Source organism: Magnolia sinica, chromosome 8, assembly GCF_029962835.1.
Source record: "Magnolia sinica isolate HGM2019 chromosome 8, MsV1, whole genome shotgun sequence".
In the NCBI taxonomy this organism is placed as follows: Eukaryota; Viridiplantae; Streptophyta; class Magnoliopsida; order Magnoliales; family Magnoliaceae; genus Magnolia; species Magnolia sinica.
Window position 1 is genome coordinate 57,811,321 of NC_080580.1, and position 72,089 is coordinate 57,883,409.

At 44.4% G+C, this 72,089-nt stretch overlaps 1 long non-coding RNA gene across 3 annotated transcripts; it reads left to right on the forward strand.

Annotated features, from left to right (window-relative positions):
* The first annotated feature begins 485 nt into the window (after positions 1-485).
* Positions 486-52,895, forward strand: LOC131253343 (uncharacterized). 3 transcript variants are annotated; one of them, XR_009175095.1, is made up of 3 exons: positions 486-1,220; positions 1,391-1,991; positions 52,267-52,895. It is a non-coding gene; the product is annotated as an uncharacterized LOC131253343 (long non-coding RNA). The 3 variants fall into 3 exon arrangements; XR_009175096.1 differs by having other exon boundaries at positions 1,208-1,338; XR_009175094.1 differs by lacking the exons at positions 486-1,220; positions 52,267-52,895 and adding an exon at positions 28,654-29,215 and having other exon boundaries at positions 1,348-1,991.
* The last annotated feature ends 19,194 nt before the right edge of the window (positions 52,896-72,089 follow it).

Sequence of the window (72,089 nt, forward strand, 5' to 3'; positions counted from 1 at the left end):
CTCCCTCTCTTCTTGCTCTCGCTCTCCCTCCCTCTCTCGACCTCTCCCTCTCGTGCGCTCTCCCTCTCCCTCTCCCTCTCCCTCCCTCTCTCTGCCTCTCCCTCTCCTTCTCCCTTTCCCTCTCTGCTCGCTCTACCTCTCACTCTCCCTCTCCCTCTCACTCTCTCTATCCCTATCTCTCTCTCTCTCAAAACCCTAGTCCTCTCTCTCTATCTCCTCGGCCCTTTGCTGCAGTTCGGCTTTCTGCTGCTCGTGAATCTCAGATTCTCAGGTATGATGTATAAGGCTTTTCCCCTTCTTGCTGTTGCTCTCTCTCTCTCTCTCTCCTTATCTATTCATATCAATTTGGGCATTTTTTTGGCATTTTTTAATCCTTTAAGTAACATTGTGCAATGATTCGTGTATTGGAAATTTTTGAGTTTCGAATCCCTAATTAGGGATTCATAGTGTCAATTCCCTAATTATGGATTATTGATTAAAAACCTGTGGTATCCCTTGTTGTTTTTTTTTCTTTTTTAAACCAAGGGTATTGTGCAACATTTATTATGATGTTTTGATTGATCTCATGCCTTTATCTTCACCTAGAATCGGATCATCTAGGATTGTGGCATGCTTCACTTTCAATATTTCACAGCTGCAAATAGCTGCAATCAATACCCTATTTTCAGTGGAATCCATACTCTGTTTTTGGTAACCAAGCTGTTAATCAATGTATGATTGCTGGTCCCTGTACGTTAGATACACTGGTTCTAACCACCTTTTATTATTATTCACCGTCAGCCCTTAATCGCTGTTTGTAATCGATAATGATTCCAGTGCTTGATGTTGTTGGGTAGCAATGCATAGATTGTTTTTGACAGCTTTGTATTTGGTGTTAGCGCATTGATTACTTGCTTGTCATGGGCTATTTGTTTTGGTTGTAACATGATTGGTTGTATGGATTTTTTTTTTGGCATTATAGATACATGTTAGTGCATCAATCATTGATATCTTATGGGCCAAAGACCATCTCTAGACACTAGGCTTGTGACGTACATGAATCCACTTTGGACCCTTTACTAGTTTTGCAAACAAACATCATGTAAAGAATTAACTAGTAAAGAGTAGTCTGCCCCACCTGACTCCTTTGTTTTGTGATTCGGGTGTGAGCAGCTATAATGGATAATCCCCTCCCGAGCTGTCTTTTGTATGATTCTTGCTAAGGCCAGTCCACTCATCAGGTAGGCTAGTGCATCAGTGTGAGAAGAATTAACTAAATTTAAAAGCAGACATGTGAAGAATGCTCGATGCATGTGTGGCCCACCTGATGTGCATTTCCCTTTTGGTATTTCTGCTCATGTATGTTTGGATTGACGCCTTTATTAACCCTTGCTTGTGATGTTTTCATCAGGAGCTACTTCCATGCTCGGAGAGCCTAGTGCTTCAATAGGCAATTCTGGGAAGACCCAACTTGCATACAGATGATCTGAGCATTCTCTTGTACAGACCAAGTTGATATCACTGACAATAGCTACATAGGAAAAGGCATGTACATATGCTAGGAGCCAATCATAGCCTCTTTGAGGTTGAATGATTGTGAAACTATAAAACTAGCTACATAGTTTTTCATTTTGTCGTTATTGTCTTGCCTACACTTCTGTTTTATCCATTTGGGTTTTAAGCAAAAACTTTAATACCATCAGGAAGAAGCTAAAGATAAAGAAGAAGAGGAATACGAAGAAAAATCTGAAGAAGAAACTGAGGTCAGTGGAATGTCTCTTTGATTATTGCTTCTTTTGTGTTTTTCTTTGTCTCTTCTTACTTTGGGAATCTTATGTTACAACCTGACAATTTCATTTTGCACCACTTAGCTGTCATTATCTGTACTCACTTCCTTCTTTTATGTAACTGGGCCTGATGTTTGGCTGAAAAAGAAAGGCATGCAGGGTGTTATTGAGATCGAAAATCCTAATTTGGTAAAACCAAAGAATTTGAAAGCTAGAGACGTTGATGTAAGTTAGATATATCCTCCTAATTGTTGTACCGTGGGAAAAGTTTAGCATTTTGACATCTAGAAGCTTATTAGATAGTATGAAATTTATCATTTAATGATTCTGCCAGAATTTTCTGAATGCATTGGCTAAATTTAATAATGTGTGGTGTCACACCCTAAATCTATAAATCAGATTCACAGGAATCCTAATCACCGAATCTGGTGCCGACAGCCTCCGTAGTACCCAATTATCGGCTCCTAGCATCCATACGACAAATTCCGATCCTGGGATCCTACAAGGAGGATTTTTCAATGTATATTTAACTCGTAATAAGCATAACCACAAGTATACTCAAATCACAAAGGCAACATCATCATCACATATCCACTAATATAAACATTTGAATACAGTGCTGTAAGGGAAATACATATGACAAAATTAAAGCTCCAGAGGTTCGATGCATGCTCCAAGCTCAATGCTGCTGCAACCTAACACCACCTGCACGCATCTATCATGCATAAGCTTATAGAAAACTTAGTGGGTGGTGAAAGTGTGTGCATAGGGTAAGTGCCAAGTAAGCAATATCAGAGTAATCAGAGTGAGCAGAAATACTGACAAGGTCATGAATTATACGATATCAGAGTAAGCAGAAATACTGACGAGTCCATAAAGATATCATCAACCTCATCCAGGATATACGAAGAAAAGACATAGCAATCTAATGTCATATACTGAGAAAGTAATGTAAATCGACTATGTAATGCGGAAACATAATGAACCAGATGTCAGATATGGAGGATGCAATACAATATATAATTCGGAAGAGTTATGAATACCATGCAGAAACATAGCAACCCAAAATGCCATATGTCGAGGATGTAATGCAATATGCGGTACGAATGAAATGACCAAGCTGGAGTGAAGTCAGGATGATAGTACGTAGTATCACAGGCTATGAGGTCCATCACAAGGGAATTCTATCCAAACCAGTCTCATACCTAAATTTGGATAGTCAGACTTAATGTGGTAAACTCCTGATCTCAGATTAGTCGTACGCCCAACTGTAATCCTTGTCATTACGAAGGTACACAACAATTAGTTGTGCACCACCAACCCGAGTGGATAGTGAATGAATGAATGAATGAATATGCAACTCCTACTCGATAAGTCCACATATCAGTACGGTTTCTCTCTGGGATCATCACTAGGGTCTAGGACACTCTACATGCAAATCGTCGTCTACTGACGCGCGACCATGTAAGTGGAAGAGACCTCACCATCCGCCTAAATATTAGTCAGCCAATATCGACCCGGCACATCGATAGTGGACCCATTCACGAGCTGGTCAAACTCAGCCTAGCTATGCCCCCTACCCTCAGGCGGGTAAGGCCACACCCCCTCACAACCGACCACGACACAGTGGGAGACGCGGCCTCCTTGTATTCGGCCCTCATGTGCTCATATATATTCACTCGGTCTCGACGTTGGGACGTCTCCTAGCCACGGAGGTTTAGGAATTTTCACCCAGGGACATCTATGATGCCTATATGCTAAAACAGATTTTTGGTGTCCCATCTGGCCATCCACGATATGCTTGTGGAGGCTACGGCCCTGATGTCGCTAAGGCACACAATGCAAGATGCATGAGTCATACAATCCAGTCATGCATCAATCCTGCGCATACCGTGCGCTCATGTGAGACAATCTCCGCCTGTCAGGGAGTCTCATAACCACCTGCCCAGTGACATATGCAATGGTCAACCATATCTCATAACAAACATGCAGATGATACGTATGGGCATGTATCATGATGCTATGCTGTCACATACTCATAACCGGTATCAATAACCGGTATCGACAATCGCCTCAACAATGTGGACATTTAACTAGCATTGCCCCCAAGGAATGACCCACATAGAGCCTAATATATAGTGGGCCTATAGTCTCACACAAGAGCCAAATATACAACACAATGGGCCTCACTCAAGAGCTTAATACACATCACGATGAGCCTTTCACATGGGATTAACATATGTTACAATGGGCTTCATCGCCTGTCCCTCAATGCATTACAAAGGGCCTCATACATAAGCCTCATATACATCACATTGGGCCTTAAACACGGGCTGAATACACATCACAACGGGCCTCAAATACTGGCCGCATATACATCATATTGGGCCTCAACAATCGGCATCGATAATCGGAATCGGCGATCGGCCACAACAATCGGAACGATCAACAATCGGCCTCAATGATCAAAATCGACAATCAGCCACAACAATCGAAATCGATCGATAATCAACCTCGATAATCGATATCGGTAATCAGCCAAACAATCGGAATCGATCGATAATCGGCCTCGATGATCGGAACCTGCAATTAGCCACAACAATCGGAATCGATCGATAATCGGCCTCGATAATCGAAATTGGCAATCGGCCATGATAATCGGAATCGATTAATAATCGGCCTCGATAATCGGAATCGGCAATCGGCCACAACAAACGGAATCGATCGATAATCAGGCTCGATAATCGGTATCGGCAATTGGCCACAACAATCGAAATCGATCAATAATCAGCCTCAATAATCGGAATCAGAATCGGCAATCGGTCATGATAATCGGAATCGATCAATAATCGGCATCGATGATCGGATCGACAATCGGCCACGACAATCGGAATCGATCGATAATCGGCCTCGATAATCGGTATCTGCAATCGGCCACAACAATCGAAATCTATCAATAATCGGCCTCGATTATTGGAACCTGCAATCGGCCACAACAATCAGAATCGATCGATGATCAATCTCGATAATCAGAATCGGCAATCAGCCATGACAATCGGAATCGATTAATAATCGGCCTCGATGATCGGAATCGGCCTCAACAATCGGTCTCAATAATCAGAATCGATAATCGGAATTAACAATCGGAATCGGCCTCAACAATTTGGCCTAGCAAAGGGCCTAAGGGAAGGTCACAATGAGGACTTTCAACCATCATTGCCTATTAATGTGGACATTTAACTAACATTTCTCCCAAGGAGTGGCCCACATATAGCCAAAAATATAGTGGGCCCATGACCTCACACAAGGGCCTAATACACATCACCATGGGCCTCACCAAATAGGTCACATACACATCATACTGAGGCTACCAAATGGGTCACAAATATATCACATTGGGCCGCACGTACGGACCTCTCATACATCGCATCGGGCCTCATCCCATGGCCTCAAATACATCACAATGGGCCTCATATCTGGGCCGCATACACATCACTATGGGCCCCATACACGGGCCGCATATACATTACAATGGGCCTTGGCACATGGGCCATAAATACATCACGTCGGGCCTCATATACATCAAGTGGGCTGCATCAATGGGCCGCACCAATGGGCCTCATAAACATCAAGTGGGCCACATCAATGGGCCGCACCAATGGGCCTCATATACATCAAGTGGGCCACATCAATGAGCCTCATAAACATTAAGTGGGCCACATCAACGGGCCTAACATATATGACAATGGGCCGCTCAATGGGCCGCACCAATGAGTCTCATAAACATTAATTGGGCCACATCAATGGGCCACACCAATGGGCCATGAAATAAATACATCACGGTGGCCCTCGGAGCTTGCTAATGTGGTACCACAGATACATAGTTGGGGTGAGGTACACCAGACAATCCAATCCCCACCGTCGAAGATCTGGATGGTGTGGATATACAACATATCATCAAGGTTGGCCCCATGGGGGTGGACAGTGTGCAGATGCAACACATACATTTAACGGGGTCCATAGAGACGGTGCAGATACAACACTGCATCATGGTGGTGCACATGTCCAGCCACTGGACAGTGTGGTGAAAAATACATACATTAAGGTGGACCCCACACACGTTGCCAAGGTGGGCTCCGCATAACCTGCCACATCAACAGCTACAGGGCTGGTGTGTGGTACACCAGCCAAACCAATCCAATCACAAGTGGGTCCCACGGAACCATCCAGGCACGGACGGCCTGGAACACAAAACATATATCACGATGTGGTCCACGTCCATGGACTGGACAGAGTGGATAAAACATTTATATCATGGTGGACCCACGCCCATCAGCTAGATGAACAGATGGACGGTGTGTGTAGCACATATATCACCGTGGGGTCCACGGTCCTGGACAAGGACGGAGTGGATATAGAACAAATACATCGTGGTAGGCATACCCATCCAGCAAACATGGTGAATGGCATGGCTGAAATCACATACATCAGGTGTGCTCCATGGTGCACCGTCCAGGGACAGCCGGCTTGGATATACATTGCATAAATCAAGGTGGGTCCCACCTACCCACACGTATCACACGTGTGGGGTGGGCCCACTCCATCAACGGATGGACGGCGGGATACAAAACATGCAACATGGTGGCCCACAGCACACCGTCCATACGGACGGTGTGAACAAATACATCACGGTGGTTCCTTAATTAGCACCGTCCAGATTTCTCTGGACGGTGGGGATCTTGGGATGGCACGTGGATCATGGTGGGTCCCACGTGGGGCCCTACTTTCATGTGTATAACTATATTATATATAATATAATATAATATATATAAATTACAAAAAAAAAAAACCAACGTCCAGACCCTTAGATGTTCTGGACGGTGCAGATTCTGGCGTAAATATCATGGTGGGTCCACACGTGTGGCCCACCTCTCATGCATATATACTACGTTTTATATATATATATATATATAATATAACCTGCCAACGTCCAGGCCTGGACGGACGGCCTGGACATTGTACACGTCCAACGAGTGGGGCCCATGGGACTCTGTCAACAGCAGCAGGTGCTGCTGGCCGTCTAGCAGATGGACGGCCCAGCTGCAACAAGGCCATGAGGTGGGTCCACATGTGTGGGACCCACCAGCAGAGTTAGATCAAGCAAATATTTGTGTTTTTCCTTCATCCAGGAGTGCTGGAGGCTGGATGTGCCAGCCCCAGCAGCTGGGCCCCAATCAGATTGGGCTCACTGATGGACGGTCTGGCCTGATAAGACACAAACATCAAGGTGGGGTCCGCACATCCCACCTGATGGACGGCTGTCCACCCGAGATTTGAAGCTACTTCATTGGATGGACAGTGTGGATACACACGTCGATACACGCTGAAATCGTGGCGGGTCATCATGGCTGTGAAGCGTGGATCAAGTGGGCCGCACACCAACACACAAAGAGAGAGAGAAAGAGAGAGAAAAATCGGATGGTGGAGGGATCCCGCCACTATGGGCCCCTCTTTATAATGCATACATCAAGATGGGTCTCACCATATGTGGGTCCTCTAATCATCAAAATCAAGCAAAATTACCAACAAACAATGAAGATTCACCCACCGTTTTCGCTTCTTCTAGACTCCTTAGATCCAAAGCTCCAACTTTAATGGAGGAAGATAAGGATTGGATGGCTAAGATGGTGGAGATGGGAGGTAGGCAGGTGGGCCACACACAAAGCGTCTCTCCCATGGATGTTGGGTTGCTTGGGAAAATGAGAGAGAGATGAGAGAGAGGTGTGATGTAAGGAGAGAGAGGGATGGTGAGTGATGGTTGAGTGAGGGATGGGTGATGGGGAGAGTTGACTTTGGAGATGGGTTGTCACGCCCCAAACTCGGAAACCGGGCTCACAAAATTCCCGATCACCGAATCCGGCACCGACAGCCTCCGTAGAACCCCATTCTCGGCTCCCAGCGCCCATTCGCCAGGTTCCGATCCTGGGATGCTACAAGGAGGATTTTCAACATCAGTTTGATTCGTAATAAGCATAACTAAAGGCATAACCCACAACAACAACCAAAAACTCCATCACATTTCCACTATAATCAAAAACTTTATAAGTACAATGAGCATAAGGGAAATACAATGATGATAGACCAAAAGCTCCAAAAAGATCAGCCACGCGTCCAAGCCTCAGCGTGCATAAGCTTATAGAAAGCTTAGAGGGTGGTGAAAGTGTATGCTTAAGGTGATAATGTAGCTATACAGTATCAGAGTAATGCGGAACATGCTGATGAATGCCAAGAATACCATAGCCGTACCAAGGCCATGCGGTGCAAAGAATGATGTCGGCCATACCAAGGCCATGCAATGCGAAATGCAACTCAAGCATGCAAATCCTCATCTAAGTCCACATATCAATACGGCTCAAAATCTGGAATATCACCGGGGTCTAGTACACTCCAAGCCAGATTGCCGCCCCATCGCGCGCAATAAGGTGAGTGGAAAAGACCTCACTATCCGCCTGCCAAAATCGGGCTCGGCTCGTCAATAGCAGACCCATTCCTCGAGTTAGTCAGACTCAGCTGCATTGCCCCTACTCCCGGGCGGGTAAGGCCGCACCCCCTTCCAACCGACCACGAACAGTGAAACTGATATACAACCCTCATGCGCCATGCATCCACTCGGTCTAGGCGTTGGAGCAACCTCCCGGTACCATAAGGGTTTAGGGACTTTTACCCGGGGATATCTATCGCACCCCATGTAGAAAAGATTTTATCCAATCCCGCCAACCACGATACGCCTGTAGGCCATGACCCGATGTCGCTAGGGCGTACAGAACTCACTCACCCAATGCGAATGCATGAATCACACTATCCGGTCATGCAAGAAATCCTGCGTGTATCGTGCGCTCATGTAGGGCAACACCCCGTGTACGGGACAAACAATCTGCCCGAAGGCATATGCTATGATTAGTCATTTCTCATATCAAGCATACGTATGATGCATATGATCATGAATCATGAAACTAAACAGGTTATATAGGATGGATGATAATCATAACAAAGATGGGCCTAGACGGCCTACACATCAGACACACGAGCCTAACAATGGGCCTTAGGGAAAGTCATAATGCGGACATTTAACCACACTATACCTGCAATGTGGACGTCAAACCACCATTGCTCCCAAGGCATAGCCCTGACGTAAACATCATTACATAAATCATGTTGGGACTGCACATTGCAATGAACCTTGGTACATCCCATTGGCTTTAAATACATCAAATGGGCCAAATCACATGGGCCTTATATTCATTAAGTGGGCCACATCAATGGGCCGCACCAATGGGCCTTATGTTCATTGCAATGGACTATAACCCGTGGGCCTTAGAGTGCATCAAATGGGCCTAATCATATGGGCCTTATATTCATCAAGTGGGCCACATCATTGGGCCACACCAATGGGCCCTATGTGCATTGCAATGGGCCTTAACCCGTGGGCCTTAGAATGCATCAAATGGGCCTACTCACATGGGCCTTATATATCAAATGGCCACATCATTGGGCCACACCAATGGGCCCTATGTGCATTGCAATGGGCCTTAACCCATGGGCCTTAGAATGCATCAATGGGCCTCGACCCATTGGCCCCTAATGCATTAAATGGGTCCGGACCCATGGACCTTGCATATACATCAAAGTGGGCCTCAATCCTGGCCCATAAGTGAACTGAAATGGGCCTTCCCCCACCTTTATATTATATATGATATACTATATAATATGTATACATTACATATAACATTATATATAATATAATATTATATATATGTATATATATATATATATATAAATACACACACGCATGCACCGCACACGCACGCACCACACACGCACGCACACGAGGCCCACCGTCCCTGGACGGTGGGGATAAAACACTTACATCACCCTGCCGTCGCCTGGACGGTGGCCATATAACACATACCTCACGGGGGCTCCATGTGGGGCCCACCCTAAAGTTTATATTCCATCCCACCCGTTGATAGGGCCGTAGGCCTAGATGAAGGGTGGACACAAATTTCCACCCTGATCCAAAACTCCCGTGGGCCCAAAAAGAGTTTCAAAGATCGAGGTTTAATCCCACTGTTCTTTGATGTGAGCCACCCGAGTCTTGGATCAAGCTGATTGGGGTGGGCCCACGTCAGGGGTGGCCCACCCTATGAACGGTTTAGATAGTATATAAACATCAAGGTGGGGCCCACGGCTACAGCCGTGAGTTGATCTTTAGGGAGCAAAAATCAAATTGGATGATGGGTTAGCTGTTGCAATAGCTGTGATGGATCATGAAGCCTTTTTTTTTAAAAAAAATTTACTACAGAATGACAGGTGGGGCCCACGTCTGTTAATCCACTCCGTCTAATGGCCATCCATGGCTCTAGACAAGCAAAACAAGCCCAATATTGGGCCTGTTTCGGTGTATAGAAGCAATATGGGACATTTCAATGGTAAACTCACTGTTTGCCATGTTATGGCCCGCCTGAAAATCTGATCGGTCCCATCTTTGGACTCAACCCCTAAAAATGGCTTGGGAAAGGAATGGATGGTGTGGATTTAATACACACATCAAGGTGGGGCCTACATAAGTGGACCACCCCAAACCTTTGGAAAAAGGCTGATATTTGTGTCTTTCCAGCAACGTCCAGCGTCCCTGGACGCTGGACTTTCTATATTGGTTGGAGGTGGGCCTTGCTTAGGTGGGCCACCAAGTGATGAGGGCATGGTACTACATATATAAGGTGGGCCCCACTTATAAATGGGCCGAATAGAATACCTACTTCTTGGTGGGTCCATTCAAGTGGGCCACATAACCTCATCATCATAACACAAAGAAAAATAGAAATAAAAAAAGAAAAAGAAGAAAAAGGGAGAGAGATAGAGAGTGAGGCCCGCGTGATGGAGGGACCCCGGCACTATGGGCCCTCCCTTGCACTAAATCATACATCAAGTGGGTCCCATTTCATGTGGCCCATTAAAATTAAATTCAATGGTGGAGATCCCATCTCCACTAAATTAAACGGTCTAGATGACCCTAAATATGCAAGAAAACAAACATCATGATGGGGTCCATGGAGAATGGCCCCATCATGGAATGATCATGGTGATCCAAGTGGGCCATCGGCCACATCTTAGGGTCCAAAGTGAGATCCAACCATTGATCGGTTGGCCTCACTTGGCCCATCTTAAAAATATCAAAATCTACCCTATCAAGGCACCCACCACTTGATCTTCTTGCTCCCTTGGCTTCCTTAGCTCCTTGGGCTTCTCTTTGATGGAGGAAGATGAGAAATGGATGGTTGAGATGAGAGATGAAGGGGTAGGAAAGGTGGGCCTCACAAATGCAATTTTCTCACCATGGGGGACTCATACGTATGGGACTTGCTTATGGGAGAGTAAGGAATGAGAGAGAGACTTGTAAGGGAGAGAGAGAGAGGGAGTGATGGGTGATGGAGTGATGGATGGGAGAGAGGGATGGGAGTGTAAGAACTTTTGACTTTTTTGGCTAAAGGTGTAAGAAAGGGTATGGGTGGTGTAAGAGCTTTTTTGACTTTGGGGGTTGCTTGGGAAAGGGTGAAAGTTGATGTGTACTTGACATGATGGGATTGATTGATTGATGTGACACCTTGTAGAGATTCTCTCGGGATTCGCACGCACGGCGTTTCCTCGCACCGAACGCTGGCCCACAACTCCCAACCAGGGTATCGCCTCGGCGCGCAAGTCGCGGCATCGGAACCGCGGCGACGACGCGGTCGCTAAGGTATAAGTCCTGGGTTGAGTCGACTCGGGTTGACGGTACGAGAATCCTGTCGCGCCAAATACCGGTTAAGGGTCGAAGGTTGCCGGAATTTGGCCGGAAGACCGCGGAAGCCTATGGGACAGCTAGGATACGGGGCTTACATGGGTAGTTGTACTTGGGGATGGGTGTGAGTGATGGGAGTGATGTGTACTTGATTGATGGGATTGATGTGATGTGTCATAGAGATTCTCTCAATTTTTACAACGCGCGACGTTTTCCTCGAACTGAACGCAGGCCCACATCTCCTGGCCCAGGTATCGCCTCGGCCCGTAATACGCTGCATCGGAACCGCGGCGACGGCGCGGTCGCAAGGGTACAAGTTTCAAGTCGATCTGACTCTAGAATACTGGACACGACTCAGGATCGCGCGCAAACGCTGATAACAGATCGCGGGTCGCCAGAATTAGATCGGGAGGACCGCGGAAACTTATGGAACAGTACGGGCTAGGATACGGGCCTCACATGTGGTGTTGAATATGTCTCTAGAGAAAGCTTTCTTCCTCTCATGTGGAATGTCTGAATAGATTATTGCTACTCATAATATCTATATTATATTCTACTTATGATTATATCACAAGGAATGGAAGTTTCCTCACCTCAAAATTTTCTTCAGTCAATAACACCAAGTCCACAAGCACCTTAAAATAATTGCTCACAGACAGCTAACTTTTTCCATGTGATTACCAATGAGTCATGTTAAATCATAAGGTTACATACATGTATGTTTATTCCACTAACAATGGGGAAATTATACATAGAGAGATGGGATGTCTAGGGAGAAATTTTTGGAGATCAGTTAAGAGATACAATTTTAATTTTAATTTTTTTGAAAAGAAAAAAAAAAGGAAAAAGAAAAGAAATGTCTTATTCTAAAAGATTACCTTATTCACTTACCATAACCAATCAAAAATATAACTTTGGGTCCATATCATAAATAGTTAACATGAAAGATATGTGTATATGTATGTGTGTGTTATATGTGGTTTTTCTTCATTTTGGTTATTATTCCTTTGAATTTTTGAGCTTTGTGATGATTTTGTGGTTTTTAGAGTGATGAATGTTTTTTCTAACACATCTCAGGTACCTTCATAATCAGGTTATGGTTTTTTTCCCCAGTTTCTTGTTTTTACGCGGGCATTTTTTTTATCTTTTGGGCTCCCCCATTTACTGTGTTGTGGGGATTAGAAGAGAGAGTGAACTCACTATTTTGGATATCTTGTGAGATGGTGGTTGCTTAGAGTTTAGCTTATGGTACTTGTGATGTTTTGAAGAACTGGTTGTTGAAAGATATGAGATTGGCAATTTACTATAGCAGTTTGCTACCTCATCTATGACCATGCCTTTGAATGTTAGAGCTGTAGATGCTTTAGATGCTTTGGAGTCTGTGGTTTTAATATTACATGTTTGGTAATGAGTGGATGAGGAGCTGCAAAGGGGCACTATCACTTATTAAGGCTTTGCAGGGAAAGCTTGGGGGACTATAACTTTGGTGCTGCAAGTCAGGCTTGTTGAATTTTATTCTTTCACTATTTGTTTAATCTTACAGTTACTATTGGTTATGCTTGTAGATGTATGGAATACTTGATGATCATTGGTTATGTTGTTCTTGGCTTGTCTTGTTGCCCATGATTGTCTATGTTTTCATGCCACTATATAAGTTCCGTGCCGTCCATTCCTTTCCATGATATGATTGGTCAACTGGTGGCACTTTTCAACTGGTCCTCTAGCAGTGATTTTTCACTACACATTTTCTTGTTTTCAGAAATAAATTTCGGTCAATATTTGATTCTTTCACCGTTTCTATCTTGAGTTCTAATCTATAAAGAATTTCTGCCCTGTCCCTGAAGTGCGGCCGTCACAGCCTGCAGCATCTGCTGTAACTGAGAAGCACTCACGGATACGGTCGGATCCGCACCGGTCTCTGGTGGAAGAGCAGCATCCTCAGGATGTGCAGTATGAACCTCTGGTAGAGGAGCGGTGGTAGTGCGGGAGCCGCAGTTGGTGGAGCGAGTCTCAGGTGGTGGTGCGGAGTCGATCGGGTCACTCTCGCGCGCCATGTCCTACAGAAAGAGCGAAGGTGCCTAATCAACTTTGAAAACTCTCGAAGGCACGCTCGTTATGGGTCGGTAATAAAAGATCGCTAGGCTATCCTAACTTAGGACTTAAATCATTCATAAGACATGTAATGTTGTTTTTGGTTATTCCCGAGTTATCCAACAACTGCCACGCCCCAAACTCGGAAACCGGGCTCACAAAATTTCCGATCGCCGAATCCGGGCGACCTCCGTAGAACCCCATTCTCGGCTCCCGCCCCCGGTTCTGATCCCGGGATGCTACAAGGAGGATTTTCAACATCAGTTTGATTCATAATAAGCATAACCAAAGGCATAACCCACAAACAACAACCAAAAACTCCATCACATTTCCACTATAATCAAAAACTTTACAAGTGCAATGAGCATAAGGGAAAATACAATGAAGATGAACAAAACTCCAAAAATGATCTGCCACGGGCCTAAGCCTCAGCGCTGCTGCGATCCAACGTCACCTGCACGCAACAGTTGTGCTTAGAGGGTGGATCAAGTGTATGCTCAATGTGTTAAAGTAGCTATGCAGTTTAAGAGTAATGCGGTTCATGCTGATGAATGTCAAAAATACCATTAACCGTACCAAGGCCATGCGGTGTAAAGAATGATGTCGGCCATACCAAGGCCATGCAATGCGAAATGCAACTCAAGCATGCAAATCCTCATCTAAGTCCACATATCAATACAGCTCAAAATCTGGAATATCACCGGGGTCTAGTACACTCCAAGCCAGATTGCCGCCCCATCGCGCGCAATAAGGTGAGTGGAAAAGACTTCACTATCCGCCTGCCAAAATCGTGCTCGGCTCGTCAATAGCGGACCCATTCCTCGAGCTGGTCAGACTCAGCCTAGCATTAACCCCTACTCTCGGGCGGGTAAGGCCGCACCCCCTTCCAACCGACCACGACACAGTGAAAAGCGCAACCGTCTGGTAATCGGTACTCAGCGCTCATGCATCCACTCGGTCTAGACGTTGGAGCAACCTCCTGGTACCATAAGGGTTTAGGGACTTTCACCCAGGGATATCTATCGCACCCCATGTAGAATGGTATTTTCGGTATCCAATCCTGCCAACCACGATGCGTCTGTGGAGGTTATGGCCCTGATGTTGCTAGGGCGTACAGTAACCATATCACACAATGCAAATGCATGAATCACACTATCCAGTCATACAACAATCCTACGTGTATCGTGCGCTCATGTAGAGCAACACCCCCTGTACGGGAGCCCCTAAACAATCTGCCCAAAGGCATATGCTATGATCAGTCATTTCTCATATCAAGCATACGTATGATGCATATGATCATGAATCATGGAACTAAACATGTTATATGGGATAGATGATGTTCATAACGAAGATGGGCCTAGACGGCCTACACATAACACGTACGAGCCTAACAATGGGCCCTAGGGAAAGTCATAATTCGGACATTTAACCACACTATACTTGCAATGTGGACGTCAAACCACCATTGCTCCCAAGGCATAGCCCGACGTAAACATCATTACGTAACCCATGTTGGGATCGTACATTGCAATGGACCTTGGGTACATCCCATTGGGCCTTAAATACGTCAAATGGGCCATATCATATGGGCCTTATATTCATCAAGTGGGCCACATCATTGGACCACACCAATGGGCCCTATGTGCATTGCAATGGACCATGACCCATGGGCCTTAGAATGCATCAAATGGGCCTAATCTCATGGGCCTTATGAGCATCAAATGGGTCACCCCAATTGGGCCCCATATGTACATTAAGTGGGCCTCAACCCATTGGCCCCATTACAACTTAATGGGCCTCGACCCATGGGCTCCTAATACATTAAATGGGCCTCGACCCATGGACCTTACATATACATCAAAGTGGGCCTCAATCATGGGCCACAAGCAACTGAGGTGGGCCTTACCTATATATCAAAGTGGGCCTCAATCATGGGCCTCAACATTAGTAAATAAAATATTTATATATATATATAATATAGTATATAATATACATATGCATAATACATATAATATTACATGAAATATAATATTATATATATCTATATATATATATAGACACACACACACGCACGCATCACAGTGGACTCCACGCCATCATCACAGTGGGCCCACACAATCATCACAGTGGGCTCCACCGTCCAGGCGGACGGTGGAGATAAAACACTTACATCACTGTGGGCTCCATATGGGGCCCACCATAATGTTTATATTCCATCCAACCCGTTGATAAGGTCACATGGGCCCAAATGAAGGGTGAAAACAAATTTCACCTTGATCCCAAACTTCTGTGGGCCCAGAAAGGGTTCCAACGGTAGAGTCCAATTCACACTGTTTCCTTTATGTGATCCAATGCATGGGCAAACCACACGTGAGAAAACAGTGGATGGTCTACCTGATGCATAGGCAAATCCACCTAAGAGTGGATTTTTTTAAAATCAAGTCCTCTACACTGTAAGGCCCACCTGACGCATAAACCTGTCAGATTGGCCGTCACGCTTAGTTTTTTTTTTTTTTTTTTTGGTTATAAATGAGGTTTTTACCAGTGGGGTCCACATCTAGATGATCTACTCCGTCCAACGGCCTTTCATAGCTCCTGCCAAGCAAAACAAGCCCAATATTGGGCCTGTTTCGGCGTATAGAAACAACAGGGAATGATTCAATGGTGAAAACTACCATTTGCTATGGTATGGCCCGCCCGAAGGTCTGATTGATCCCATCTTTCGGGTCAACGCCTAAAAAGGGCTTGGGAAAGGAATGGATGGTGTGGATTTAATACATACATCAAGGTGGGGCCTACATGAATGGGCCTCCTCCATTAGCTTGAACCAAGCTTTTATTTGTGTTTTCACCAAACGTCCAGCGTCCCTGGACGCTGGACTCTCTGGCCGAGCAAGGTGGGCCTACTCATGAGGGTCACCACTGATGGATGGCGTGGGTACAATACACGCAAAGTGGGCCCCACAGGTAAATGGTTTGGATAACCTACTAACTTCATGGTGGGGTCCATTCAAGTGGGCCACACAATCTCATTAACATCACAAAAATAAAATAAAATAAAACAAAGGAGCGAGAGATAGAAAGTGAGACCGTGTGATGGAGGGACCCCGGCACTATGGGCCCTCCCTTGCACTAAATCATACATCAAGTGGGTCCCATTACATGTGGGCCCATTAAATTAAAATTCAACGGTAGAGATCCCTTCTCCACTAAATTAGACGGTCTAGATGACCCTAAATATACAAGAAAGTAAACATCATGATGGGGTCCATGGAGAATGGCCCCATCATGGAATGATCATGATGATCCAAGTGGGCCATCGGCCACATCTTAGGGTCCAAAGCGAGATCCAAACCATTGATCGGTTGGCCTCACTTGGCCCATCTCAAAAATAGCAAAATCTACCCTATCAAGACACCCACCGCTTGATCTTCTTGCTCCCTTGGCTTCCTTAGCTCCTTGTGCTCCTCTTTGATGGAGGAAGATGAGAAATGGATGGTTGAGATGAGAGATGAAGGGGTGGGAAAGGTGGGCCTCACAAATGCAATTTTCTCATCATGGGAGGACCATACGTATGAATTGTTTTTGCTATGGGAGAGTTTGAATGAGACAGAGACTTGTAAGGGAGAGAGAGAGAGGGAGTGATGGGTGATGGAGTGATGGATGGGAGAGAGAGGGATGGGTGTGTAAGAACTTTATGACTTTTTGGCAAAAGTTGTAAGAGAGGTATGGGTTTGTGTAAGAGCTTTTTGACTTTGGGGGTTGCTTGGGAAAGGGTGAAAGTTGATGTGTACTTGACATGATGGGATTGATTGATGTGACACCTTGTAGAGATTCTCTGGGATTGCAAACGCGCGGTTTCATCCTCTAATTTCGCCCACAACTCCACTGCAGTTTTCTCCCTCAATCGCAGCATTGGAACCCGGCGACGACGCGGTCGCTAAGGTACAAGCCCCGGGTTGAGTCGACTCAGTTGAATCAGGTCGGTCGCGCGGAAATACCGGATAAGGGTCGAAGGTTACCGAAATCCGACCGGGAAGACCGCAGAAGATTAACACGGTCTAGGATACGGGGCTTACACCGATCCTGGGATGCTACAAGGAGGATTTTCAACATCAGTTCTATTCGTAATAAGCATAACTAAAGGCATAACCCACAACAACAACCAAAAACTTAATCACATTTCCACTATAATAAAAAACTTTACAAGTACAATGAGCATAAAGGGAAATACAATGATGATAGACCAAAAGCTCCAAAAAAATCTGCTACGTGCTCAAGCCTCAACGCTGCTGCGATCCAACGTCACCTGCATACAATGGTTGTGCATAAGCTTATAGAAAGCTTAGAGGGTGGTGAAAGTATATGCTCAAGGTGGTAATGCAGTTATGCAGTATCAGAGTAATGCGGAATATGCTGATGAATGCCAAGAATACTATTAGCCGTACCAAGGCCATAGGGTGCAAAGAATGATGTCGGCCATACCAAGGCCATGCAATGCGAAATGCAACTCAAGCATGCAAACCCTCATCTACGTCCACATGTCAATACGGCTCAAATCTGGGATATCACCGGGGTCTAGTACACTCCAAGCTAGATTGCCGCCCCATCGGGCGCAATAAGGTGAGTGAAAAAGACCTCATTATCCGCCTGCCAATATCGGGCTCGACTCGTCAATAGAGGACCCATTCCTCGAGCTGGTCAGACTCAGCCTAGCATTGCCCCCTACTCTCATGCGGGTAAGGCCGCACCCCCTTCCAACCGACCACGACAGTGGAAAGCGCAACCGCTCTGGTAATCGGCACTCAACGCTCATGCGTCCACTCGGTCTAAGACGTTGGAGCAACCTCCGGTACCATAAGGGTTTAGGGACTTTCACCCGGGATATCTATCGCACCCCATGTAGAACAAATTTGTTATCCAATCCCGCCAACCACGATACGTCGTGGAGGCTACCCCGATGTCGCTAGGCGACAGAACCATATCACTCAATGCGAATGCATGAATCACACTATCCATCATGCAGCAGTCCCGCGTGTATCGTGCGCTCATGTAGGGCAACACCCCTGTACGGGACCCCTAGACAATCTGCCCGAAGGCATATGCTATGATTAGTCATTTCTCATATCAAGCATACGTATGATGCATAAGATCATGAATCATGAAACTAAACAGGGTATATGGGATGGATGATGTTCATAACAAAGATGGGCCTAGACGGCCTACACATCAGACACACGAGCCTAACAATGGGCCTTAGGGAAAGTCATAATGTGGACATTTAACCACACTATACCTGCAATGTGGACGTCAAACCACCATTGCTCCCAAGGCATAGCCCTGACGTAAACATCATTACATAAATCATGTTGGGACTGCACATTGCAATGAACCTTGGTACATCCCATTGGCTTTAAATACATCAAATGGGCCAAATCACATGGGCCTTATATTCATTAAGTGGGCCACATCAATGGGCCGCACCAATGGGCCTTATGTTCATTGCAATGGACTATAACCCGTGGGCCTTAGAGTGCATCAAATGGGCCTAATCATATGGGCCTTATATTCATCAAGTGGGCCACATCATTGGGCCACACCAATGGGCCCTATGTGCATTGCAATGGGCCTTAACCCGTGGGCCTTAGAATGCATCAAATGGGCCTACTCACATGGGCCTTATATATCAAATGGCCACATCATTGGGCCACACCAATGGGCCCTATGTGCATTGCAATGGGCCTTAACCCATTGGCCCCATTACATCTTAATGGGCCTCGACCCATTGGCCCCTAATGCATTAAATGGGTCCGGACCCATGGACCTTGCATATACATCAAAGTGGGCCTCAATCCTGGCCCATAAGTGAACTGAAATGGGCCTTCCCCCACCTTTATATTATATATGATATACTATATAATATGTATACATTACATATAACATTATATATAATATAATATTATATATATGTATATATATATATAAATATACACACGCATGCACCACACACGCACGCACCACACACGCACGCACACGAGGCCCACCGTCCCTGGACGGTGGGGATAAAACACTTACATCACCGGGCCCCCTGCCCCCCCCCCCCGTGGGGCCCCCCAAAAGATATTACCCACCATACCCGTGGCCATGGGGGGCACAAATTTCCACCCCCGATCCAAAACTTTGGGCCCAAAAAGGTTTCAAAAATTTAACCCCGTTTCCACTGTGGCCAGAGTTTAAAGTGGTTTTCTGGGCCCTCGGGGGTGGCCCACCCGAAGGTTTGATAGTTTAAACATCGGGGGGCCCACCCATGAAGGTGAAGTTACCACCCGACGCAGAGCCAGGCGCCGCCGCCGAAACGGCGAGCTGCTTTGGGCCGCCTTTTTTTTTTTTTAAAAAAAGGATTTCGTTTTTTCACAGTGGGGCCCACGTCCTTAATCCACTCCTCAATGGCCCTCCATGGCTCTAGACAAGCAAAACAAGCCCAATATTGGACTTTTCGGTGTATAGAAGCAATATGGGACATTTCAATGGTAAACTCACCGTTTGCCATGTTATGACCTGCCTGAAAATCTGATCGGTCCCATCTTTGGACTCAACGCCTAAAAATGGCTTGGGAAAGGAATGGATGGTGTGGATTTAATACACACATCAAGGTGGGGCCTACATAAGTGGACCACCCCAAACCTTTGGAAAAAGGCTGATATTTGTGTCTTTCCAGCAACGTCCAGCGTCCCTGGACGCTGGACTTTCTATGTTGGTTGGAGGTGGGCCTTGCTTAGGTGGGCCACCAAGTGATGAGGGCATGGTACTACATATATAAGGTGGGCCCCACTTATAAATGGGCCGGATAGAATACCTACTTCTTGGTGGGTCCATTCAAGTGGGCCACATAACCTCATCATCATAACACAAAGAAAAATAGAAATAAAAAAAGAAATAGAAGAAAAAGGGAGAGAGATAGAGAGTGAGGCCCGCGTGATGGAGGGACCCCGGCACTATGGGCCCTCCCTTGCACTAAATCATACATCAAGTGGGTCCCATTTCATGTGGCCCATTAAAATTAAATTCAACGGTGGAGATCCCATCTCCACTAAATTAAACGGTCTAGATGACCCTAAATATGCAAGAAAATAAACATCATGATGGGGTCCATGGAGAATGGCCCCATCATGGAATGATCATGGTGATCCAAGTGGGCCATCGGCCAGATCTTAGGGTCCAAAGTGAGATCCAACCATTGATCGGTTGGCCTCACTTGGCCCATCTTAAAAATATCAAAATCTACCCTATCAAGGCACCCACCACTTGATCTTCTTGCTCCCTTGGCTTCCTTAGCTCCTTGGGCTTCTCTTTGATGGAGGAAGATGAGAAATGGATGGTTGAGATGAGAGATGAAGGGGTAGGAAAGGTGGGCCTCACAAATGCAATTTTCTCACCATGGGGGACTCATACGTATGGGACTTGCTTATGGGAGAGTAAGGAATGAGAGAGAGTGTAAGACCCGTATCCTAGCATGTACCGTTCCGTAGGCTTTCGCGGTCCTCCCGGTCGAATTTCGATGACTCGCGATGTATAAATAGTAGTGGTGCGTGATCCTGAGTTGTATCCCGTATTTTAGAGTCGGTTCGACTCGAGACCTGTACCCTAGCGACCGCGCCGTCGCCGCGGTTCTGATGCCACATCTCGCGCGCCGAGGCAATTCCCGGGCAAGGAGATGTGGGCCCGCGTTCAGTTCGAGAAAACACCGCACATTTGCAAACTCGAGAAAGATTTCAAATCATGTCCCATCAATCCCACCAATCACACCTCATGTCAAGTACACATCACCCCATCCCCAAGCAACCCCTAAAGTCAACATTCTCTTACATAAAGTACACTCATCACTCACTTCACCCATCACCCCATCACTCACCCATCCCCCTCTCTCTTACAAAACCACTCTCTCTCATGTCTCTCTCCCTCATTCTCCAAGCAACCGACGTCCAAGCTTCCATGGGAGAGCTTGTGTGGTCCACTTCCTACCTCCCATCTCCACCATCCAAAGAACATCTCGACCGTTGAAATCGTCCCCTTGGAGCTCTAGATCGTGTTGGCGGAAGAAGGAAGAAGAGATCAAAGGTGGGTGGCCATAACCTTAGATCTTGATTTTTTTTTTGTAAGGCCCACTTGTGATGGGACCTATTTTCATATTTGTGATTGTAAACAAAGAGGGGCCCATAGTGGCGGGGTCCCTCCACCTCACCGATCTCTCTCCCTCTCTTTTATTTGTGTATGATGGCCCACTTGATGTATGTTCCATGCCTCCAACCAAGTGGACCAAACCAGGGGCCCACGCACGTGGACCCCACCTATCCACGCCGTCCGTGCTAAACAGACTTGGTCGGAAGGAAATCACAAATAACAGCTTAATCCATCGTGGGACCGCCAGCCTGGAAGAGGATTGGCTGGAGCACCACACGTAGCTGCAGCAGCTGCTGCTTTACCATCAACGGGTGTTGGGTGTGTTATGACCCAAAACGTCCATCCGTTTGATCCAGACCGTCCAGCCATCTGGACGTGGTCGTGGACCTCACCTTTTACGAACGTGTTTTATCTGTCCATCCACCTGGCGTTGGAAGCCACCGTGATGCATCCGTTAATACGAGCCGTCCATCTGCCTAGCTTCATGGCAGATGTGCTGACGTCAGCAATTCAGGGTCCCACATGAGGTCTGTACCACATCCAGACCATTCGTCCACTTGCATTAGCGTCAGCAAGTTCTTGGGTCTGATCCAGACCGTCCATCAATTTGAACGGGTGAGATCCACCTTAATGAATATGTTTTACATCCACCTCCTACATCTGTTGTGGACGCGGGACCTGCCCCACACGTGTGACACGTGTGGGCAGGTGGGACCCACCTTGATGCATGTATTCTTTATCCCAGCTGCCCCTCTGATGGACGGCCCTGCACCAGCAGCAGCGTGCTGCAGTGCTTGGCGTCAACAAACGGTAGGACCCACTGCTCTATTGACGTCAGCAGGACCGTGGGTCCAAGCATGAGGTATGTGTTTTATCCTAACCGTCCAGATAAGCTGGACGGTGAAGCTCACTGATATGCATCTGCGGCATTCACCTGCCACGTGTGTAGGGAACACCATGATATATGTTTATCTCCACCGTCCAGCCTATTGGACGGTGGGCACCAGCCATTTAGGTGCCGACTGACGTCAGCAAGATAGGTGGGCCACCTTGGTGTATTTGTGTCTCCTCGCCATCCATCTGCCAAGGACGTGGGCCCCTGATGTATTTGTTGCATCAACACAGTCCGTCTGTGTGGTCAGTGGATGGGGCCCACCTTGATGTGTGCGATCCACATCACAGTCCTGTGGCTGCACGTGTGCACCACTGAGATGTACGTTTTGTATCTCACCACCCAATCCCATCCCAGCTCGTGTGGTGCCCACCCCACATGTGCTGTACATGTGGGATGGGACCCACCTTGATATGTGTTTTGGTATTCCAGCCATCTGTCCGTTCTGGACGGGCGAGACCCACCTTGCTGTATATTTAGTATTCACACCGTCCATTGATGAATACGGTGGGTCCCAGCAGTTGCAAAGCCACTGTGATATTGGCATCAATAGTTCCGTGCGCCACCATGATGATGTGCATCACCCAAGCCGTCCATCAGTTATGGCCAGGGTTGGGCGTTGATGTTTATAATAAATATAATAAAATATAATATAAATAATATAGTTTATATATATATCTGGTAGGCCCCACGTGGGACCCACCTCTGTGTTATGGGCTGGCTGGTGTACGATTACACCAGCTATGCAGCTGCTGTGCACGTCAGCCAGCTATGTGGGCCAGCGTGATGTGCACGCTACATCTGGACCGTCCATCTGTTAGGACAAAAGCAATTATGTGGGTCCATCAAGCTGTCTGACATCAGCAGCTCTGTGGGTCCCACATGCTATATGTGTTCCGTCTACACCGTCCAAAAGGTGGAGCCCACCTGCTGTGTAGTTTTGTGGTCCACACAATGTATGTGTTTCATTTATACCGTCCACGGGACAATGGGACCCACCTTGATGGTGTGCTGTATATCCGCTGTCCCTGGCACGGTGGACACCGCCATGATGTATTTGTTTCATCCACACTGTCCTGATGGTGTTGGATGGTGCTGGACAATAGCTGGGCGATGCTGATTTACATGGACGATATTTGATAATGCTGATATTTCTTGGGCAATGTTTGAATAGTGTTGTGTACTGCCCCACCATGATGCAGTGTTGGGTATGCACCGTCTATGCAGTGGCCCACCTTGATGCTTGAGTCTACCACGCTATCCATCCATATCTTTGGGATGAGGCCCACCTGTGTGTGTGTGTTGTGGGCTGCACCATGATGAATGTATTTCAACCACACGGTCCATCTGTTTTGTTAGACCTTGGGCTGCCCCATTAGGCCCACTTGATATATGAGGCCCGCCTTGATGTATTTTATAGCCTATCCGTGAGGCCCACCTTGATGTAATTGTAGGCCATTGTGATGCTTATGAGACCCATTGGTGCGACCCATTGATGTAGCCCACTTGACGTGTAGGAGGCCCAAGTGCAGGGCCCACCTGTTATGTATATTGGACTCATGTGCAGGACCTACCTGTTGTGTATTCGCAGCCCTTGGTGATGTATTTTAGGCCCGTGTATGCGGCCCACCGTGATGTATGTATTGTATATCTATGCCGTCCATTTGTGCGGCCTACCGTGATGTATTTCTGGCCCATATGATGCGGCCCACGTAACCGTCCATTTGTGAGGCCCGCAGTGATGTATTTCTGGCCCATATGATGCGGCCCACGCAATGTACATTGGCCCATTAGTGCGGTCCATATGACACGACCCACTCAATGTATACTGACCCATTGGTGCGGACTATGTGATGCGGCCCGTATAGTGCGGCCCATTTAATGTATATGAGATCCATGTATTGCGGCCCATTGAGATGTATGTGAGGCCCATATGACGAGGCCTGTTGTGATGTAATCATGGCTTATGTGCCAAGGCCCACTGTGATGAGTATTTGGCCCATGAATGTGACCTATAGTGATGTGTATTAGGTCCTTGTATGAGGTCATGGGCCCACGATACGTTTGGCTCTATGTGGACCACTCCTTGGGAGCAATGTTGGTTGAATGTCCACATTGATGGGCAATGATGGTTGAATGTCCACATTGTGACTTTCCCTTAGGCCTTATTAGGTCCATTTTCATCGATTCCGATTGTTGAGGCTGATTGTATAGGCCGATTTCGATTGTCGGGGCCGATTGTATAGGCCGATTCTGATTGTCGAGGCCGATTGTATAGGCCGATTCTGATTGTCGAGGCCGATTGTATAGGCAGATTCTGATTTTCTAGGCCAAGTATCGAGGCTGATTCCGATTGTCGAGGCCGCGTATCGAGACCGATTCCGATTTGTCGAGCCCGATTCCGAGTGTCGGTTACGACTATCGAGGCCCATATGATGTATATGCGATCCGTAATTGAGGCTCATTGTGATGTATTCATGGCCCATAGGCGAGGCCATTGTGATGTATTCGTGGCCTATGGGCAAGGCCCATTGTGATGTGTATTAGGCCCATGATGCATGGCCCGTTTGATGTATTCCAGGCCCATGTGTAGGGCCCACATGTCATGTATTTGAGGCCATGAGTAGGGTCCACCTGTTGTGTATATATGGCCCCTGAGCAAGGCCCATTGTGTTGTATATTAGGCTTTTGCATGAGGCCGTGGGCCCATTATATGTTTGACTATGTGCGGGCCATTCCTTGGGGGCAATGTTGGTTAAATGACCACATTGTCGAGGTCGATTGCTGATGTCGGTTATTGTTACCGATTATGAGTATGTTACAGCATAACATCATACATGCCCATGCGCATCATCCGCATGTTTGTTATAAGATTTTGATCATTGCATATGTCATTGAGCATGTTGTTATGAGACTCCCGAAGGCGGAGGTTATCTCACATGAGCACACGGTATGCGCAGGATTGATGCAATGGATTGTATGACTCATGCATCTCGCATTATGATTATTTACGCCCTAGCGACATCAGTCCGTAGCCTCCACAGCATATCGTGGATGGCCAAATGGGACACCAAATGTTTGGTTCTAGCATACGGGTGCCATAGATGTCCCCGGGTGAAAATCCCTAAACCTCCGTGGCCGGAGACGCCCCAATGTCGGACCGAGTGGATACATGAGCGCCCGAGTGTCGAATACCGGGAGGCCCGTCTCCCACCGTGTCGTGGTCGGTTGGGGGGTGTGGCCTTACCCGCCCGAGGGTAGGGGCAATACTAGGCTGAGTTTGACCAGCTCGTGAATGGGTCCACTATCGACGTGCCGGATAGGTATTGACAGACTATTGGCAAGGCGGATAGTGAGGTTTCTTATGCTCACTTGGACTGTGCGGCTGGGAGAGCGGCAGTGTCATTTGGAGTGTACTAAACCCCGGTGACGATCCTATAGATGAACTGTACTGATATGTGGATTTACATACTCATTCATGTATTCATTCATTCACTATCCACTGGGTTTGGGGTGCGCAACTATTTGTTACGTGTGCCTTCACAATGGCTAGGATTTCGGTTGGGGCGCGCGACTAACCTGAGATCAGGAGTTTACCACATTGAGTCTAACTATCCAAATTTAGGTATGGGACTGGTTTGGATAGAAGTCCCTTGTGATGGACCCCGTAGTCTGCGACACTACGTACTATCATCCCGACTTCACACTCCGCATGGTCATTCCATATGCACCACATATCGCATTACATCCACTGCATATGGCATTTCGGGTTACTGTGTTTATGCATTTATATGATCTAGATACAACTGACGGTATTCGTGGACTCATCAGGATTTGCATATTGCATTGCATCCTCAACATCTTTTATTGTCTTTTTATGTTTCATATCGCATGGCCTTGGTATGGCCGATAGCATTTATGCCTTGCATCACAAAGCTTTGGTACAGCTGATAACATTCACGGACTTACCGCATATTTCCGCATTACTCTGAATTCCTATGATTTATGTTTTTGTTAGTGTTTCTGAAATTGTATGGTTATGGGTTTATCAGTATTTCCGCTTACGCTAATTACTCTGATATTGCTTACTGGGCGCTCATCTTGTGCACACACTTTCACCACCCACTAAGCTTTCTATAAGCTTATGCACGATAGATGCGTGCAGGAGCAGCGTTGAGCTTGGAGCGTGCAGTGAATTTCTGGAGCTTTGATTTTTGACATATGTATTTTTCCCTTTCAGCGTTGTATTCAAATGTTTATATTAGTGGATATGTGATGATGATGTTGTCCTTTGGATTTTGGTATACTTGTGGTTATGCTTCTTATGAGACAAATGCAAGTTGGAAAATTCTCCTTGTAGGACCCCAGGATCGGAATTCAGCGCATGCGCGCTGGGAGCTGAGAATGGGGTGCTCATTCGTATGGGATTTTTGCTTATGGGAGAGTTTGAAATGAGAGAGAGACTTGTAAGGGAGAGAGAGAGGGAGTGATGGGTGATGGAGTGATGGATGGGAGAGAGGGATGGGAGTGTAAGAACTTTTGACTTTTTTGGCTAAAGGTGTAAGAAAGGGTATGGGTGGTGTAAGAGCTTTTTTGACTTTGGGGGTTGCTTGGGAAAGGGTGAAAGTTGATGTGTACTTGACATGATGGGATTGATTGATTGATGTGACACCTTGTAGAGATTCTCGGGATTCGCACGCACGGCGTTTCCCGCAACGGCCCACAACTCCCAACCGGGTATCGCCCCGCGCGCGGCATGGGGCGACGGCGGTCGCTAAGGTATAAGCCCGAGTTGAATCGACTGGATTGTCGGCACGGAATCCGTGTCGCCCCAAATACCTTAATCGAAGGTTGGAATTTGACCGGGAAGACCGCGACTATGTAGGTCTAGGATACGGGGCTTACATGGGTAGTTGTACTTGGGGATGGGTGTGAGTGATGGGAGTGATGTGTACTTGATTGATGGGATTGATGTGATGTGTCATAGAGATTCTCTCAATTTTTACAACGCGCGACGTTTTCCTCGAACTGAACGCAGGCCCACATCTCCTGGCCCAGGTATCGCCTCGGCCCGTAATACGCTGCATCGGAACCGCGGCGACGGCGCGGTCGCAAGGGTACAAGTTTCAAGTCGATCTGACTCTAGAATACTGGACACGACTCAGGATCGCGCGCAAACGCTGATAACAGATCGCGGGTCGCCAGAATTCGATCAGGAGGACCGCGGAAACTTATGGAACAGTACGGGCTAGGATACGGGCCTCACATGTGGTGCTGAATATGTCTCTAGAGAAAGCTTTCTTCCTCTCATGTGGAATGTCTGAATAGATTATTGCTGCTCATAATATCTATATTATATTCTACTTATGATTATATCACAAGGAATGGAAGTTTCCTCACCTCAAAATTTTCTTCAGTCAATAACACCAAGTCCACAAGCACCTTAAAATAATTGCTCACAGACAGCTAACTTTTTCCATGTGATTACCAATGAGTCATGTTAAATCATAAGGTTACATACATGTATGTTTATTCCACTAACAATGGGGAAATTATACATAGAGAGATGGGATGTCTAGGGAGAAATTTTTGGAGATCAGTTAAGAGATACAATTTTAATTTTAATTTTTTTGAAAAGAAAAAAAAAAGAAAAAGAAAAGAAATGTCTTATTCTAAAAGATTACCTTATTCACTTACCATAACCAATCAAAAATATAACTTTGGGTCCATATCATAAATAGTTAACATGAAAGATATGTGTATATGTATGTGTGTGTTATATGTGGTTTTTCTTCATTTTGGTTATTATTCCTTTGAATTTTTGAGCTTTGTGATGATTTTGTGGTTTTTAGAGTGATGAATGTTTTTTCTAACACATCTCAGGTACCTTCATAATCAGGTTATGGTTTTTTCCCCAGTTTCTTGTTTTTACGCGGGCATTTTTTTTATCTTTTGGGCTCCCCCATTTACTGTGTTGTGGGGATTAGAAGAGAGAGTGAACTCACTATTTTGGATATCTTGTGAGATGGTGGTTGCTTAGAGTTTAGCTTATGGTACTTGTGATGTTTTGAAGAACTGGATGTTGAAAGATATGAGATTGGCAATTTACTATAGCAGTTTGCTACCTCATCCATGACCATGTCTTTGAATGTTAGAGCTGTAGATGCTTTGGAGTCTGTGTTTTAATATTACATGTTTGGTAGTAAGTGGATGAGGAGCTGCAAAGGGGCACTATCACTTATCAAGGCTTTGCAGGGAAAGCTTGGGGGACTATAACTTTGGTGCTGCAAGTCAGGCTTATTGGATTTTATTCTTTCACTATGTTGTTTAATCTTACATTTACTATTGGTTATGCTTGTAGATGTATGGAATACTTGATGATCACTCTTGGTTATGTTGTTCTTGGCTTGTCTTGTTGCCCATGATTGTCTATGTTTTCATGCCACTCTATGAGTTCCGTGCTGTCCATTCCTTTCCATGATATGATTGGTCAGCTGGTGGCACTTTTCAACTGGTCCTCTAGCAGTGATTTTTCACCACACATTTTTTTTTTTTTTTTTTTGTTTTCAGAAATAAATTTCGGTCAACATTTGATTCTTTCATTGTTTCTATCTTGAGTTCTAAAAAGAAAGCCCTGCCCCAAGGCCGGGGCATGGAAAACCCCCCCCCGGTAGGAGCGCACCCTGGGGGCAGCCCAAGGAATCCTCGGGGGGGAGCCGGGGGGGAGTCGTAGTGGTAGTGCGGGAGCCGCAGTGGTGGAGCCGGAGTCTCGGGTGGTGGTGCGGGAGTCGATCGGGTCACTCTCGTGCGGGGTGTCCTACCGGAAAGAGCGAAGGTGCCTAATCAACTTTGAAAACTCTCGAAGGCACGCTTGGGTGGGTAATAAAAGATCGCTAGGCTATCCTAACTTAGGACTTAAATCATTCATAAAGACATGTAATGTTGTTTTTGGTTATTCCCGAGTTATGCTCTGATACAAACTCTCACGCCCCAAACTCGGAAACCGGGCTCACAAAATTTCCGATCGCCGAATCCGGCGCCGGCACCGCGGAACCCCATTCTCGGCTCCCCGCACCCTTCGATCCCGGGATGCTACAAGGAGGATTTTCAACATCGTTTGATTCGTAATAAGCATAACCAAAGGCATAACCCACAAAAACAACCAAAAACTCATCACATTTCCACTATAATCAAAAACTTTACAAGTCAATGAGCATAAGGGAAAATACAATGAAGATGAACAAAACTCCAAAATGATGCCACCGCCTAAGCCCCCGCGATCCAACGTCACCGCACGCACATGCGTTTAAAAGCTTAGAGGGTGGTGAAAGTGTATGCTCAAGGTGGTAATGCAGTTATGCGGTAATGCGGAACATGCTGATGAATGCCAAGAATCCCATTAGCCGTACCAAGGCCATGCGGTGCAAAGAATGATGTCGGCCATACCAAGGCCATGCAATGCGAAATGCAACTCAAGCATGCAAATCCTCATCTAAGTCCACATATCAATACAGCTCAAAATCTGGAATGGGGTCTAGTACACTCCAAGCCGATTGCCGCCCCATTGCGCGCAATAAGGTGAGTGGAAAAGACCTCACTATCCGCCTGCCAATATCGGGCTCGGCTCGTCAATAGCGGACCCATTCCTCGAGCTGGTCAGACTCAGCCTAGCATTGCCCCCTACTCTCATGCGGGTAAGGCCGCACCCCCTTCCAACCGACCACGACACAGTGGAAAGCGCAACCGTCTGGTAATCAGCACTCAACGCTCATGCGTCCACTCGGTCTAGACGTTGGAGCAACCTCCTGGTACCATAAGGGTTTAGGGACTTTCACCCAAGGATATCTATCGCACCCCATGTAGAACAGTATTTCCGGTATCCAATCCTGCCAACCACGATACGTCTGTGGAGGCTACGACCCTGATGTCGCTAGGGCGTACAGTAACCATATCACTCAATGCGAATGCATGAATCACACTATCCAGTCATGCAGCAATCCTGCGTGTATCGTGCGCTCATGTAGGGCAACACCCCTGTACGGGGCCCCTAGACAATCTGCCCGAAGGCATATGCTATGATTAGTCATTTCTCATATCAAGCATACGTATGATGCATATGATCATGAATCATGAAACTAAACAGGTTATATAGGATGGATGATAATCATAACAAAGATGGGCCTAGACGGCCTACACATCAGACACACGAGCCTAACAATGGGCCTTAGGGAAAGTCATAATGTGGACATTTAACCACACTATACCTGCAATGTGGACGTCAAACCACCATTGCTCCCAAGGCATAGCCCTGACGTAACATCATTACATAAATCATGTTGGGAGACTGCACATTGCAATGAACCTTAGGTACATCTCATTGGCTTTAAATACATCAAATGGGCCAAATCACATGGGCCTTATATTCATTAAGTGGGCCACATCAATGGGCCGCACCAATGGGCCTTATGTTCATTGCAATGGACTATAACCCGTGGGCCTTAGAGTGCATCAAATGGGCCTAATCATATGGGCCTTATATTCATCAAGTGGGCCACATCATTGGGCCACACCAATGGGCCCTATGTGCATTGCAATGGGCCTTAACCCGTGGGCCTTAGAATGCATCAAATGGGCCTACTCACATGGGCCTTATATATCAAATGGCCACATCATTGGGCCACACCAATGGGCCCTATGTGCATTGCAATGGGCCTTAACCCATTGGCCCCATTACATCTTAATGGGCCTCGACCCATTGGCCCCTAATGCATTAAATGGGTCCGGACCCATGGACCTTGCATATACATCAAAGTGGGCCTCAATCCTGGCCCATAAGTGAACTGAAATGGGCCTTCCCCCACCTTTATATTATATATGATATACTATATAATATGTATACATTACATATAACATTATATATAATATAATATTATATATATGTATATATATATATATATAAATACACACACGCATGCACCACACACGCACGCACCACACACGCACGCACACGAGGCCCACCGTCCCTGGACGGTGGGGATAAAACACTTACATCACCGCTGGCCCCACCGTCTGCCTGGACGGTGGCCATATAACACATACCTCACTGTGGGCTCCATGTGGGGCCCACCCTAAAGTTTATATTCCATCCCACCCGTTGATAGGGCCACGTAGGCCTAGATGAAGGGTGGACACAAATTTCCACCCTGATCCAAAACTTCTGTGGGCCCAAAAAGAGTTTCAAAGATCGAGGTTTAATCCCACTGTTTCCTACGGTGTGAGCCACCTGAGTCTTGGATCAAGCTGGTTTTTGGCGTGGGACCACGTCAGGGGGTGGCCCACCCTATGAACGGTTTAGATAGTATATAAACATCAAGGTGGGGCCCACGGCTACAGCCGTGAGAGGCTGCCCAACCGTCCGTACAACGGCAGCAGCATTACTGCTGCCCAAGCCTTTTTTTTTTAAAAAAAAAAAGAGATTTCCTGTGGTTTTTCACAGGTGGGGCCCACGTCCGTTAATCCACTCCGTCTAATGGCCCTCCATGGCTCTAGACAAGCAAAACAAGCCCAATATTGGACCTGTTTCGGTGTATAGAAGCAATATGGGACATTTCAATGGTAAACTCACTGTTTGCCATGTTATGGCCCACCTGAAAATCTGATCGGTCCCATCTTTGGACTCAACGCCTAAAAATGGCTTGGGAAAGGAATGGATGGTGTGGATTTAATACACACATCAAGGTGGGGCCTACATAAGTGGACCACCCCAAACCTTTGGAAAAAGGCTGATATTTGTGTCTTTCCAGCAACGTCCAGCGTCCCTGGACGCTGGACTTTCTATGTTGGTTGGAGGTGGGCCTTGCTTAGGTGGGCCACCAAGTGATGAGGGCATGGTACTACATATATAAGGTGGGCCCCACTTATAAATGGGCCGGATAGAATACCTACTTCTTGGTGGGTCCATTCAAGTGGGCCACATAACCTCATCATCATAACACAAAGAAAAATAGAAATAAAAAAAGAAATAGAAGAAAAAGGGAGAGAGATAGAGAGTGAGGCCCGCGTGATGGAGGGACCCCGGCACTATGGGCCCTCCCTTGCACTAAATCATACATCAAGTGGGTCCCATTTCATGTGGCCCATTAAAATTAAATTCAACGGTGGAGATCCCATCTCCACTAAATTAAACGGTCTAGATGACCCTAAATATGCAAGAAAATAAACATCATGATGGGGTCCATGGAGAATGGCCCCATCATGGAATGATCATGGTGATCCAAGTGGGCCATCGGCCACATCTTAGGGTCCAAAGTGAGATCCAACCATTGATCGGTTGGCCTCACTTGGCCCATCTTAAAAATATCAAAATCTACCCTATCAAGGCACCCACCACTTGATCTTCTTGCTCCCTTGGCTTCCTTAGCTCCTTGGGCTTCTCTTTGATGGAGGAAGATGAGAAATGGATGGTTGAGATGAGAGATGAAGGGGTAGGAAAGGTGGGCCTCACAAATGCAATTTTCTCACCATGGGGGACTCATACGTATGGGACTTGCTTATGGGAGAGTAAGGAATGAGAGAGAATGTAAGACCCGTATCCTAGTACGTACCGTTCCGTAGGCTTTCGCGGTCCTCCCGGTCGAATTTCGGTGACTCGCGATGTATAAATAGTAGTGGTGCATGATCCTGAGTTGTATCCCGTATTTTAGAGTCGGTTCGACTCGAGACCTGTACCCTAGTGACCGCGCCGTCGCCGCGGTTCTGATGCCACGTCTCGCGCGCCGAGGCAATTCCCGGGCAAGGAGATGTGGGCCCGCGTTCAGTTCGAGAAAACACCGCACATTTGCAAACTCGAGAAAGATTTCAAATCATGTCCCATCAATCCCACCAATCACACCTCATGTCAAGTACACATCACCCCATCCCCAAGCAACCCCTAAAGTCAACATTCTCTTACATAAAGTACACTCATCACTCACTTCACCCATCACCCCATCACTCACCCATCCCCCTCTCTCTTACAAACCACTCTCTCTCATGTCTCTCTCCCTCATTCTCCAAGCAACCCACGTCCAAGCTTCCATGGGAGAGCTTGTGTGGTCCACTTCCTACCTCCCATCTCCACCATCCAAAGAACATCTCGACCGTTGAAATCGTCCCCTTGGAGCTCTAGATCGTGTTGGCGGAAGAAGGAAGAAGAGATCAAAGGTGGGTGGCCATAACCTTAGATCTTGATTTTTTTTTTTGTAAGGCCCACTTGTGATGGGACCTATTTTCATATTTGTGATTGTAAACAAAGAGGGGCCCATAGTGGCGGGGTCCCTCCACCTCACCGATCTCTCTCCCTCTCTTTTATTTGTGTATGATGGCCCACTTGATGTATGTTCCATGCCTCCAACCAAGTGGACCAAACCAGGGGCCCACGCACGTGGACCCCACCTATCCACGCCGTCCGTGCTAAACAGACTTGGTCGGAAGGAAATCACAAATAACAGCTTAATCCATCGTGGGACCGCCAGCCTGGAAGAGGATTGGCTAGAGCACCACACGTAGCTGCAGCAGCTGCTGCTTTACCATCAACGGGTGTTGGGTGTGTTATGACCCAAAACGTCCATCCGTTTGATCCAGACCGTCCAGCCATCTGGACGTGGTCGTGGACCTCACCTTTTACGAACGTGTTTTATCTGTCCATCCACCTGGCGTTGGAAGCCACCGTGATGCATCCGTTAATACGAGCCGTCCATCTGCCTAGCTTCATGGCAGATGCGCTGACATCCGCAATTCAGGGTCCCACATGAGGTATATACCACATCCAGACCATTCGTCCACTTGCATTAACGTCAGCAAGTTCTTGGGTCTGATCCAGACCGTCCATCAATTTGAACGGGTGAGATCCACCTTAATGAATATGTTTTACATCCACCTCCTACATCTGTTGTGGACGCGGGACCTGCCCCACACGTGTGACACGTGTGGGCAGGTGGGACCCACCTTGATGCATGTATTCTTTATCCCAGCTGCCCCTCTGATGGACGGCCCTGCACCAGCAGCAGCGTGCTGCAGTGCTTGGCGTCAACAAACGGTAGGACCCACTGCTCTATTGACGTCAGCAGGACCGTGGGTCCAAGCATGAGGTATGTGTTTTATCCTAACCGTCCAGATAAGCTGGACGGTGAAGCTCGCTGATATGCATCTGCGGCATTCACCTGCCACGTGTGTAGGGAACACCATGATATATGTTTATCTCCACCGTCCAGCCTATTGGACGGTGGGCACCAGCCATTTAGGTGTCGACTGACGTCAGCAAGATAGGTGGGCCACCTTGGTGTATTTGTGTCTCCTCGCCATCCATCTGCCAAGGACGTGGGCCCCTGATGTATTTGTTGCATCAACACAGTCCGTCTGTGTGGTCAGTGGATGGGGCCCACCTTGATGTGTGCGATCCACATCACAGTCCTGTGGCTGCACATGTGCACCACCGAGATGTACGTTTTGTATCTCACCACCCAATCCCATCCCAGCTCGTGTGGTGCCCACCCCACACGTGCTGTACATGTGGGATGGGACCCACCTTGATATGTGTTTTGGTATTCCAGCCGTCTGTTCGTTCTGGACAGGCGAGACCCACCTTGCTGTATATTTAGTATTCACACCGTCCATTGATGAATACGGTGGGTCCCAGCAGTTGCAAAGCCACTGTGATATTGGCATCAATAGTTCCGTGCGCCACCATGATGATGTGCATCACCCAAGCCGTCCATCAGTTATGGCCAGGGTTGGGCGTTGATGTTTATAATAAATATAATAAAATATAATATAAATAATATAGTTTATATATATATCTGGTAGGCCCCACGTGGGACCCACCTCTGTGTTATGGGCTGGCTGGTGTACGATTACACCAGCTATGCAGCTGCTGTGCACGTCAGCCAGCTATGTGGGCCAGCGTGATGTGCACGCTACATCTGGACCGTCCATCTGTTAGGACAAAAGCAATTATGTGGGTCCATCAAGCTGTCTGACATCAGCAGCTCTGTGGGTCCCACATGCTATATGTGTTCCGTCTACACCGTCCAAAAGGTGGAGCCCACCTGCTGTGTAGTTTTGTGGTCCACACAATGTATGTGTTTCATTTATACCGTCCACGGGACAATGGGACCCACCTTGATGGTGTGCTGTATATCCGCTGTCCCTGGCACGGTGGACACCGCCATGATGTATTTGTTTCATCCACACTGTCCTGATGGTGTTGGATGGTGCTGGACAATAGCTGGGCGATGCTGATTTACATGGACGATATTTGATAATGCTGATATTTCTTGGGCAATGTTTGAATAGTGCTGAGTACTGCCCCACCATGATGCAGTGTTGGGTATGCACCGTCTATGCAGTGGCCCACCTTGATGCTTGAGTCTACCACGCTATCCATCCATATCTTTGGGATGAGGCCCACCTGTGTGTGTGTGTTGTGGGCTGCACCATGATGAATGTATTTCAACCACACGGTCCATCTGTTTTGTTAGACCTTGGGCTGCCCCATTAGGCCCACTTGATATATGAGGCCCGCCTTGATGTATTTTATAGCCTATCCGTGAGGCCCACCTTGATGTAATTGTAGGCCATTGTGATGCTTATGAGACCCATTGGTGCGACCCATTGATGTAGCCCACTTGACGTGTAGGAGGCCCAAGTGCAGGGCCCACCTGTTATGTATATTGGACTCATGTGCAGGACCTACCTGTTGTGTATTCGCAGCCCTTGGTGATGTATTTTAGGCCCGTGTATGCGGCCCACCGTGATGTATGTATTGTATATCTATACCGTCCATTTGTGAGGCCCGCAGTGATGTATTTTAGGCCCGTGTATGCGGCCCACCGTGATGTATGTATTGTATATCTATACCGTCCATTTGTGAGGCCCGCAGTGATGTATTTCTGGCCCATATGATGCGGCCCACGCAATGTACATTGGCCCATTAGTGCGGTCCATATGACACGACCCACTCAATGTATACTGACCCATTGGTGCGGACTATGTGATGCGGCCCGTATAGTGCGGCCCATTTAATGTATATGAGATCCATGTATTGCGGCCCATTGAGATGTATGTGAGGCCCATATGACGAGGCCTGTTGTGATGTAATCATGGCTTATGTGCCAAGGCCCACTGTGATGAGTATTTGGCCCATGAATGTGACCTATAGTGATGTGTATTAGGTCCTTGTATGAGGTCATGGGCCCACGATACGTTTGGCTCTATGTGGACCACTCCTTGGGAGCAATGTTGGTTGAATGTCCACATTGATGGGCAATGATGGTTGAATGTCCACATTGTGACTTTCCCTTAGGCCTTATTAGGTCCATTTTCATCGATTCCGATTGTTGAGGCTGATTGTATAGGCCGATTTCGATTGTCGGGGCCGATTGTATAGGCCGATTCTGATTGTCGAGGCCGATTGTATAGGCCGATTCTGATTGTCGAGGCCGATTGTATAGGCAGATTCTGATTTTCTAGGCCAAGTATCGAGGCTGATTCCGATTGTCGAGGCCGCGTATCGAGACCGATTCCGATTTGTCGAGCCCGATTCCGAGTGTCGGTTACGACTATCGAGGCCCATATGATGTATATGCGATCCGTAATTGAGGCTCATTGTGATGTATTCATGGCCCATAGGCGAGGCCATTGTGATGTATTCGTGGCCTATGGGCAAGGCCCATTGTGATGTGTATTAGGCCCATGATGCATGGCCCGTTTGATGTATTCCAGGCCCATGTGTAGGGCCCACATGTCATGTATTTGAGGCCATGAGTAGGGTCCACCTGTTGTGTATATATGGCCCCTGAGCAAGGCCCATTGTGTTGTATATTAGGCTTTTGCATGAGGCCGTGGGCCCATTATATGTTTGACTATGTGCGGGCCATTCCTTGGGGGCAATGTTGGTTAAATGACCACATTGTCGAGGTCGATTGCTGATGTCGGTTATTGTTACCGATTGTGAGTATGTTACAGCATAGCATCATGATACATGCCACACGCATTATCTGCATGTTTGTTATAAGATGTGGTTGATCATTGCATATGTCATTGAGCATGTTGTTATGAGACTCCCTGATAGGCGGAGGTTATCTCACATGAGCACACGGTATGCGCAGGATTGATGCATGACTGGATTGTATGACTCATGCATCTCGCATTATGATTACTGTACGCCCTAGTGACATCAGGTCCGTAGCCTCCACAGGCATATCGTGGATGGCCAAATGGGACACCGGAAATGTTTGGTTCTAGCATACGGGCGCCATAGATGTCCCTGGGTGAAAATCCCTAAACCTCCGTGGCCAGGAGACGCCCCAATGTCGAGACCGAGTGGATACATGAGCGCCCGAGTGCCGAATACCAGGAGGCCGCGTCTCCCACTGTGTCGTGGTCGGTTGGGAGGGGGTGTGGCCTTACCCGCCCGAGGGTAGGGGGCAATACTAGGCCGAGTTTGACCAGCTCGTGAATGGGTCCGCTATCGACGTGCCGGATAGGTATTGGCAGACTATTGGCCAGGCGGATAGTGAGGTTTCTTACGCTCACCTGGACTGTGCGGCTAGGAGAGCGACAGTGTCATTTGGAGTGTACTAAACCCCGGTGATGATCCCAGAGATAAACTGTACTGATATGTGGATTTAGTGAGCAGGAGTTGCATACTCATTCATGTATTCATTCATTCACTATCCACTCGGGTTGGTGGTGCGCAACTATTTGTTACGTGTGCCTTCGCAATGGCTAGGATTTCGGTTGGGGCGCGCGACTAACCTGAGATCAGGAGTTTACCACATTGAGTCTAACTATCCAAATTTAGGTATGGGACTGGTTTGGATAGAAGTCCCTTGTGATGGACCCCGTAGTCTGCGACACTACGTACTATCATCCCGACTTCACACTCCGCATGGTCATTCCATATGCACCACATATCGCATTACATCCACTGCATATGGCATTTCGGGTTACTGTGTTTATGCATTTATATGATCTAGATACAACTGACGGTATTCGTGGACTCATCAGGATTTGCATATTGCATTGCATCCTCAACATCTTTTATTGTCTTTTTATGTTTCATATCGCATGGCCTTGGTATGGCCGATAGCATTTATGCCTTGCATCACAAAGCTTTGGTACAGCTGATAACATTCACGGACTTACCGCATATTTCCGCATTACTCTGAATTCCTATGATTTATGTTTTTGTTAGTGTTTCTGAAATTGTATGGTTATGGGTTTATCAGTATTTCCGCTTACGCTAATTACTCTGATATTGCTTACTGGGCGCTCATCTTGTGCACACACTTTCACCACCCACTAAGCTTTCTATAAGCTTATGCACGATAGATGCGTGCAGGTGGCGTTAGGTTGCAGCAGCGTTGAGCTTGGAGCGTGCAGTGAATTTCTGGAGCTTTGATTTTTGACATATGTATTTTTCCCTTTCAGCGTTGTATTCAAATGTTTATATTAGTGGATATGTGATGATGATGTTGTCCTTTGGATTTTGGTATACTTGTGGTTATGCTTCTTATGAGACAAATGCAAGTTGGAAAATTCTCCTTGTAGGACCCCAGGATCGGAATTCAGCGCATGCGCGCTGGGAGCTGAGAATGGGGTACTACGGAGGCTGTCGGCACCGGATTCGGTGATCGGGAATTTTGTGAGCCCGGTTTCCGAGTTTGGGGCGTGACAGAGAGACTTGTAAGGGAGAGAGAGAGAGGGAGTGATGGGTGATGGAGTGATGGATGGGAGAGAGGGATGGGAGTGTAAGAACTTTTGACTTTTTTGGCTAAAGGTGTAAGAAAGGGTATGGGTGGTGTAAGAGCTTTTTTGACTTTGGGGGTTGCTTGGGAAAGGGTGAAAGTTGATGTGTACTTGACATGATGGGATTGATTAATTGATGTGACACCTTGTAGAGATTCTCTCGGGATTCGCACGCACGGCGTTTCCTCGCACCGAACGCTGGCCCACAACTCCCAACCAGGGTATCGCCTCGGCGCGCAAGTCGCGGCATCGGAACCGCGGCGACGACGCGGTCGCTAAGGTATAAGCCCTGAGTTGAATCGACTCGGATTGTCGGCACGAGAATCCAGGTCGCGCGCAAATACCGGTTAAGGGTCGAAGGTTGCCGGAATTTGACCGGGAAGACCGCGGAAGCCTATGGAACGGTACGGTCTAGGATACGGGGCTTACATGGGTAGTTGTACTTGGGGATGGGTGTGAGTGATGGGAGTGATGTGTACTTGATTGATGGGATTGATGTGATGTGTCATAGAGATTCTCTCAATTTTTACAACGCGCGACGTTTTCCTCGAACTGAACGCAGGCCCACATCTCCTGGCCCAGGTATCGCCTCGGCCCGTAATACGCTGCATCGGAACCGCGGCGACGGCGCGGTCGCAAGGGTACAAGTTTCAAGTCGATCTGACTCTAGAATACTGGACACGACTCAGGATCGCGCGCAAACGCTGATAACAGATCGCGGGTCGCCAGAATTAGATCGGGAGGACCGCGGAAACTTATGGAACAGTACGGGCTAGGATACGGGCCTCACATGTGGTGTTGAATATGTCTCTAGAGAAAGCTTTCTTCCTCTCATGTGGAATGTCTGAATAGATTATTGCTGCTCATAATATCTATATTATATTCTACTTATGATTATATCACAAGGAATGGAAGTTTCCTCACCTCAAAATTTTCTTCAGTCAATAACACCAAGTCCACAAGCACCTTAAAATAATTGCTCACAGACAGCTAACTTTTTCCATGTGATTACCAATGAGTCATGTTAAATCATAAGGTTACATACATGTATGTTTATTCCACTAACAATGGGGAAATTATACATAGAGAGATGGGATGTCTAGGGAGAAATTTTTGGAGATCAGTTAAGAGATACAATTTTAATTTTAATTTTTTTGAAAAGAAAAAAAAAAGGAAAAAGAAAAGAAATGTCTTATTCTAAAAGATTACCTTATTCACTTACCATAACCAATCAAAAATATAACTTTGGGTCCATATCATAAATAGTTAACATGAAAGATATGTGTATATGTATGTGTGTGTTATATGTGGTTTTTCTTCATTTTGGTTATTATTCCTTTGAATTTTTGAGCTTTGTGATGATTTTGTGGTTTTTAGAGTGATGAATGTTTTTTCTAACACATCTCAGGTACCTTCATAATCAGGTTATGGTTTTTTTCCCCAGTTTCTTGTTTTTACGCGGGCATTTTTTTTATCTTTTGGGCTCCCCCATTTACTGTGTTGTGGGGATTAGAAGAGAGAGTGAACTCACTATTTTGGATATCTTGTGAGATGGTGGTTGCTTAGAGTTTAGCTTATGGTACTTGTGATGTTTTGAAGAACTGGTTGTTGAAAGATATGAGATTGGCAATTTACTATAGCAGTTTGCTACCTCATCTATGACCATGCCTTTGAATGTTAGAGCTGTAGATGCTTTAGATGCTTTGGAGTCTGTGGTTTTAATATTACATGTTTGGTAATGAGTGGATGAGGAGCTGCAAAGGGGCACTATCACTTATTAAGGCTTTGCAGGGAAAGCTTGGGGGACTATAACTTTGGTGCTGCAAGTCAGGCTTGTTGAATTTTATTCTTTCACTATTTGTTTAATCTTACAGTTACTATTGGTTATGCTTGTAGATGTATGGAATACTTGATGATCATTGGTTATGTTGTTCTTGGCTTGTCTTGTTGCCCATGATTGTCTATGTTTTCATGCCACTATATAAGTTCCGTGCCGTCCATTCCTTTCCATGATATGATTGGTCAACTGGTGGCACTTTTCAACTGGTCCTCTAGCAGTGATTTTTCACTACACATTTTCTTGTTTTCAGAAATAAATTTCGGTCAATATTTGATTCTTTCACCGTTTCTATCTTGAGTTCTAATCTATAAAGAATTTCTGCCCTGTCCCTGAAGTGCGGCCGTCACAGCCTGCAGCATCTGCTGTAACTGAGAAGCACTCACGGAAACGGTCGGCTCCGCACCGGTCTCTGGTAGAGGAGCTGCACCCATAGGCTGGGCAGCATGAATCCCTGGTAGAGGAGCGGCATCCTCAGGCTGGGCAGCAGGAATCTCGGGTGGTGGAGCAGGAATCGTAGGTGGTAGTGCGGGAGCCGCAGGTGGTGGAGCCGGAGTCTCAGGTGGTGGTGCGGGAGTCGATCGGGTCACTCTCCTGCGCGCCATGTCCTACAGGAAAGAGCGAAGGTGCCTAATCAACTTTGAAAACTCTCGAAGGCACGCTCGTTATGGGTCGGTAATAAAAGATCGCTAGGCTATCCTAACTTAGGACTTAAATCATTCATAGCAGACATGTAATGTTGTTTTTGGTTATTCCCGAGTTATGCTCTGATACCAACTTCTGTCACGCCCCAAACTCGGAAACCGGGCTCACAAAATTTCCGATCGCCGAATCCGGCGCCGACAGCCTCCGTAGAACCCCATTCTCGGCTCCCAGCGCCCATTCGCCAGGTTCCGATCCTGGGATGCTACAAGGAGGATTTTCAACATCAGTTTGATTCGTAATAAGCATAACCAAAGGCATAACCCACAAACAACAACCAAAAACTCTATCACATTTCCACTATAATCAAAAACTTTACAAGTGCAATGAGCATAAGGGAAAATACAATGAAGATGAACAAAACTCCAAAAATGATCTGCCACGCGCCTAAGCCTCAGCGCTGCTGCGATCCAACGTCACCTGCACGCAACAGTCATGCATAAGCTTATAGAAAGCTTAGAGGGTGGTGAAAGTGTATGCTCAAGGTGGTAATGCAGCTATGCAGTATCAGAGTAATGCGGAACATGCTGATGAATGCCAAGAATCCCATTAGCCTTACCAAGGCCATGCGGTGCAAAGAATGATGTCGGCCATACCAAGGCCATGCAATGCGAAATGCAACTCAAGCATGCAAATCCTCATCTAAGTCCACATATCAATACGGCTCAAAATCTGGAATATCACCGGGGTCTAGTACACTCCAAGCCAGATTGCCGCCCCATCGCGCGCAATAAGGTGAGTGGAAAAGACCTCACTATCCGCCTGCCAATATCGGGCTCGGCTCGTTAATAGCGGACCCATTCCTCGAGCTGGTCAGACTCAGCCTAGCATTGCCCCCTACTCTCGGGCGGGTAAGGCCGCACCCCCTTCCAACCGACCACGACACAGTGGAAAGCGCAACCGTCTGGTAATCGGCACTCAGCGCTCATGCACCCACTCGGTCTAGACGTTGGTGCAACCTCCTGGTACCATAAGGGTTTAGGGACTTTCACCCAGGGATATCTATCGCACCCCATGTAGAATAGTATTTCCGGTATCCAATCCTGCCAACCACGATACGTCTGTGGAGGCTACGGCCCCGATGTCGCTAGGGCGTACAGTAACCATATCACACAATGCGAATGCATGAATCACACTACTCAGTCATGCAGCAATCCTGCGCATATCGTGCGCTCATGTAGGGCAACACCCCCTATATGGGAGCCCCTAAACAATCTGCCCGAAGGCATATGCTATGATCAGTCATTCCTCATATCAAGCATGCGTATGATGCATATGGTCATGAATCATGGAACTAAACATGTTATATAGGATGGATGATGTGCATAACAAAGATGGGCCTAGACGGCCTACACATAACACGTACGAGCCTAACAATGGGCCCTAGGGAAAGTCATAATTCGGACATTTAACCACACTATACTTGCAATGTGGACGTCAAACCACCATTGCTCCCAAGGCATAGCCCTGACGTAAACATCATTACATAAATCATGTTGGGATCGTACATTGCAATGGACCTTAGGTACATCCCATTGGGCCTTAAATACGTCAAATGGGCCATATCATATGGGCCTTATATTCATCAAGTGGGCCACATCATTGGGCCGCACCAATGGGCCCTATGTGCATTGCAATGGGCCATAACCCGTGGGCCTTAGAATGCATTAAATGGGCCTAATCTCATGGGCCTTATGAGCATCAAATGGGTCACCCCAATTGGGCCCCATATGTACATTAAGTGGGCCTCAACCCATTGGCCCCATTACAACTTAATGGGCCTCGACCCATGGGCTCCTAATACATTAAATGGGCCTCGACCCATGGACCTTACATATACATCAAAGTGGGCCTCAATCATGGGCCACAAGCAACTGAGGTGGGCCTTACCTATATATCAAAGTGGGCCTCAATCATGGGCCTCAACATTAGTAAATAAAATATTTATATATATATATATATAATATAGTATATAATATACATATGCATAATACATATAATATTACATGAAATATAATATTATATATATATCTATATATATATACACACACACACACACACACGCATCACAGTGGGCTCCCCGCCATCATCACAGTGGGCCCACACAATCATCACAATGGGCTCCACCGTCCAGGCGGACGGTGGAGATAAAACACTTACATCACTGTGGGCTCCATGTGGGGCCCACCATAATGTTTATATTCCATCCAACCCGTTGATAAGGTCACATGGGCCCAAATGAAGGGTGAAAACAAATTTCACCTTGATCCCAAACTTCTGTGGGCCCAGAAAGGGTTCCAACGGTAGAGTCCAATTCACACTGTTTCCTTTGATGTGGGCCACCCGAGTCTTGGATCAGTCTGATTTTTGGGGTGGGCCCACGTCAGGGGTTGGCCCACCCTATGAACGGATTAGATGGCAAATGAACATCAAGGTGGGGCCCACGGCTACAGCCGTGGTGGCTGTACGTCGGCCAAGCCGCCCGCCCGCTGGAGTGCGCAGGCAGCGCTGCTGCATTGCTGACACAGCAGCAGCAGCTGCGGCTGCTTAGTTTTTTTTTTTTTTTTGATATATCTGAGGTTTTTACCAGTGGGGTCCACATCTAGATGATCTACTCCGTCCAACGGCCTTTCATAGCTCCTGCCAAGCAAAACAAGCCCAATATTGGGCCTGTTTCGGCGTATAGAAACAACAGGGAATGATTCAATGGTGAAAACTACCATTTGCTATGGTATGGCCCGCCCGAAGGTCTGATTGATCCCATCTTTCGGGTCAACGCCTAAAAAGGGCTTGGGAAAGGAATGGATGGTGTGGATTTAATACATACATCAAGGTGGGGCCTACATGAATGGGCCTCCTCCATTAGCTTGAACCAAGCTTTTATTTGTGTTTTCACCAAACGTCCAGCGTCCCTGGACGCTGGACTCTCTGGCCGAGCAAGGTGGGCCTACTCATGAGGGTCACCACTGATGGATGGCGTGGGTACAATACACGCAAAGTGGGCCCCACAGGTAAATGGTTTGGATAACCTACTAACTTCATGGTGGGGTCCATTCAAGTGGGCCACACAATCTCATTAACATCACAAAAATAAAATAAAATAAAACAAAGGAGCGAGAGATAGAAAGTGAGACCGTGTGATGGAGGGACCCCGGCACTATGGGCCCTCCCTTGCACTAAATCATACATCAAGTGGGTCCCATTACATGTGGGCCCATTAAATTAAAATTCAACGGTAGAGATCCCTTCTCCACTAAATTAGACGGTCTAGATGACCCTAAATATACAAGAAAGTAAACATCATGATGGGGTCCATGGAGAATGGCCCCATCATGGAATGATCATGATGATCCAAGTGGGCCATCGGCCACATCTTAGGGTCCAAAGCGAGATCCAAACCATTGATCGGTTGGCCTCACTTGGCCCATCTCAAAAATAGCAAAATCTACCCTATCAAGACACCCACCGCTTGATCTTCTTGCTCCCTTAGCTTCCTTAGCTCCTTGTGCTCCTCTTTGATGGAGGAAGATGAGAAATGGATGGTTGAGATGAGAGATGAAGGGGTGGGAAAGGTGGGCCTCACAAATGCAATTTTCTCATCATGGGAGGACCATACGTATGAATTGTTTTTGCTATGGGAGAGTTTGAATGAGACAGAGACTTGTAAGGGAGAGAGAGAGAGGGAGTGATGGGTGATGGAGTGATGGATGGGAGAGAGAGGGATGGGTGTGTAAGAACTTTATGACTTTTTGGCAAAAGTTGTAAGAGAGGTATGGGTTTGTGTAAGAGCTTTTTGACTTTGGGGGTTGCTTGGGAAAGGGTGAAAGTTGATGTGTACTTGACATGATGGGATTGATTGATGTGACACCTTGTAGAGATTCTCTCGGGATTCGCACGCGCGGCGTTTCCTCGCACCGAACACTGGCCCACAACTCCTGACCAGAGTATCGCATCAGCGCGCGAGTCACGGCATCGGAACCGCGGCGACGACGCGGTCGCTAAGGTACAAGCCCTGGGTTGAGTCGACTCAGGTTGACGGTACGAGAATCTAGGTCGCGCGCAAATACCGGATAAGGGTCGAAGGTTACCGAAATCCGACCGGGAAGACCGCGGAAGCCTATGGAACGGTACGGTCTAGGATACGGGGCTTACACCGATCCTGGGATGCTACAAGGAGGATTTTCAACATCAGTTCTATTCGTAATAAGCATAACTAAAGGCATAACCCACAACAACAACCAAAAACTCCATCACATTTCCACTATAATCAAAAACTTTACAAGTACAATGAGCATAAGGGAAATACAATGATGATAGACCAAAAGCTCCAAAAAGATCAGCCACGCGTCCAAGCCTCCGCGCTGCTGCGATCCAACGTCACCTACACGCAACGGTCGTGCATAAGCTTATAAAAAGCTTAGAGGGTGGTGAAAATGTATGCTTAAGGTGATAATGCAGCTATACAGTATCAGAGTAATGCGGAACATGCTGATGAATGCCAAGAATACCATAGCAGTACCAAGGCCATGCGGTGCAAAGAATGATGTCGGCCATACCAAGGCCATGCAATGCGAAATGCAACTCAAGCATGCAAATCCTCATCTAAGTCCACATATCAATACGGCTCAAAATCTGGAATATCACCGGGGTCTAGTACACTCCAAGCCAGATTGCCGCACCATCGCGCGCAATAAGGTGAGTGGAAAAGACCTCACTATCCGCCTGCCAAAATCGGGCTCGGCTCGTCAATAGCGGACCCATTCCTCGAGCTGGTCAGACTCAGCCTAGCATTGCCCCCTACTCTCATGCGGGTAAGGCCGCACCCCCTTCCAACCGACCACGACACAGTGGAAAGCGCAACCGTCTGGTAATCGGCACTCAACGCTCATGCATCCACTCGGTCTAGACGTTGGAGCAACCTCCTGGTACCATAAGGGTTTAGGGACTTTCACCCAGGGATATCTATCGCACCCCATGTAGAACAGTATTTTCGGTATCCAATCCTGCCAACCACGATACGTCTGTGGAGGCTACGACCCTGATGTCGCTAGGGCGTACAGTAACCATATCACTCAATGCGAATGCATGAATCACACTATCCAGTCATGCAGCAATCCTGCGTGTATCGTGCGCTCATGTAGGGCAACACCCCTGTACGGGGCCCCTAGACAATCTGCCCGAAGGCATATGCTATGATTAGTCATTTCTCATATCAAGCATACGTATGATGCATATGATCATGAATCATGAAACTAAACAGGTTATATAGGATGGATGATAATCATAACAAAGATGGGCCTAGACGGCCTACACATCAGACACACGAGCCTAACAATGGGCCTTAGGGAAAGTCATAATGTGGACATTTAACCACACTATACCTGCAATGTGGACGTCAAACCACCATTGCTCCCAAGGCATAGCCCTGACGTAAACATCATTACATAAATCATGTTGGGACTGCACATTGCAATGAACCTTAGGTACATCCCATTGGCTTTAAATACATCAAATGGGCCAAATCACATGGGCCTTATATTCATTAAGTGGGCCACATCAATGGGCCGCACCAATGGGCCTTATGTTCATTGCAATGGACTATAACCCGTGGGCCTTAGAGTGCATCAAATGGGCCTAATCATATGAGCCTTATATTCATCAAGTGGGCCACATCATTGGGCCACACCAATGGGCCCTATGTGCATTGCAATGGGCCTTAACCCGTGGGCCTTAGAATGCATCAAATGGGCCTACTCACATGGGCCTTATATATCAAATGGCCACATCATTGGGCCACACCAATGGGCCCTATGTGCATTGCAATGGGCCTTAACCCATTGGCCCCATTACATCTTAATGGGCCTCGACCCATTGGCCCCTAATGCATTAAATGGGTCCGGACCCATGGACCTTGCATATACATCAAAGTGGGCCTCAATCCTGGCCCATAAGTGAACTGAAATGGGCCTTCCCCCACCTTTATATTATATATGATATACTATATAATATGTATACATTACATATAACATTATATATAATATAATATTATATATATATGTATATATATATATAAATACACACACGCATGCACCACACACGCACGCACCACACACGCACGCACACGAGGCCCACCGTCCCTGGACGGTGGGGATAAAACACTTACATCACCGCTGGCCCCACCGTCTGCCTGGACGGTGGCCATATAACACATACCTCACTGTGGGCTCCATGTGGGGCCCACCCTAAAGTTTATATTCCATCCCACCCGTTGATAGGGCCACGTAGGCCTAGATGAAGGGTGGACACAAATTTCCACCCTGATCCAAAACTTCTGTGGGCCCAAAAAGAGTTTCAAAGATCGAGGTTTAATCCCACATCAAGCTGGTTTTTGGCGTGGGACCACGTCAGGGGGTGGCCCACCCTATGAACGGTTTAGATAGTATATAAACATCAAGGTGGGGCCCACGGCTACAGCCGTGAGAGGCTGCCCAACCGTCCGTCAGCTGGACGCTGACGCAGGTAGCGGCAGGCGCTGCCTGCTCTCTGACAACGGCAGCAGCATTACTGCTGCCCAAGCCTTTTTTTTTTAAAAAAAAAAAGAGATTTCCTGTGGTTTTTCACAGGTGGGGCCCACGTCCGTTAATCCACTCCGTCTAATGGCCCTCCATGGCTCTAGACAAGCAAAACAAGCCCAATATTGGACCTGTTTCGGTGTATAGAAGCAATATGGGACATTTCAATGGTAAACTCACTGTTTGCCATGTTATGGCCCGCCTGAAAATCTGATCGGTCCCATCTTTGGACTCAACGCCTAAAAATGGCTTGGGAAAGGAATGGATGGTGTGGATTTAATACACACATCAAGGTGGGGCCTACATAAGTGGACCACCCCAAACCTTTGGAAAAAGGCTGATATTTGTGTCTTTCCAGCAACGTCCAGCGTCCCTGGACGCTGGACTTTCTATGTTGGTTGGAGGTGGGCCTTGCTTAGGTGGGCCACCAAGTGATGAGGGCATGGTACTACATATATAAGGTGGGCCCCACTTATAAATGGGCCGGATAGAATACCTACTTCTTGGTGGGTCCATTCAAGTGGGCCACATAACCTCATCATCATAACACAAAGAAAAATAGAAATAAAAAAAGAAATAGAAGAAAAAGGGAGAGAGATAGAGAGTGAGGCCCGCGTGATGGAGGGACCCCGCACTATGGGCCCTCCCTTGCACTAAATCATACATCAAGTGGGTCCCATTTCATGTGGCCCATTAAAATTAAATTCAACGGTGGAGATCCCATCTCCACTAAATTAAACGGTCTAGATGACCCTAAATATGCAAGAAAATAAACATCATGATGGGGTCCATGGAGAATGGCCCCATCATGGAATGATCATGGTGATCCAAGTGGGCCATCGGCCACATCTTAGGGTCCAAAGTGAGATCCAACCATTGATCGGTTGGCCTCACTTGGCCCATCTTAAAAATATCAAAATCTACCCTATCAAGGCACCCACCACTTGATCTTCTTGCTCCCTTGGCTTCCTTAGCTCCTTGGGCTTCTCTTTGATGGAGGAAGATGAGAAATGGATGGTTGAGATGAGAGATGAAGGGGTAGGAAAGGTGGGCCTCACAAATGCAATTTTCTCACCATGGGGGACTCATACGTATGGGACTTGCTTATGGGAGAGTAAGGAATGAGAGAGAGACTTGTAAGGGAGAGAGAGAGAGGGAGTGATGGGTGATGGAGTGATGGATGGGAGAGAGGGATGGGAGTGTAAGAACTTTTGACTTTTTTGGCTAAAGGTGTAAGAAAGGGTATGGGTGGTGTAAGAGCTTTTTTGACTTTGGGGGTTGCTTGGGAAAGGGTGAAAGTTGATGTGTACTTGACATGATGGGATTGATTGATTGATGTGACACCTTGTAGAGATTCTCTCGGGATTCGCACGCACGGCGTTTCCTCGCACCGAACGCTGGCCCACAACTCCCAACCAGGGTATCGCCTCGACGCGCAAGTCGCGGCATCGGAACCGCGGCGACAACGCGGTCGCTAAGGTATAAGTCCTGGGTTGAGTTGACTCGGGTTAACGGCACGAGAATCCAGGTCGCGCGCAAATATCGGATGAGGGTCGAAGGTTACCGGAAAGACCACGGAAGCCTATGGAACGGTACGGTCTAAGATACGGGGCTTACATGGGTAGTTGTACTTGGGGATGGGTGTGAGTGATGGGAGTGATGTGTACTTGATTGATGGGATTGATGTGATGTGTCATAGAGATTCTCTCAATTTTTACAACGCGCGACGTTTTCCTCGAACTGAACGCAGGCCCACATCTCCTGGCCCAGGTATCGCCTCGGCCCGTAATACGCTGCATCGGAACCGCGGCGACGGCGCGGTCGCAAGGGTACAAGTTTCAAGTCGATCTGACTCTAGAATACTGGACACGACTCAGGATCGCGCGCAAACGCTGATAACAGATCGCGGGTCGCCAGAATTAGATCGGGAGGACCGCGGAAACTTATGGAACAGTACGGGCTAGGATACGGGCCTCACATGTGGTGTTGAATATGTCTCTAGAGAAAGCTTTCTTCCTCTCATGTGGAATGTCTGAATAGATTATTGCTACTCATAATATCTATATTATATTCTACTTATGATTATATCACAAGGAATGGAAGTTTCCTCACCTCAAAATTTTCTTCAGTCAATAACACCAAGTCCACAAGCACCTTAAAATAATTGCTCACAGACAGCTAACTTTTTCCATGTGATTACCAATGAGTCATGTTAAATCATAAGGTTACATACATGTATGTTTATTCCACTAACAATGGGGAAATTATACATAGAGAGATGGGATGTCTAGGGAGAAATTTTTGGAGATCAGTTAAGAGATACAATTTTAATTTTAATTTTTTTGAAAAGAAAAAAAAAAGGAAAAAGAAAAGAAATGTCTTATTCTAAAAGATTACCTTATTCACTTACCATAACCAATCAAAAATATAACTTTGGGTCCATATCATAAATAGTTAACATGAAAGATATGTGTATATGTATGTGTGTGTTATATGTGGTTTTTCTTCATTTTGGTTATTATTCCTTTGAATTTTTGAGCTTTGTGATGATTTTGTGGTTTTTAGAGTGATGAATGTTTTTTCTAACACATCTCAGGTACCTTCATAATCAGGTTATGGTTTTTTTCCCCAGTTTCTTGTTTTTACGCGGGCATTTTTTTTATCTTTTGGGCTCCCCCATTTACTGTGTTGTGGGGATTAGAAGAGAGAGTGAACTCACTATTTTGGATATCTTGTGAGATGGTGGTTGCTTAGAGTTTAGCTTATGGTACTTGTGATGTTTTGAAGAACTGGTTGTTGAAAGATATGAGATTGGCAATTTACTATAGCAGTTTGCTACCTCATCTATGACCATGCCTTTGAATGTTAGAGCTGTAGATGCTTTAGATGCTTTGGAGTCTGTGGTTTTAATATTACATGTTTGGTAATGAGTGGATGAGGAGCTGCAAAGGGGCACTATCACTTATTAAGGCTTTGCAGGGAAAGCTTGGGGGACTATAACTTTGGTGCTGCAAGTCAGGCTTGTTGAATTTTATTCTTTCACTATTTGTTTAATCTTACAGTTACTATTGGTTATGCTTGTAGATGTATGGAATACTTGATGATCATTGGTTATGTTGTTCTTGGCTTGTCTTGTTGCCCATGATTGTCTATGTTTTCATGCCACTATATAAGTTCCGTGCCGTCCATTCCTTTCCATGATATGATTGGTCAACTGGTGGCACTTTTCAACTGGTCCTCTAGCAGTGATTTTTCACTACACATTTTCTTGTTTTCAGAAATAAATTTCGGTCAATATTTGATTCTTTCACCGTTTCTATCTTGAGTTCTAATCTATAAAGAATTTCTTCTGAATAGAATAACATATGAAAGATCCATTATTTATTTTTATGATTGATGGGAAGCAGTTTTTTGATGGATGGTTCATTTACCAGTGCTGATGACATTTGCCAAAGCACAATGAATTTTAGATGTGTTTTCCATTGCATGTGACCAGATTTGAAGGTTTAATTGACAATTCAATTTTCTCTTTATAAGTTTGATTCTGAGGGTCGTGCCATGTGCATAATCCTAATATGGTTGAATTTCATTTTCCAGACTACTGCAGAGTGGGAACATCGTAGAGAAAATTTTGTCGAAGAGCTAGATTTTGTTATTGCAGACTTGGTATAGCTCTTTTTCATGATTAGAGTGTTGTGAACATTGTTCTTTCTTCTCATATTATTTTTCCTTGGAATGTTGAATATTAATACCAATCAGTACTATATGACTGCTACGGTTAACCTTATTTTTTAATTCGAATTTTGAACTATTTATAACTTCGAAGTAATTCACTATATCATGAATTAGTTGGATGCATGATGCTAGGTAAAAGTATACAAGCAACATATTGGATTATCTAAAGAGATTATTCCTTAGTAACATCCAAGAGTAGAATACTGTTTTTTATTTGTCGGTGCAATACATCTGTTTTATTTGAGTGTACTTCCATAACTTGGTGGGAAGGTTAGCTAAAAAAAGAAAAAAAGAAGAAGAACATGTTGCTAGCCCTCAGAGAAAAGAACATCTGGTCAGGAGAACAGTGCATACTTTATGTGCAAGGTGTAATGAAGACTTATCAACAAGTTCATTCTGATTTCCTATCACTTCATGGGACAAACTAACAAAAGACTTTATCTGTGATGCAGTCATAAGAAGCTTAATGCTCATCTCTAACTAGTCCATATAAGAATATCAACAATTTTTATTTTTATTTTTAAAACAAAAAAGATTGGTTTTGTCAGTTGGTAGATTTACTTGGCTAACCTTAGATTGAATTTCACTTCTAGCACTTTATTTCTTTGGTTGAATGTCATATCATCTCATTCATTAGATTGGTTTTGCTCTGATCTTTCAATCATTCTCTAATTTAATTTTCAATATCTTGCTAACCTTCATTTGTTTTTAGAAATAGCCATTTTATGCATTAGATTGGTTGAATGTCATATCACCTCTTTCATTAGATTGGTTGAATGTCATACTCCTGTATTTATATTTTTTACTCTTTTTTTTCTGAAATTTTGGGATATTTATAGATTTGTTTTAATGCAGGATTGTGTAGTCTCCTATCTTTGAACTTTGTTTTGATCAAAACAACAGTACTGAACAATCCGTATCTCATGAAAAGGTTTGGTCTCTAGTATTCAGTCAATTGTTGCCAAAACTGCCTTGTCAACTGAATGTGTCTCATGTAATGTTCTGGTACTTGTGTCTCAATTCTGCTCGTAACTCATCTCAGCCATCAGTTAGCACCACTGATACATCTCTTTCTTCTGGCAATGGAGCTTTGGATCCTATGGATACGTCTCCTTGTTCTATGGATATCATGCATGCAAACATCTTGAAATTTTTGTTGGATTGATTCTGAGGTTTTACAAGAATTTGTCTGTTCTCACTTTTGTTGTGCAAGATTTGGCAACTGTGGTTCCAGATCTTGAACCAGCAGGAATTGATCTTCTTTCTGTAAGTTTTGGTTTTTAGTTATTTTGTTTTCATATGCTTACAAGTAATCTTACATAGACATACACAATTGATTGTTTGTCAAAATAACTCAAAGTATACTCCAGGTTTGTATGTGGTCTCTTACATTTATAGTTTGCTAAATTCTCAGTTAAACACATAATTTCAGTGGAATGCAGGGTTTTATCTTGTAGGGAGAGCAAGTTTTTGCAATGCATTCTGATTCACCATCTATTGCTCATAAGTAAGGCCCTTTGATCCTTGAGCATTACTCTTTAACCTCTCTTTATGTTGATCTTTTTTCTGTTAATTTGTGTTGATTTATGATTTGAGAAGAACCCTGTTTGGTTCTGGTTGTGATGGTTATCTTTTTCCTCTTAATTGCTCTTGGAAGGGTTATGAGATGTGATTCTATCTGTTGGGAGTAGATATAGGGTACTGATCCTAAGGAAATGTATAGTTTTTGGAGGATCTGAATTCCATGAATTTCGTATTAATGGTGTGGTGATCCAGTTTATTGAATCATTTGGAAAAAATAAACCATTTTGTTGATCTACTGAGCCATGCTGTGGATGGAAATGTCACGAAGATTATCTCATTTTGGAAGATACCAACCCTCTAATTTTGTATTGATGGTGTTCAGAAGAGAAATTCTAAGTGAGAAGGTAGACATCTGGGTAAGCCAATCATCACCCCGTATTTTATAAGAGACTAAGATCAGTCTATCATTTTTTGAACAATGCATGTTAATGGTGTATTTTAATTTGACATTATCTACTTAGTATAACACATTCCTTTTCTACATGGCTAGTAGATTTAGCATATGCTGCAATTGCTTGATTGTATACTTTACTAGAAAATATAACACTAAGAATTACATGGAAAATCACAATAGAGGAGATCAAGTGCTTTAACTTGCATTTTTCTGTTGTCTTCCGTTTCCTGCTTCCACTTTCATCACTAACATCTTTCTCATTCATGAATTATCATAATGTTGATGTTCCTATTTCATTGAATTGGTCTCTTATAGGAGAGACATGAAATCCCCATTGCTCCAACTTCTCTGTTTCTATAAATACTAACTTCAAATATTTGTTCTCAAGTGAAGGGCTTCAAAGAAGCTCCTACCTACATAGTCGCAATTGCCATTGTGTTGCCAGAGTTCTTAGCCAGCCTGTGTTATGGTTCTGCCCACTACAATGAATGCTACTCAAGGTGAGAACCACCTTTTTCATGTCGTGCATCATCATCATCATCATCATTAACAAAGCCTTTCCCAACTAATTGGGGCAGGCTACATTAATCCTCTTCCGCCATTCTATCAATGACATAAATCCTTTTTCATGCCCTGGATGTTCTCCAAAAGTGACATGATAGGAAATACATCGATGTGGAAGCTCACATACAGTGCCTGTATGAATATATCTCATAAAATAAAATAAAAAAATTGTATCCAAAAGCTGTACTTAGTTCTCGACTTCTTGTACTCTTCCTAAAACTTAGCAACTTTATTGAAATTTCTTTCAGTTATGAATCGGGTACATGACAATGATCTCTACAATTATGCCAACTGCAATTGAACAAATGCAAAAGTTACCAATGGCTATTAGAATCTGCTGGAAATGTCCAACTTTGTTGGTACTGTCAACCGGATGGGCGGCTTTCCCAAAGAAGGTGCGAACACCAATTGAAAAACATTCCACTATTATGTATGGTCAATCAACACTGGCCTTGTTGGATTATCCCAACAAATATTGGGTTACTGATTTGAGAAGGGTTACTGTCAACTTATTTTGATGAAGAAGAATATTATGTAATTAGTATTGGATTCTAGCGTTATAGTTGATTTTATTCTCATCTTCGCCATTTTTTTGTATCCACTTGCATGGACTATTGAGTTGCTTCTTGTGTACCCTTTGAAATGATGAAGCAAGAATCTGCATTATGTTTGTTGCCATAACATATTACGGCACTAGTTGTTTCATTGTTGCCATAACATATTATGTTTTGACCAGGAAATGGAACTAGCCAGCCATGACATCTTAGTGGGCAATGTAAGTCATTTTACCTCTTCTCATGATTTTGTGTAATATTTCTTTTTTCATTTATGTTTCGATTTGTAATTTCTTTTAGCATCTAATTCTCTTCTTATAGAACCTTATTATCTGTACTTTCAAGTTTATTACCAAAATTTATCAAATACTTGAGCCTCACTGGCATTCTTTTTTTGTTCATCAATTGAAATTGGGGATACAGAACAGTTGGGGATGCAACTAGAACAAGTATTTGTTGGCCCACTAGTTGTTTGGCAAGATTTTTTGGATGAATTGGGTGTGTGAAATTGCATGGAACTGATCAAATGAACATGGAAGTATTTTTCTCATTTGCTATTTCCTAGTTTTTGAATATGGGTTATGATTTCTGAAAGACGATTATTATACTGTGATTGTTTTCTTTTGACAGGAAGAAACACCGGTTCCTTAGAAGGCCACAGATAGCACAGTCATTCGATTCTCCGCAAGTTGTAAGAGTTTCTGTCATACCTTTTAGTAAATTCATCTATCTTGCTTCATATTTGTAGTATTATAAGTCTTAGGCTCCATTTGGTCATCACATCAATCTTTATGAATATAATTTTTTTCTCAAACCAAATAGAGCTTAAGCCCTTTTTTAACTCCACCAATGCAACTTCTTGCATTGTTGGTCCCAAGCCCATGTGAAGGATGAGGGAGAAGGGCGTCAGGGCGAGTTGTATCATTTTCTTCCATATTTCTTTAATGCAGCAGTGCTAAGTTGAAATTTTCAACATTTCTATAGGTTGAGAAGTGGGTTGATCCAATATGTGGACAATCGACTAGGCGGATCAGGCATCCTGATTATGTGCCTGAAGATGTAATATGAAAAGCATTTTATTCTTAACATTATCTCTTTCTTGTCCTCTATTAGGTGTAGCCTTTTGATTATACATTTTTATTGAGGAAATCAAGTCCTGAGTTAATTTTTGGTTTGTTTCTTTGTGCAGGTCAAAACAAACAAACAATATGTAAGAGCTTCAAATTGGACCGTTCAGGTGAAGTGCCACATCCTTATTATTTTATTCTGTTTAGGCTTGAGTGTGCAACTCGGATGGTATAGTTTTATCTCAAGGTGAATAGATTCCGTAGCATACTATAAGTGTGAATGGGCCATGGGCCATGTTGTCACCCCTAGGCTCTTTCAATTTCATTGATGGGTATGTATGAATTTTGTTGAATTTTCATTATGGGGAATCGATCGTTTGTTATTAGAAGTGATGGGCCCCATAGTCAAATCATCGGTAGTTGTCCACTCTCAAATTGTTCTATGGTGTGCCCATATTCAAATTTTTTACTTCTGCTTTAAGGGTATTCCACATATTCAAATTTTTAGAGGGAAACAAAGAATTTTATGAATTGTTTGGGTGAATTTTGGGAAAATAGAGTATACTAATGCCATTCACTACATGACAATTTTTGGTATTTCAATGGTTTTATGGTTTTTCCTTGAGACCAACCCAGCTAGGACCATTTGATTAAGGAAATTTGGTATTAACTCATTTCATGGTGTAATTTTTCATCGTAATCTTACAATTTGATTCATGATCTATGCTCTTTTCATAGATACATGGATAGCAGCGGGCTGAGCAGCAGGATTCCTTCAACGTTTGCTAACTTGAGAAACATGAAGATCTTGTAAGAGCTTGTGATTACATGAAATGTAGAAACCATCAAAACCATCCCTTAATTTGTTAATATCCACTGGAAAATCTTAATGGATTTTAGGTGGCCATGAAAGACATGACCATGATTTTCCAGGCTCATCTGAGTCTTAAAACCCTGGTTTTTTACTGTTGCATTTTGAACTTTTTTACATTAATTTTTGGTTGGTTTTCTTGTTGATTTTCTTTTTGATATCTATGATAATCTTTTGTACATATACTCAGATGCTTGACGGCCATAAAAACCATGGTGAAGTTGGATAAACCACCGGTAGAACCAGGAGGTGGGTCTTGCCTCTGCAGCAATGCAATGGTGTAGGTGATGGGTGGGTGTTGCAATGTCAATGGTGGATGGGGTCTGGCCTTGGTGAAGTTGTTATTTTATTTATTTATTTATTTAACGTGTTCTTGTAAGTGATTTAACCCATGAAATGAAGTGGGTTGATGGGCATGCATTACACCACATGAACGGCCATGGAATGGAATAAGACCATTTCTCAGTAGTGGTCCAATATAGGCCTAGGCTGGCCTTTTTATTTCTTAGGCCTGATCAAGTGCTCAGATTGAGATTGGCCCACTCATAGAACTGATGAAATGCATTTGGTATTATGCTATTTCAGAGTGCATCTTACAGTATTCTGTTTTCAGGGATACTGTAACGCCTTGGATTTCGAGGGTCAAGCAAAGCTCTACTCCCGAGATCCAACGCATCACTTATGCAACATGGATAATGATGTTTAGATGTTGTCCATATCAATGAGTTAAACATGAGTGGGATTAGACTAAAACAGCATATCATACTCCAGATATAATTAAATTTAGCAACCGGAAGACTGAAACATATATATATATATATATATATCTGAACTACATGTTTTACAACCTCCAGAGTATGATCATGTAGTCGGGCTGAATATGTGCATGTATTCTTTCAAAATAGACAAAATATCAAAATGTGAGTATCCAACTAACCCATGTGTCCCTGTAATCCCGTCGAATCAGAACAAGATCTATGTAGACTCGCCTGATAGCTAAACGTAGGAGAATTCCTCCTCTTCATCTATGAAGTCCAACTCAGCCAAAGAGTCTTTGTCATCACCTGCACTACAACAGAGTCTGGTTGGAGTTTTAAAACACCGTCCCATGGTGGGACTGAGTGATCAGCTCAGTGATACTATAAGGCAAAGGTTAATATGTTATCAAGTCAATCAAGCAGTAATGATAAAGCAATACAACAATCATTCCCTAACTACTCTTATTAATGCAGGGATGGAATGCAGTAATGATGCATGCCCTCGCACGAAGATCTCCCACAAGCGACTCCGACAACCAAGTTCGCGCATGACAATCTCCCTAAAGTACAACTTCCTCGCTAAAGTACATGCAATGCAGTGCATGGTCGTGTTAACCAAGTACTTAATTAGGCTCATTCATACAGTAGATTTTGGAAGTTAAGGTACCTCACTTTATATCATTGACCCAACCGAAAGATCCATCTAGGGTCGTCAATCCTAATTATTCACATACGATAGGCAAGTTGTAGGGCATCACCCCTAATGAAAAGTAGTGGATGGGAAAATTTAAAAGTTTATACTCACGATCACTATGGGGAGGCTAGTCACCTCAGCGTAGGCCGACAGCTCGAACACGGTGTCTCATACCACCATGCCCGACTCACAAGTTTGGGTTGCTCACTAGTCACTACGGGAAGGCTCGTCACCCCAGCGTAGGCCGACAGCTCGATCACGGTGTCTTGCCCGGCTCATGAGTCTTAGTGGATCGTGGTACCATGGTTAAAACGGATTTTTACATTGGTAAGTGGTACCTTAGATTCAAGCAGTAGTGTCCATACAAGGTAAACACATAATAGGTCAATCAGTTTGTTTAGCAAGCTCGATTAGTATGAGCACACGTAGACTTAATCGACATGGAGCGCATAAGTACCCCTTGTGGCCTAACCACTATCGACAATCGTTGTGCAACCCGGATTCGCCGAGTTACCCAATGTAGCGAGACTAATTCATCCACCTATACATAGATTGTTACCGATTTCCTGGGCTACGTTGTAGCCCCAATCTTACTCAGATATAATAGGTAGACACACGTGATAATCATGTCAGCATTTAACAAACAATCTAAATAAATACCTCATTTGAGCATTTCATCAAACACATTGGACATATCACTTAACACGTGTATTCATCCATAAATTACGTAGCAGCGAATATGATTACATGAAAGAAACTATATATATGATTAAGGTAATTGAGAATCCTATCTTAATATACTTAATAAATACAATTCATCAGTAATTTTTCATTCAGACATTTAATCAAACACTTAGACTACACATCACCAAATATATATACTAGATTAGTTACGACAAATATTTTGGCAATTCCTTACACAAAGGGATTATCATGCATATGACAAACATGAATCCTAGATTAATAGTCATGGCAAGCACAAATCATAATTGCATGTTCATTCAGACATTTCAACGAACACATAGGATGCATATTTGTTCAACATACTTCATACATGTATAATACATCGAAATCGAGGTATCTAAGACAATATGGTAGCAATCAAGTCTGACATAAACCATTAGCTGACAATGAAAGTATTGAAAACTATAACCTAAATGTTTATAGTCTGCACCTTGCGTCGGAATACTCGATTCGAACTCGGTTCAAACACTGCATTCCCGAAAACAGAACAACGGGTACCTAAACCATGAAATAGGTTAGCTAGTTTATCGATTACTCAGACCAGATTTCTAAATCAAGATTAGGGTTAGGATTTCTTACCCAAATCGTGGCTGAATCAGAGTGTGTAGCGAAATGGGGAGGTGAATCCGTACGTGGAGTAGTGGGAGAGAACCACTGCAGCAATCTGCAAAGATTTCCCTTCTCTCCTTACTCTTTTCTCTTCTTTTCTCTCTTCTCTCTCCTAGGGTTAGAGAAATTCGTATAGAATAGAAATGGGGTGATTTAAGAGCTTTATATAGGCCCAGAACTGATGCAAATGGCCCCAGGGTCATGGTATACTTAATTTATAACCAAAGAGTGCCTGTTTTTTACAAACCGGGTTCGCAGGAAGGCCCATTACTCACCTACGTTACAGAGTAAGTTTCCTGATAATGGATCTATGTCAGGATGTGATTTTGGTGCGATTAGATAAGTCGATCGACTGTGAAGGACCTGTGTCAGATCAACGGTCGAACTTGCTCGATCAAGGCCACGAGTATACAGATATGAGAAGGGAAATTTCCTTGTCCCCTGGGTGAAGTTTGGTCAAAAACTGACGGTTTGAAATCTTCAATTTCGCACGTAAGAGAACGACCCAATTTACTTTAAGTTTCAATACATTTTCTAAAGATATTCGCGTTTCTCACACACTTCGCTTAGGGCTCAAGTTGTGCATTTATGGATACTATTTGGGTTCGATTCCCGCAATGGTCATCAAACCCAATAAGACGGTTATAACTCTATAGTTTCACGGTCATCGGACTTTCGACGTGCGGTCCAGGTCTGATACAGAGTTTTAATATACTCTTGAGAGCGACAAGCTCGTGGGATTTCTCCTAAGTTCTCAAGTAGTATTGAGTTAGCGATTTTGATGGTTTTGGGTCTTGCCATTTGTATAAATAGTGGTTCGAGTTAAATCCACTGATTAATTCAGTGAGTACGTAATTAATTTTCACCTAAATTTGTACAAAATATGGTCCTTAGGGATTTATGCTTGAGGTGGTACTCGGGTCTTTGTACGAATTTTTTCGAGACGTTACAGATACGTTGGGATCACTATAGATGAATCACCCTTTGATATTTTTCTTTTGTGTTCTTAAGCCATCACATAAGATGGTTTAGATCTTTGAATATTGAATATCCACCATCCTTGGTGAAGCCCATTATTTTAACACTTTGGATCATCAGACCTTAGGCCCCACATTCACACAATCTGAATCTTGATTATCAGACATTGGGCCCCACAATCCACTACAAAGCTTTCAAGATTAAGCTTAACCTACAGCCCTATGTGTGGGGCCCACTGTGATGAATGCATGACATCCAAATTACAAGTATAAAATATGTTTTAAAAAAAAAAAAAAACAGGTTTCAATCAAATATAAGCATTAGCCCTCAAATATATTGGCATTTAATGGCATTTCAGTAGACATTTACAAGCGTTTATCGGGGATTTCCTGGGGCGGTAATAAATGGCCCGCAAATGTTACATTAGGCGGCAGCCAACACAACCGCCGGTAAAACCTTTACTGACCGAGCTTTTGCCGGCATTTTTCTAACTGCCCATAAACGTTTTACCAGCGGTTTTCATGGTCTTTTCCGGTGGTTTTGACCGCCGGTAAAATATGGTTTTCTTCTACCGGCTGTTCATTTAAAGTTAACCAATGGTGCGCGCACCATTAATTACATTGAACTGTTCTGTTGAAGCCTTTCAACAGCTGAGATTTTCTACTGCCTACTGATTTTTATTTTTTTAAATCCCTTCGTCTCAAAGAAAAAAAGAAGCCGAGTGATTTTGCATTAGATACTGACAGGTTGAGTGGCGAGACTCCTATTGAAACGATGTACTAAGTTTTATATACCCCACCATGATGTATGTGTTGTATTCACAGCGTCCATCTATATGGAAATATCATTTAGGCATGAGCCATAGAATGAGGCAGATCAAAAGCTTTATCTGACACACGTAGAAAACAGCCCGAAGATTTGATGCCCACCATTAAAACATTCCTAAAGCCCACCACGATGTTTTTTTTCGAAATCTAACCTGTTCAAAAGTTAACAAAGACAATAAAGAAGTAAAAACACAAATATCAGCTTAATCAAAAACTTTTGTGACCTTTGGAAGTTTTTAACGGGGCATCGCTCTTCCTGCTGTATTTTGTGGTGTGGTCCACTGGAGCTTTGGATGTGACTCATTCTTTGCGTATTATCCTAAAATGACCTCTCCAGATGGATGGACGGCGTGGATACAAAACATACCTAATGGTGGGCCCACAAAACTTGCTGACGTCACTTCTGTAGAAGTCTCGCTACTCTAACCTGGAAATCGGATTGCGTACTGAGTTACTCGGTACCTCTTATCGTACTGAGTAAACTCAGTTGGCCCCACCGTGAATATATGTAGTCTATCCATGCCGTTCATCCTTTTTTCCATATAATTTAAGGCGTTTAGACCAAAATTGAAGAATATGCAAACATCAAGCAGATCATATTAAAGGAAATAGTGGGAATAATCATTTTCACCGTTGAAACCTTGTTAGGCCCCACAATGTTGTCTGTTTGTCGTCCAACTTATTAAAAAAATCTTACAGACATAGATGAAGGGAAAACATAAAAATAAGTTTGATCCAAAACTTATGTGACCCCCAAGAATTCCTCAACGGTGTATGTTCAATTCACACTGTTTCCTGTGGTGTGGCCCATTTGAGCTTGGATATACTTCATTTTTGGGTTCAAACTCTAAAATTATCACATAAAATAGATGAACGGAGTGGATAAAATACATAAATCACAATAAACCTCGCAAAGTTTACTTAAGTACGCTAATCGTATTGTAACTCATTACGCAATCCGCTTCCCTCAACCTGTCAGAGTGGCCAATCCGCGTCCACACGATGTCTGTTAGCATGCAAAATGTGCGTTACACTGCCGCATTTATAGGTTGTTGCCAACTGTACGTCTTCTTCGTCAAATGCAGCCGACGCTACTTACCTTTGACCGAATATACACGGCACCCCTTGAAGCGGATTGCGTCCTACCCCAATCCGTCTGGGCAGAGCTCAGTGGAGTCCACCGTGATGTAAACGTCTTATCTATGCCATCCATACCTATTTAAAGATCATTATACGTTTTGAACCTAAAAATGATGGAGAACCAAGGCTTAAATGGGCCACAAAGTGGGTATTGAAGGACCACCACTAAAAACTTCTTGGGAACGGCAGAAGTTTCGGATCAAGCTGATATTTTATTTTTCACTTCATCCAGATATACATGACCTTATAAATAGGTTGGATGGTAAAAAAAATATATATATCACAATGGCCCTTGGAGAGGTTTCAATGGTGGTTGTCATTATAATCACCGCTTCCTTTAATTTGGTCCACTGGAGATATGGAACTGATTCATTTTTTGGATTGTGCCATAAAATGATCTGTTAATAGGTATGGACGGCGTGGATAGGACGTTTACATCACAGTGGCTCCAAAAGAGCTCTGCCCGGACGGATAACCGTCCGGGTGGGGTAGGACGCAATCCGCTTCCGCCGCCTTTACCCACAGCCCTGTAACCTAAAGTTCCGTAGGGCCACCGTGATATTTGTGTTAAATCTACTCCGTCCATCCGTTTCGTCAGCTCATTCAGATCATGAGCCTAAACACGGAGATCCAAAACTCAAGTGGACCACATGAGGATTGAACTCCCACCATTGAGACCTTAGCGCGATCACAGAAGTTTTGGATTTTGTGTTACAAATTACGGGTTGGATGGCATCTGAACATCATGGTAGACTCCAAGAATGTTTCAACGGTAGCCGTCTACATTTTAAACTGTTTCTCTGCAGTCAGCCACTTGAGTCCTCTTACTTGAGATCATGTACTAAAATGGGGACCAAAGAGATGAACCACTGCTTACCGTGGGGCCCACCATGATGTATGTATCCTATCTACACTGTCCATCCGTTTTATCGGTACTTTTAAGTCATGATCATAAAAATAAAACATATCTAAAAATTAAATGGACCACAGCACAGGAAACGGTGGGAATTAAATGCATATAATTAAAAACTTCTTGAAGTCATAAGAGTTTTGGATCAAGATGATATGCGTCTTTTCCCTTCAACCATGTCTGTCTGAACTTATGAACAGTTTGGATGACAAATAAATATTACTATGGGCCTGAGAAATGTTTCAACGGGGTACATTATCATCCCCACTGTTTCCTTCAGTGTGGTCCGCTTGAGCTTTAGCTGTGTTTCAATTTTCGGATTACTCATTAAAAGTAGTTGATAGAACAGATGGAGGGCGTAGATAAGGCACATACAACATAGTGGGCCCCACAGACTTTATACGCAATCCGCGTCCAACATAAACATCATGGTGGGCACACGCAGGTTTGGGTTATAGCGGGAACGAGGCAAGTGGCGTCTGTATGCAGCCGTTGAATCTGATCTTTCCATTCTAACCTACTTTCTTAGGCGGGCGTGCGCGGTTTGGCAGGTGACTCTGACACCAGCCAGCTAACCGGTGTCAAACTTCCGTGGGGAACACTCCGATCGATGGCTCCAGCGGTAGGCTGAGTGAAAGATAACTAGTTTCAACACCGAAGTCTTGGTATCGATTCCCTAGTGAGGTGGCTAACAGTGGAGTGAGAACTGACAGTCGGTGTACTAACAAAAAAAAACTTGCGCGGGGCTCACCATGGTGCATGCGTTTTATCCACGCATTCATCCATTTCTCCGGCTTATTTTAGGGCATGCCAAATCTCAGGTAAGTCACACTATTTCCTTTAGTGCGGATTGAATTCTTACCATTGAAAGCTTTTTAGGGACACAGAAGTTTTAGATCAAGCTGCTATTTGTGTTTTCCTTTTGCCCATGTCTATGTGACCTTATCAATGGTTGGATGAAAAATAAACATTATAATGAGCGTGGAAAGTGTTTAATAGTGGACCTTCAATCAATACTCTTTTCCTGTGTAATCCATTTTCCTGGATGAAAATAAACATTATAAATTAGCAAAATGAATGTACGGTGTACATAAAACACATAAGTCGTGGTGGGCTCAAAGATCGTTGACACCAGCTAATGTTGGGTAACTAACCAAACCGTGTCCCGACTGGTAATGACCTTTTCACTACCCAATGTGGTGGTGGAAAAGCTGTGGGTTCATCATGACGTATCTTTTATACAGGCAGTCCATTCATTTTTCTATCCTATTTTACAGTATTAGCCTGAAATGCGACAGATTCAGAACTCAAGTAGACTATACCACAGGAAATACTGAGAGTTGAACGCCTACCATTGAAAACTTCTCAAAGGCCTCCTGAAATATTCATTTGATATCCAACCTGTTCATAAAGTCAGCACAAGTTTGGATGAACGGAAAACTCAAATATGAGCTTGATTCAAAGCTTTTACAGCTCTATATAAGTTTTCAATAGTCGGCCTTCAATATCTACCATCTGTGTAGTTCACTTGAGATTTAGATCTACCTTCTTTTTTGGGGCTCATGCCCCAAAATGATGGATGACACCCATAAAACATATACTGCATGGTGGGGTCCAAGGAGCTTCTCCACCGCTAACCAGGGTTGGATACACTCACACTCCCCAATCCGGCAATGACAGTGCATCTATTAATTGGGGTGCGCATGTTAAAGCCTTATGCCAGAACTTTATGCCACGGGATGCCGGGTGGGATCAACCTTCATGTGTGTGAGAGATTCACCCTGTCCATCTGTTTTTTTTGGGACCATGTAAGGATGTGGACCTAAAAATGAGGCACACCCAAAACTCAAATGAGTTGCACGACTGATGTTCACCGTTGAAATATTTATAGGCTGTAGAATTCTTGGATGAGGCTAATGTTTTTGTGTTTTCAGTTCATCCTGATAGGACAGGATTTTGATCGGATTGGCATCATTGTATGGTCAAATCCTCCGAAGAGGTTTCATGTTCCAAATATTCTATTCATCCTAATAGGACAGGATTTTGATCGGATTGACATTGTTGTATGGTCAAACCCTCGAAAGAGGTTCCACGTTCCAAATATTCTAAGAATGACCTTTTGACAAGCTTTGGAAAAAATTTCACATCAAAATGCCCTTGTACTTGGTTCAGTAGTTATACAATTTTTGAGTGAATAAGAAGTTACGTCGTATTTAATGCTGAGAAAGTCATGTGGATGGGAGCCTTTTTTGGCATGGGCACTCAACTTGTGGGGCCCACATTGATGTATGTGTATAATCCATACCGCCCATCTTTTTTGCCATGTCATTTTAGGGTTAAGGCCCAAATATCAACCTGATCCAAAGCTCATGTGGGCCACATAATAGAAAATAATGATGACAATGGCACCCACTGTTGAAACTTTTCAAGCTCACTGTGATGTTTGTTAGAAGTGGACACTGCCAAAGTCAGGACTTTTTGAGCCCACGGCGAGCTAGCCGACAAGGTGGATAAAACGGATCACCCTATTGTGAGCCTCGACTCTTATTATTTAAAAATAATCAAATTATTAATTATATCAACCTGACAACTACAACCCTTACTATATTACAACCACGACACTTACCACATTACAACCATGACTCTTACCATGTTATATGGGTATGGATCCTAGTTGTCATGTTATATGGGTCGTGGTTGTAATGTGATAAGGGTCAAGGTTGTTATGTTATATGGGTCGTGGTTGTCATGGGCGTGGGCAAGGCCCAACTCATGTGGCCTATAATGATGTATGTGTATAATCCATGCCGCCCATCCTTTTTGTCATGTCATTTTAGCGCTAGGGGCCAAATATCATCCTGATCCAAAGCTCATGTGGGCCACATAATAGAAAATAATGGTGACAATGGGACCCATTATTGAAACATTCCAAGCTCACTGCGATGTTTGTTAAAAGTGGACACTGCCCAAGTTAAGACCTTTTTGGCCTACGACGAGTTGGCCGACAAGGTGGATGGAACAGATCACCTCATTGTAGGCCTCGACTCCTATTATTTAAAAATAATCAAGTTATTAATTACATCAACCTGACAACCACGACTCTTATTACATTACAACCACGACACTTTCCACGGACCTTTACCATGTTATATGGGTATGGGTTGTGGTTGTAATGTAGTAATGTTTTTTGGTTTGAAGAATGCGGGTGCTACATACCAATGAGCAAGGAAGGTCATTTTTCACGACATGATCGGCCATTTTATGAAAGTCTATGTAGACAATGTGGTAGTTAAGTTGACCGATGCGAATGAGCATCTGACCCACTTGCACAACTCTTTCGAACGAATGAGACTCCATAAATTGAAAATGAACCCTTTGAAATGTGCATTCAAGGTATCACCCAGTAATTTCTTGAGATTCTTCGTACACCAAAGAGAGATCAAAATCAATCAGAATAAGGCTGAAAGGAGGAGTTATAGATGTCCTAGAGGGGGTGAATAGGACAATACAAAATATTTCGATATAATGCGAAATAATAAAGTAAATACTTTTAATTTCTTAAAGTATTGAAATCTTGATTTCAAATAGTTCGTAGGACAACTTTCACCTAAAAAATTTAGGTAGGACGACCTTATTTCACGACGTCTTTGAGATTAAAATATCAAACTTAGCAAGAGACAATCAATCACAAAGAAAGCATATAAAGAATTAAACAATCACGACAATGCACAAGGAGTTATGGTAGTTCGATGCTTAAACCCCACACCTACTCATCTCCCAAATTACTACCCTCGTAATTTTGGCTTTCATTATTTCAAGATTTTCACAAGGTCACCTTAACAACTTGATATAGTTCTCGTGATTTTCATGGGCTATCACAACAAACCCACTTTGCGATTTTCACAGGCTTAGCACAAAATAACCCAATGAGATTTTCGAGCTATCTCAGAAAAACCTAAAATGAAATGAAATAAAACATGGTACTTATCTTCAGATGTCGAGTCGAAGACATAACTGTAGCTTGATTGTAGTGATCTTCTTTCTTAGAATATTGATGAAGACGTATATGTATTCAACCCAAAAAGAGTATAGGGATCTAATGTATATTCAATAAAACTAACTTGAGAAAAGATAATAGAATAAGCTAAATTAAAATAAGATTTACGAAACAAATAGCTTAAGATGGTCCTGACTTTCTCTCCCTGCTCGAGTATATTACTCACAATTTTTCATTGTAGAAATGAATGAGAAAAGGCTTTTATTTATAACCAAAGATCTTGGAAATTTGGCTGGTCGAATTCCAACGATATCGATCTAATAGCACTCGGATTTGCCGGGATATAATTTTTCAAAAAATCGATTGGTCGAACCCTCAGTTTGGCTAGCTGAATACAGGGTTCGGCTGGCCGAATCTCTCTGAGATCCGAAAATTTAAAGTTGCTGGAAACTTGACCGAACACACTCAGGCTGGCCGAACCCAAGGTTGGGCTGGCCGAACTTGACACAGAAAATCTTTATATTGTTGTATACTTGCCTGAAATATGTTGGGTTAGCTGAAGGTAGTTAGGTTGGCCGAACTAGAAGTCAGGTTGGCATAACTTTAGTATATTTTACTTAAAATTATGTTAATTATGATACCATGTGAAATACGCCTAGCCTAAGGTCATTCTAAGATTATACTACTTGATGGTTGTCACATACAGATACTTCAACCTTTGAACCAAGACAATTTTAGAGATTGCGATAATGAGCCTTCCTTAAGATGTTGATCTACTCTTTTACGTAGTCTTCATGAATCGTTGAAGAACATCTTCATGAATACTTTGTGATCAAATAAAAACTTGATCCAAAACTTTTGTGGCTCCAAAGAGTTTTTTTTTAATGGTGAGATTTCAATGAAATTTGAGTTTGCTTTTGTTTTTTGGACCATGCCATAACGTGGGCCCCACAGACAGGGTCACCCTCACCAAGTTGGATCCGTGGTCGCATTTAATCTTCGTTTGACTATGCGATCCAACATGATTTGATTTTTATTGTTTATTTATTTATTTATTTTATTAATCTTATTCAGTTATTCATTATTTATAGGAAACTTGTGTGAAAAAAATTCAAAGGGGAAGCGGATTACGTGGTGTGCCACGCACCGCCAACCACTAGAGAGTGTTGGACGCGGATTTCTTGCCAAAGCCTTGCCTTTCACGATAAAGTTCTTGAACTAGAAAACGAGGTGGGGCTCCCTATCAAAAAAAACGAAGCGGATCCTAAACTCAAGAGGCCAAATGAGAGAAAACAGTAAAAAATTATCTACGACTATTGGGGGAAAAATATGACAAGTCAATAAAGTTGGCTTATGGAATGTACCAACTCTACCGACATGGCCTAGATTTACCAGGCGCCGAGCCTGGTCGAGGCCCACATGTCCAGAGCCACAAGGCGAGATTTCTAAGGAAGTCAGTACATCTTTAAGGACACCCGAAGGGTCCTTCAGAGGTTGCTTCATACCGACCTGATTCATGGGTCGGCTATTGATCAAGCATAGACCGACCAGACCTCGACATAACCTTAGTCCGACCTATTCTCTAGATCGACCATGGGTCCGCCGTCAGTCAGCAATAGGTTGATTACGGATTGACCACACCTCAAGCTGACAACCGATCAAAGGCTAGCCATCCGAGCATACCGATGCTCCGAGATCAGTCAACGATCAGGCCAAGCTCTGTCGGTCATTCCCATTTGGACGTTTGGAGCCGAGCCAAGGAGATGTTTAATATCAGGATCTCTTTCCGAGATCCTCGGAGGATAAATTCCAATTCCAGTAATCTAGGAGATCAAAGATCTTGGGATCTTCCGAGATAAGGGTCAATCCATTCCTGGGAAAGATCCGGACGCCATGGGATTACACCACCTCTATAAATAGAGGATCTACCCACGGTGAAAGGTACGAGACATCCATCTCTCACCCCTAAACCTTTATTGTTAGACCCAGATTCCAAGCCCGACTTAGGCATTGGAAGATCCCCTGAACTAGCTAGGGTCTCCTTTGTCCTCTACTTGTGCAGACACCAGGTACTCGAGTGCAAAAAGGGAATGAGACGAAAACTATATCAACAACGACCATTGAATATTCATATGGCTAAAAATGTTTTGTATCCGTTTAAGATTTTTTATTTTTTCAGCTCATCCTAGTGAGAATGACCTTATGAAAAGGTTTCAATTGTATGTATTTCTTTTTTCCATTTTTTCCTCAGTCTGGTCAATTAAGTTTTGTAACCGCCTTATTTTGTGTTGCATGCCCTAAAATAAGACCCTGAGATAAGGGACACGGATTGGGTCTACTCCGGCCATCTCCAATTGGGAATGGACAGGAGCTTTGAGTGGTTACTGTGATGTATGGGTCTTATCCACACCGTGCATTCATTTTTTTCGTATCATTTTAGAGTATAAGACTAAAACTGAGGCAAATCACAGCTCAAGTGGACCACACCACAGGAAGCAGCCAGCGGTGATAATAATTCTCACCATTCAAACTTTTCTAAGGCCCACCGTTTTTTTATTTGCCATCCAACTTATTCATAAGGTTACATAGACTGGATGAATAGAAAACACAAATATCAACTCCATCCAAAACTTAAGTTTTCAACTGTAAGAGTGTAATCCTCATTTTGTAGTCCACTTGAGCCTTGGATCTGCCTCATTTTTGAGCCTTTTTACTTAAAATGATAGGAACAAATGCATGAACCGCGTGGATAAGACTCATACATAACAGTGGCCGCTCAAAGCTTCTGTCCGTTCTCAGCTAGAGACGGTGGGGGTAGGACCCAACGGGCGTCCTAAAATAAGCTCCCAGAACAGGTGATAGAGTAGATTTCTAAAAAATAATAATAATAATAATAATAATAATAATATAATATAATATAATATAATATAATATAATAAAAGACAGTTAGCCATATCGTTTTCCAGCGCAGGAACTTCCGGGAAATCCGCGTCCAAATGAGCCATCCACCGGCCAACGCTTACGCTGTACGTGTTGAATCCACATTGTCCATCCATTTCACGAAGAATGATCCAAATGTGCCATCCACCGGCCAACGCTTACGCTGTTGAATCCACATTGTCCATCCATTTCACGAAGAAATCATTCTACTGCATGGTATAAAAAATGACACATCCATTTCACAATTTCACCACACCAAACAAAGCAATGAGAGGATTGAACATCCACCATCCAAAATTTCTCCATGTAACATAAGTTTTGGATCAATCTGGTATTTGATTTTTCCTTTCATCCGAGTATGTGTAATCTCATAAACAGGTAACGGACGCCGATTTACTAAAAAAAAATAATAATAAAATAATAATAATAATAATAAAAACAATTAAAAAAAATAGAAGTTAATGCCATGGAAACCTAAGTAGCGCTACGGTGGTGTTTGTGAGAAATCCACTCCGTCCATCCATTTTGTGAGATAACTTTAGGCTTTGAGACCAAAAATAAACAAGATCAAAGACTCAAGTGGGCTGAAAACATAAGGATCGTCCACAGTTGAAATATTTATGAGGCCACAGAAGTTTTGAATTAAATAATATTTGTGTTTTCATTCATCCCAGTTGCAATGACGTTATGAACGGTATGGATGGCATGTAAATATCAGTGTTGACTCAGGGAGGTTTCAAAAGTAAGAATTTTCCTATCAACCTTTTCCTTTAGCACGGACCACCTGAGTCTTGGATCCTGCTTACTTTTTGTATAAGTATTAAAATGAGTTTACAGAATAGATAGACGGAGTGGATTTCTCACAAACACCGTGGTGGCCCACTTAGGTTTGTAGCGCGGGATCTTCCTGCGAAAGCCTTTAGCAGGGAATCCGCTTCCCAAATAAACGGAAACGGATCGGCTACTTCCGCCCCTACAACCAGCCAATGGCTGGTGGTTGGTGCTCTGTGAGCTCCACCATGATGAATGTTTCATCCATGCCGTCCATCCATTT